The following is a 72,089-nucleotide window of genomic DNA, read 5'->3' as shown; positions in this document are numbered from 1 at the left end:
GTGTGTACCATCTACAAGATGCACTGCAGCAACTTGCCAAGGCTCCTTCGACAGCACCTTCCAACCCTACGACCTCTACCACCTAGAAGAACAAGGGCAGCAGACACATGGAAACACCACCACCTGCAAGTTAACTTCCAAGTCACACACCATCCTGACTTGGAACTATATCACTGTTCCTTCACTGTCGCTGCGTCAAAATCCTGGAACTCCCTCCCTAACATCACTGTGTACCTACACCCTATGGACTGTAGAAGTACAAGAAGGCAGCTCACCATCACCTTCTCAAGGACAATTCGGAATGGGCAATAAAGGCTGGCCTTGCCAGCGACACCCACATGCCATGAATGATTTAAAAAATGCATACTGAAAAGGGTAAGATGCATATTAAGTGCTGATCGAACACTAAGTCAGTGGGGCAGAGAACAGCTGCCAGAAGCCACAAAAAAAAACAGATCACAAGGACCAAGAAAACAGTGAAAGGAACAATGATGGATTGATGACACAGGATAAACATATCAATGTTACTTGCAAACTCGTCACTTTCCTTGTCTCACAGATCATCAGCACTAGAAGACAATGTACCACTGATTAATTGGTGAAGTCTTGGTCATTCATGGCAGCAGGGTTTTCTAAAATATAGCCATGCTGAAAAGTCCCAGATCTATTTTATTGTCTATCATATTTGCATTCAGTTTACACCAGGCTATTACCTGCATGCAATCTCTTGTTTCAGCAGAAAGACATGTGGCATTCATGTACCTGGAAAGCCTCTATTAATATTTTGCTTCAACAGCACTTTCCATACCTGCGACCTCTACCACCTAGAAGGACAAGGACAGCAGGCGCATAGGAACACCACCGCCTTCAAGTTCTCCTCCAAATCACACACTATCCTGAATTGGAAATATATCACAGGTCCTCCATTGTCACTGGGTCAAATTCCTGGAACTCCCTGCCTAACAGCACTGCGGGCGTACCTACACCTCATGGACTGCAGCGGTTCAAGAAGGCGGCTCACCACCACCTTCTCAAAGGTGATTAGGGGATTGCAATAAATGCTGGCCCTGCCAGCACAGCTCACATCCCATGAACGAATATTAAAAACTAATCATTAATATGTTGGGAGGAGCAGTGCCTTGTGTAGATTAGAATTGTAGATATCATACAATACGCATGGAAGGCAAATATTTGTGATATATATTCACCTATTTATTGGATACTGCCTTCTAACTAAATTAAACTAACAGAAAGAAGCCAAGTTCATTCAACCAGATTACTGCAATACCATTAACAAAGTTGATGCAGCTGTACTTAAATCCCGTTTTCATTACCTACTAAAGTGTCCTCAAAACTACAAGAAAACATTTTGTACACAGAGGTGTACACCATGGATCAAGTGTTCTTTTTAAAGATGTGGAGGTAGGGCAGGAGCAAGACACCATTTGACCCATCACATTTTAGAAATTGAAAATAGCTCCTTCTATAGACTAGATTGCAGGGAAACAAAATAGATGCATTGAGGAGAGGGAGAATTTTCATTCATTCATTTTGTTCATACAAATGCATCATGTACTTGTACAAGGCACACAGAAAGTTAACATGCAGGTAGAACAAGCAATTAGGAAGGCAAATGGCATGTTGGCCTTTATTGCAAGGGGATTGGAGTACAGGAATAAGGAAGTATTACTACAATTGTACAGGGTTTTGGTGAGACCACATCTGGTGTACTGTGTGCAGTTTTGGTCTCCACATTTAAAAAAGGATATACTTGCATTGGAGGCAGTTCCACAAAGGTTCACTAGATTGGTCCCTGGGATGAGGGGGTTGTCCTATGATGAAAGACTAGGTAAATTGGGCCTGTATTCTCTGGAGTTTAGAAGAATGAGAGGTGATCCCATTGAAACTTTAAATTCTAAAGGAGTTGGATAGGGTAAAACTGAGAGATTATTTCTGCTAGTCAGGGAATCAAAAACACGGGGGCACAGTCTCAGGATAAGGGGCCGATCATTTAGGACTGAGATGAGGGGAAATTACTTCACTCAAAGGGTTGTGGATCTTTGGAATTCTCTACCCCAGAGGGTTGTGGATGCTCCATCGTTGAGTACATTTAAGGCTGGGATAGACAGATTTTTGGCCTCTCAGGGAATCAGGGGGTATGGCGAGCGGGCGGGAAAGTGGAGTTGAATCCTAAAATCAGCCATGATCGTTTTGAATGGTGGAGCAGGCTCGATGGGCCGTATGGTCTACTCCTGTTCCTATTTCTTGTGTTCTTGTGTTATGTACATTTTTACGCTTTCATCATCCCCCAATGCCCCCGTCAGCAAATTCCCCACTGGATAGGATACTGAGCCATCTAGACCTACAAAGTCCCAGGTTTGATCCCTAATCTTTATGAAGTTACCCAGTCTCAGTTGGAGTGACTGTGGGAGCGATACTGTTAACCTCAATGTTTCTAGGCTAAAGAGGGGAAAGGTCAGACAGTCTTTCCATCCCTGATTACTATCCAGATAGTCCTTTTAGAAAGTACACGTGTGTGTGCCTGTTTGGTGAGGATAGGATGGGGTTTAGCTGGAGTGCCCTTCCCTATATCTTGGCTCTTGGTCCACCAGCGCCTCAATTTTAAACTCTTCAAGTTCAAATCCCTCCATGGCCTCACCTCTCCCTATCTCTGTAACCTCCGCTAGACCTACAAAGAACAAAGAACAAAGAACAGTACAGCACAGGAACACGCCATTCGGCCCTCCAAGCCTCTATTCCCATCCTATTCATATATTTGTCAAGATGTCTCTTAAACGTCGCTATCGTATCTGCTTCCACCACCTCCCCTGGCAGCAAGTTCCAGGCACTCACCACCCTCTGTGTAAAAAACTTGCCTCGCACATCCCCTCTAAACTTTGCCCCTCGCACCTTAAACCTATGTCCCCTAGTAACTGACTCTTCCACCCTGGGAAAAAGCTTCTGACTATCCACTCTGTCCATGCCGCTCATAACTTTGTAAACCTCTATCATGTCTTCCCTCCACCTCCGTCGTTCCAGTGAAAACAATTCGAGTTTTTCCAACCTCTCCTCATAGCTAATGCCCTCCAGACCAGGCAACATCCTGGTAAACCTAGTAAACCTCCTCTGTACGGCAACATCCTGGTAAACCTCCTCTGTACAGTCCTCCAAGAACTCCCACACTGGCCTCTTATGCCTCCTCAACTTACTTCAGCCCATCATTGGTGCCTGTCCCTTCACCCACTTAGACCTTAGGCTCCGAAACTCCCTCCATAACCTCTGCATTTCTCCAACTCGCTCCCCTCCTTTAAGATGTTCCTTAATATTTACCTGTTTGACCAAGCTATTAGTCATCTGTCCTATGTCTCCTTCATTGGCTCAATGTCAATGCTTGTCTTTTTATTAAATTCTAACAGGACTTGACAGGGTAGATGCAGGAAGGATGTTCCCGATGGTGGGGGAGTCCAGTACCGGGAGTCATAGTCTCAGGATGTGGGGTAAACCTTTCAGGACTGAGATGAGGAGAAATTTCTTCACCCAGAGAGTGGTGAGCCTGTGGAATTCGTTAACCACAGAAAGCAGTTGAGGCCAAAACATTATATGTTTTCAAGAAGGAGTTAGATATAGCACTTGGGTCTAAAGGGATCAAAGGGTATGGGGCGAAAGCGGGAATAGGTTACTGAGTTGGATGATCAGCCATGATCATAATGAATGGCAGAGCAGGCACGAAGGGCTGAATGGCCTACTCCTGCTCCTATTTTCTATGTTTCTACGTTTTCTATGTTACTATCCTATGAAGCACCTTGGAGCATTTTACTAAGTTAAAAGCAATGTTATGAATGCAAGTTGTTGTTGTTGAATATTGTTGAATGCAAGTTGTTGTGGTTGGTGATTTGCTTGTTTATGCACATATGTGAAAATTCATCCTGGGCTAAGGTACCAGAGGGCTTTTGGTATCTGTGGATCTGTCACGGTCTGCATAACTTTGAACCACACCAGGTGAAACAATCAGGTACTGATCCTTCAGGAGAGCCTCTGGGTGAGCTTTCCTCTTCATCTAACCACCCATTGCAGAATTGGAACCCAAGCCAATTTTTCCTATTTCATTGAGAAGTCCCTTGTCAATTAACTCAGTAAACCTGGGACTAAAAAGTCTGCATGGTTCAGCTACTCACTGCCACAACCAACTGAGTCATGAAGGGAATAAAAGCAGAAAGTACTGGGAATACTAAACAGGTATGGCAGCATCTGTGGGGAGAGAAACAGAGTTAATGTTTCAGGTCTGCTACCTTTCATCAGAACTGGCAAAGGTTAGAAATGTTGAGCAAGTGAAAGAGGGGGGGAGGAAGAAGACGAAGAACCAAAGGGAAGGTGTGTGATAGGCAGCAGAGATTAAATGACAAAGATGTCATGGGACAAAAGGTAAAGGGAGTGTTAATAGTTGTAGTAAAAGACAAAGCGTTAGTCCAGAGCATGTAATAGAATGAAGGGACTTTGAATCCCAACCTTCACGTTCTGGCTTCCCTTGGGCTGACAGGTTGACTTGCAGTAGTCTTGGTAGCGGGCTTGGCAGGTTGCACAGGGTTTATACGATATTGTCCAGAGATTGTGAAAAACGCAAGTTTTAAATGCAAGTCTTTATTTTACTTTCATTGTTACTGTGATGTGTCCTGAAAGGTTAACCAAAGGGTGATAATGTTGAGGTATCTTCAGAGCAAACACTTTTTAACCAAAGGGGAAGCCAGCGGTACAGGAAATTAAAGGACAAGAGAGTTGAGAATTTGGAGGGACTATTTTAAGCAAGCAGAGTGATGATATGCAGCTATTCACTTTTTCTCCACTCAGGTCCTTTATGTATCCTGTACCACACTGAGAACCCAAACCCTAGATAAACTAAGTTCTGGTGTTTGCAATCAAACGGGCGTTGCTATCAAACTTACTGGCACCACTGTGCATTTTGCAAAAACAAGAAACCTTCAGCTTTACATTCTGCGATACACAACCTGGCAGAAAACCAAGAATGTTTTGATGATTTGATAGTGTTAATTTTCACTGTTTACATTACCAATGTGGTGCAAAATTTAGAACAATCCTGCATCAATGGACTTGTGCGCCTTGTGGCGGGGCCTTTGGCAAAATCAAGAGCCAATTTACACCCACGAATGAAAGTCTCCCCTTCCCCCATTCACAGTTTGTCTGTGTCGTGTAGACCACAAACGGTCCTGTTAGCCATCCAGAGTTCCGCGAAAAAAAAAACCTGTCGGATTGTCCTAAATTTACATACTCGAGCTGCAGTCATTTCCGGATAAAAGTGCATCATGTTATAGCTGACAGAGGAAAACTTTTGTAAAGGTTAACGCCTTCTCCGTGGGAATAACCAGCAACTTTAAATGTTTCACAGCCGCCAGAAAGGGCTCCGAGCGATCTGCTATTTTGCTCCAGCCTGTCATGTACAAAACATGTTGCAATAAACTTGTATTTTTTTTTCAATCACAATGTCGCCCAATCAAAAAACAAGAAACGTAAAAATGCAATCCTGGGCTAAATATACAATAATATTCAGATACGTATCTTTATATATATATATATATAGTGCACAACTGGCATATTTATGCAATTTTTTGCAATACCCAGATTTCATCTCCTTGTAACATTGTTTCAACATTGCGCTAAAGTTTTCACAATGTTAACCGTTATGAGTTAAGCAAAAAGTAAACGACAGACTATCATTAGCTTGCACATAACATAAAGTTAATAAATTATCCAGTAAAACAATGAAGATAAAAGATCGCATGAAATCATATTCTTAATGAATGACAATTCCACTAGAGCTGGCTTTAATTCTGTACATTGATTTTATTCTTAAGCACCTGATTATCATTAAGCTGTTTTAAGGAATGACATTGATCCTTTAGTTTGGATAGCAGGGAATAACCAAATAAGTAAGAATAAGAAAAAAAATAAACTGTCAAGTTAAATGCAATATGATTTTGTTACTCAATTGATAGTGCCCTGTAAAAGAAACAGGACTGTTCACTTTAAAAATTCAAGCCTTTCCCACATGGTGACTCCGCGTATCTTCCAGGATAGAAGTCATAAACCTGGACCGAACACAGTTATTTTAATCATTTTTAATTTGAGTGATCAATTTTCAACTGTAGAACTGTAACTTGTACTGTAACCTTCGCTTTTTATTCGCTCTAATTGTTAATCTTTATTCACAAATGGCGTACACACAGTGTAAGTACAAGCCGAGCGATGGCACATTAATAAACGTAATTTCTTACTACAAACTTATTTAAGTAATTTGCCGGTTTCAATGTGCTTGGTTTTTTTTTAAAAGGACAATCTTGCAGACACATATCGCGGCAAATTGCAATGTAAATAAGACGAGAGTCTGGCGTTTCCTGCAAGAGACAATCTTCCTTGTAATTAAAAATAAACAAGACCGCGGGTACAGAGTCAGTTTGATGCATTCAGGAAACTCGAGGGGGGGGGGGGGGGGGGGGAGAGGCCAATGATTGGTCAAAGAAAAAGTAAACAGGAGGCTCTGGGTGATAGAAAAGTTAAAATAATTCGCTTACGCAAAGTCGACCAGCCAATCATTTATGAGCGCAAGACGTTTGCAAACTCCTCCCCGCGTTGCCCCTATTCTGAACACTATATAATCTCCTTCTGACCCAGGAACAAGAGGCACGCTTCAGGAGGTGGATACAAGTGCATCTTAACAATTAGTGTAATGTACGAGTATATGAGTGAAATTTCATAGGAGATTGCGGTTTCCACAATTTAGAGACTTCGTTTGTGCAGTCTTTTTTTTTAAAAAAGAGGCTAATAAGGTAGGACTCTGTATTTTTTGCCTGTTTGCTTTTTTTCCAGTTGCACTTTTTAAAAAAAAAAACAATTCTAAAATGGTCCGTCCTGAAATTTGAACCGAGGAAACGAACCTGTTAGGAATCAGTTTGAAACCCTGTGAAATTGCAGTTAGGTGACCACCCCCCCGCCCCCCGCCCCATAAAGGAAACCACAGCCACGATGTTAAAGTTTCATTGTGTAGCGAGTGCATTTGCAACATATTTCAATGCGATCTGCAGGAATCTACGGGTTACAATGTAATACGTTGGTGTTTTTTTTTTTGTTGCAGCGATTTGATGATGGCAGAGCACATGATGGTGTCAATGAATCCCGGGCGATTTCCTGATGCTACAAACGGACTCCAGAATTATCGCATGGGCATAAACGGACTGCAGACTCCGCAGCATGCTCAAGCCGGATTAAGACGGGATCACCCCGGCGCGCCACTTCTGCACTACGGAGGGGCCAGCATGGACACGAGACCTCGCCCCGGGCTGGGGACTCTGGCCGGACAAGTGACCCATCATCAGATGCCCACTAACGTGATGTACAGCGCCCAGCAGCAGCAGCAGCAACAACAGCAGCAGTTTCTGGGGGGCCTGAGTCCTCAGCAGTTAATGGCCACTATGCATTTGCAGAAACTGAACAATCAGTACCACGGTCACCCACTCATTGGCATGAATAATGGGATGGCAGTAGCTGGCCAGGGATACCGTAACGCCATGAATCAAACCCCGCTGCCCGGTATCCAACATGTTACACCCCCTTCCCTCTCCTTAAACGTTATGGACACCGATCTCATCGACGAGGACGTTTTGACATCTCTTGTGTTGGAGCTGGGCTTGGATCGCATCCAAGAGCTACCGGAACTCTGGCTGGGACAGAATGAATTTGATTTCATTTCAGACTTTGTTAATAAACAGCAGCCGAGCACTGTAAGCTGTTGAGACCGGCTGCCTCTGGGGTGGGAAATGTGGATCGACAGTTACAAGCATCGGGAATATTGCACTGGAAAAGGGGTCGCCTCATTCATTGCAGTGTGTTGGACGCCTGGTATTCTTGTTGCTCTTTAAAGAGACAGCTGCCCTATTCTTTCTATTTTTTTTTTTAGGGAAAAGTAATGCTTGAACTACCTAAAACATAGCGCAAGATTCATCCAAAAAGCAAGAAAATTCTCATCATAGCAAAACAGTGTTCCCGAACTTCTTTTGTTTAGAGGAGAGGTTTCAATATTTAATTTCGGTATGAAGGTACTTTCATTGGAACTCTAACGAAATGTGGTGTCTGATTGCTGCCCATATATCTGACTAAATTGATTTAAAGTGCTCTTTGATTATTAGAACATGGCCAGCAATATGGGGCGTTTAGGATAATCCAACTGCGAAGGGGCATTGTCTCTTTAAAGGGACAACAATGCTGCTTGTAAGGATTGACTCCAGTTAGAACTTTCACCATTTGTTCTGACCTGAAATTAAAACTCTGACTGCTGCAGAGTATTAAATGTATTGTGTATAAATATTTTAAAAAGTAGACTTCAGAGAGTGGCACCTCCGGAGCTGTTTGACTGATGCAATCATGTATAATTTTAACTATTTTATCAACAAGATCAATGTAAAGTCGAGATGTACTTTATGTTTGACCGCTGGATTTTTTTTTGCTTTGGGAGTGCTTAATTTCGTCTACTGCCAGTTGCTTCCGCCACCCACTGTTCTGGATAGCAAATTGCAGCTCCTCATTGTTGATCGATGAAGCGAGACTTTTAAGACAAAACAAAAAAAGAATAAAGACATTTCTTTTAAAGTTACTGCGAACTTTTTTTTTTCCTCTTCAATCATGTTGCATGACACGGTTGTTCCATGATTTAGGTTCGAAGGCATAAAGCAGAAACTGAACAATGTTTGCTTTTGGTATTTTGCAGCCAATTTATGAAATGTTTTGAGTTTAACTTTTAACAAGGCAGAGCAAAAGCAATTATTTTTTAAATGTAGTGGTTCAGAAAAGAGGTTAAAATAACTCCTAGGGATGCTCAGTTCTGGAACCTGCATTTCAGTTGGATGGATAGTATCATTTGAATTATAATAGGTGACCTATAAAGTTCAGACAAAAGGAATATTTTAAAAGTGTGGGGTGGAAAAAGTGGGAACTCACTAGGATGATGGTCCTCAATCCAGCTTTGCTAAGAGGTCAAGAATAGCATTCAAGAAACAACTATTTCTGAAATTTTGTTTAACTGGTTGCTGACAATCTCAAAAGAAAATCTGGGATATGTTTATTAAATAGTAGTACAACTGCTTAGTGAACATGTCAGTGCTGAACACTTATAAAGCTCTGGCTAGGCCACAGCTAGAGTTTTGTGTCCCGTTCTGGTCACCACACTTTCGGAAGGATGTGAGGGTCCTTGAGACGGTGCAGAGGAGATTTACTGGAATGGTTCCAAGGACAAGGGAGTTTATCTACAAGGTTAGGTTGGAGAAGCTGGGTTCTCTTCTTTGGAGCAAAGGAGCTTGAGGAGAGTTTCGATAGGTTTAGTGAAGGTAGACCAAGGAAAGCTGTCCTCATTAGCTGATGGTACAAGGAATGGAGGACACAAATTTAAGATTTTGGATAAGAGTTGCAGGGGGGATGTGAGGAAGAACTGTTTTACAAATGGTAATGACCTGCAACTTGCTGCCTACAAGGCTGGTGGAAATGGAGACAAATGATATCAAAAGGAAATTGGATGAGCACTTGATGGAAATAAACTTGCAGCACTTTGGGGATAGAACAGGGGAATGGAACAGGTTGGATTGCTCTACAAACAGCCGGCATGGACTCGATGAGACAAATGGCCTCTTTCTGTACCGTAATGACTCCACGACTCCCAAGGAAACATTGCTGTTCATCACTGATACGAATTCTGGTTTCTCAGGTTTATCAAATCTGATGTTTCCCTTTCTCCTAAAATTATTTAATCTTGGATGGTAGCCTACATTCTTTCTAAGCGTAAAATGTGTGTATTTGTTACACTTGCTGCTGGTGGGGTTTGGATGTAGCTTGATAAACCATTGCACCTCTATATTTTTAACATTGGACGCTGGGGCTGCAGTTGGTTCTATCTAAAATATTTTATGAGTGAAAAAATGTCAGTTGCATTTTTCAATTTTTATTTCTTAACACTATAATTTGAAAAAAATAAAAGTGGCACAAGAGATATAAGCTTTAAACATAATGACTCAAAATAGCCGAAGCTAATCAGCTTCCAGCATATGTATCATTGTATTTATGATGGTTTGGAAGAGAAAGAAGTACAAACTTTACACGTTGAATTTAAAGACTGGGATTAAATTGTCCTTAGTCATAAAGCCAAATTGTATTCTTTTTATATTTCGTCTTTTTAATCTGTTGAGATTACTGACTGAGATCAATTTTGTTGATATAATATGAATGATTTTTTAAAAAGTGATAGCTGAAATGCTTAATATTATTGGAATATAATTCCATAAGAATTTGTCACAGTCACTTTCAACAACAATGCCCCATTTCAAAAATGGAACTGTTACAAATAATTCTGATTAGCTTTATTATGTTTTGCTGTTTCTGTTCATTTTTGCTGATTAAACTGATGAGAACTTATAAGTATGATATTTACTCGTGGTGTTTCAACAATTGTGCCCTTTAATCTTCCAGTTTTCTCACCTTTTCTTCTAAAGGCACTGATACACATTGGGCTGCAATTTGAGAGTGCTGATAGCTTTCTGATACCATATCACAACTACGGCTGTTAGTGTATAAACATAGAAGCTGAGTGATGACAAGTTATTCAACCTTTGGGATGGCGGGGGGACGGGGTGCAGTTTGGCGGGGGGATTGCAACTGAGTTCACTTGGTTCATTGGCTGGTTTCTCTTTCAGAGGCACTATGGCCAACTGCAGGACCTTTACAACGACCTAGCCCTATTATCCAAAGCTGCCTTCATATTAGATTTGGTTATGATACTCCCAAAAGTCAGCGCTCAGCCAAAAGTAAATTTGACAGATTCGCTAAGGCTGCCCACCAGGAAGACTAGGTGAAAAAATAAATAAAAATAAGTCATTCCAGCAACTCTCCTAAACAAATTCAACAAGCTTACTTTGGGGTTGCCATTGACCATGCTAGACTTGTGCTTTGAGAGTCAGTGGCAATTGAAGCCCAAGATCAGCCATGATTGTATTGAATGGCGAAGCAGGCTCGATGGGTCGCATGGTCTACTTCTACTCCTATTTCTTGCGTTCTTGTAAACCCCAGATAAAAAGCAGCTCAAATCATTTCACAACAAGGTTTGAACTTGGAACCTACCTGCTCAATTCTACACCAGTCATTGGACTTGTTCATTGAATCATCAGGGTATCTTAGCAGTGTCATTTCAATAGGATATGGTTATTGTGCACAGATCAATTCTCTAATGATGTCTTTAGCATTCAATATATAAACAAAATTGATAATAGAAAAATCAAAGGATATTGATGTTCATAATTAATGTTTTTTTTATAAAGCATCACCCTACCTGTTAAATAGATTGTATAATATAATCCAATTGTCCTGAGAATTGATGAAGATGTTGCTGTTTGCCCTCAATAACTGGAGTTGCTTGACCCTTTTTCCCTTATGTAAATGAGCTAAACTGCTAAGGGTTCACTTTTGCTGCTGGACTATAACCCTGTGAAGTCTTATGTGTGGAATGCTTGATCTCGCACCTCACAAACAACCACATGAAACCACCACCTTCCTGTTTTGTCTTACACCTACAGGAAATGTGTACAACCTTAACGAAAGCTGGGGCAAGGCAAACTGTTTAAATACTTTAAATATCTATTTCGAGATTAATATTTGACAAGCGGACTTTTGAAAAACAGGCTACACACAATGTTTGCGTGCATTTTGATTTTCACACAGATGTTCAATAGGTTTGTTAAACTACATGTGTAGGAGGAAGGCTACAAGGTCAGAATCATAACAATTCAATAGCAGTATTGGCTGCAGAAATTATATATATTTTAGCAGATCTCCTGTGGCATTGTTCAAAGGATATGTTTTTATAAGTAAAGGGGTGCTTTTAATGAAGTAGGATGGAGGAGGTGTTACAGGAAGTAAAGGTGATACTTCCACTGAAGTATAAGCTATACATAAGATTTTATCACCACAACTCAATCTTGTTGCATTCTACACAGTGATTCAAGACCGAATATCCACCTTAAGGTGAAGCGCGGTTAAGAGGGCGGGAGATAAATTGTGCCAGAGCACACTCACATGAATCAGTCCTCATTTAAAAGCCATATATTCTGCCCCTATTTTTGTATTTCCAAAATAAATTCTCACATCCACATTTGCAATGAAAACTCTAAACATGTCATGCTGTAATTGCATGCTCTTGGCAGTGATAGCACTGCAGCACCTTCACTTGGGGGACGATGGCATTACAAGTTAGCACAGGCAATTTCAATTATAAATCCAACAGCAGTTAAAATTGAACTTTAAAACATGCTACAATTGTTCAGATAACTCAGATCTTTACTTCTAGTTTGCTGAATGTTTCACCTAACTTAAGCATGAAAGCATTTAAATGAGTCAACTGTATAGCAGAGAACGTGTATATTTCAGATTAAACTCCTTTGCTGAAAAAAGTTGTCAGTTTTCAAAACAGTCACGCTTTTTATTAAATGTACCCAATGTGTTATTTCCTGTATCAAGCATTCAAATAAAAATTCATTGTGAGTCATTTGTTATATTAGTTCAGTATGAGGTACAAAGTACATCCTTGATTTCCTTTCATCCATAAAAATGTTCCACTCAGTTCCAACTTCTGTATTTTATATATCTACATGAATACGTTAACAATTATACAGGGATGTATTTCAAGGCAGTAACAGATCTAGGGATTTGGAAGGATTGAAATGGTTTCGGCAGCTGTGTGTTACTTTTCGTTGCCTGCTGGTTTCACAGTTAGGCTGAGAGCCCAGGCCATGCACTTTGATGCTCTCCTGTGGTTTTGAATTGTATGTAATCTCCAAACAGGATACAGGTGGATACAATGTTTTTTGTAAGATAAATTTTAAAAAGGTAATATTGGCATTACTGAGGTCCTCAAAAGATTCACTCAACGGAGCAGCATTAGACTGCAACATCTTGTAGAAATTACTAGTTTTATTTTTCTGGAATCTGCAAACCTCCAGTGATGAGCTTGTAACCGATCCATCACATAGCAACACGTGAAATGGAAAGCATGGGTTTCCTCAAAGCTTCTTCCTTAAATGTATCACTGTGTGCACTCAGGGAGGGAAAATAACTTGAGAGAGTCTCTAGCTGGTCAACATGCCTTTTGTTGAAAGAGGAAGTGGTGCTCTGATGTGCAGGCCCAAAACCAATTTTTACCGACAAGTGTAAAGCAATGCTTGTACCTTTCTGCGAACACTAACCATCCTTCCTGAGGTACATATACAATAAAAAATCAGTAGTTGGCCACATTTCTCGATAAATGGGAAGTTGTCAAAATGACTTATATTGTCAGGTTAACCCTGGTATAAGGCCATTTTTTGGCCTACTTAGATTGCAGCTTAAAAATGTCAAAAATATCAAACCTCTTTCATACCTATCGATAAGACACTGCTCAGTGTAAAGTAGCAATATGTAGCCTAAGAAGGCCATATTTGACCCCTAGAATATTCTAATGTTAGCTGATCTTAACTTGGGGCAGCAATTGGGGTGCTACAATTGGCCTGAACAACCATGGGCTAAGGAGTGGGGAACATCCAACTAAAATCCTGCTCCAAATGACTACTTTCCAGTGATTTCTATTGGAAACTGTGTGTGTATGGATATCAAGTAAAGAACTCCAATATTGCCCTCAAGGTCAAATACCTGTGAACATTATTTATGCCCAGGCATGAAGAATGGCAGTTTGAGTGAGGTACTAGATGAGGGAATTTTTTAAAAAAAAACTTAACAAATTTCCATAAAACAAGTGACAATGCTATCATAGTGAAACTGGTATTAGGCCATACCAGTATTGAGTCAGTATTACAAACCTTACTTAAATAAAGATACACAAACAGCCTCGAACTTCAAACTGGTTTCAAGTGTATCTCCTCTGTGCAAAGGTTCAAATGATATGAAATCAATGGGGCCTTCCAGAGCCTAGACCTTACTATGATAATGAAGATGCTCCCTCCCCATTGAAGTTTTTCTCTTCTCTTGACAGTCATACATTACATTTTGTAAGCACTTTCCGAGCCTTCACAAGCGTGCTGTGTAAAGAGGACAAAATCTAACCTTACCCAGCCAGTCCCTGTTGTGGAGGAAACAATCTCCCATTGTTTAATATGAACTAAATTTTGTGGGTTTTGCATAACTTCTCTTCCAAAATGAAATGTGTGTTTATTTATAGAAGCAAGGAAGAACATATGTTAATATAATGTCGTTCATAATCTCAGGATGTCCCAAAAAGCATCAGAGTGAATAGATTTCTTTTGAAGTACAGCCACTGTTGTTTTGTAGACAACATCTCTTGACTCCCCACAACCTGTCTACCATTTACAAGGCACAAGTCAGGAGTGTGATGGAATATTCTCCACTTGCCTGGATGAGTGCGGCTCCAACAACACTCAGGAAGCTCAACGCCATCCAAAACAAAACAGCCCACTTGACAGGCACCCTATCCACCACCTTAAATATTCACTCCCTCTATCACCGCACAGTGGCAGCAGTGTGTACCATCTATATGATGTCAGTGCAGAATAAAAAGGCACAGCCAGTTTTCACACAGCAAGGTCCCAGAAACAGTAATTAGATGAATGAGCAGTTAATTTGTTTTGGTGGTGTTTGTGCAGAGATGAATATTGATTAGGACACCAGGAGGGCTCCTGCTCTTCTTCGAAAAGGTGTCCCGACATCTTTCTACACATCTATAGGGCCCTGGTTTAACATCTCATAGAAAAGATGGCACCTTTAACAATACAGTACTCTTTCAGCACTGCACTTTAGGTGTTAGCCTAGATTAAGTTCTCATGTCCTTGAGCAGAGCTGGAATCTTACAACCTTTTGACTCAGAGGTGAGAGAGCTACCACAAACCCAAACTGACATTTATCTGATGCTAACACTTTCTAACACCATAAAAATGCACAATTGTTTTCATGATCAAACTTTTTGCAGATACATTTAATGTTATACCAATGTTGACATATGCACAAAAGGATCTTAATCACATATCTGAATTGAACTCTTTAGGCTGAATAAAACAGAATTATCTTTTTTAAATTCAGAAATTTGAAAAAAAAGGCTGTATCAGGATGGAGGGAAAATGCAGTTATGAGAACTGTAGCCTCCAAAGGTTCAGCAGCTCATCAGGAAACAGTAATGTTCTGTTGTAAAACTATCAATGCTACACGTCAGTTACCAAACTCTGTGCTGCTCAGCATCAAAAATGAAATGAAATTGTGGTTTCCCACACAAGTGAAATGAAAAGTTTCCACTTTATTGTAAGTGATGCTTAGGTCATAAAGCACAATTGAAAACAAAATAAAAGGAACTTCAGTTTGGCCACCTACAGAGGTTTCCTACAGAAAAACACAGTCCCCGTTTATGCCAGCTTAATCTGTAGACATCAGTTTCCAACAGGCGAAATGTTAATGCAGAGTTTTGTGATGGTTACAAAATGGCATTGAACTGAGCATGGACACATTGGGGAGACCTGATGGTTACAGAGCAGTGAACAACTTGTAGAACTAAATCTGCGCCACACAATTGTTTCCGCTTTTGCCAATATTCTGCCCTCCTTTCTTGAAGGTGATGATTCATGTTGGGGTTAGGAACATAGGAAATAGGAACGGTAAGCACAATGTAGGACAAAGTATACAATGTAAAATTCAATCATTGTGGTCGCTGCTGTCTAGAGGTGCCTTTACTCTGAGGTCATTAATTAATCCCGTCACAATACACAATGCCAAGTCTAATATAACCTGCTCTCTGGTTGGTTCCAGAACGTGCTGCTCTAAGAAACTATCTCGAAAGCGTTCTATGAAATATTGGATGCTTGTGATAAAGGGACAGCAATAATCATGGGTGATTTTAATCTACATATAAACTGGAAAAATCAAATTGGCAATAGTAGCCTGCGTGAAGAGTTCATAGGACGCTTTCGAGAGAGTTTCTTTGAGCAGCACATTCTGGAACCAACCAGAGAGCAGGTTATATTAGACTTGTTATTGTGTATTGTGACAGGATTAATTAATGACCTTAGAGTAAAGGCACCTCCAGGCAGCAGCGACCACAATATGATTGAATTTTACATCCAGTTTGAAAGAGAGAGGAGTGGATCTAACACTAGTATTTCAAACTTAAATAAGGGCAACAATGAGGGAACGAAAGCTGAGGTTACTAGGCTTGGAGATAGATCAATAGAGAAGCAGTGGCAGACATTTAGGGGATATTTCAGAATACTCAGAAAAAGTATATTCCTACTATAAAGAAAAATTCTAAGAGGAGGACTCACCATCTGTGGTTAACTAAAGAAGTTAAGGAAAGCATCAAACTTAAGGAAAAAGCATATAATTGTGCAAAGATGAGTAGCAGGTCAGATGATTGGTCAGAATATAAAGAACAGCAGAGAATGACTAAAAGGTTAATCAGGAGAAATAACTTAGAGTATGAGAGGAAGCTAGCTAGAAATGCAAAAACAGATAGCAAGAGTATTTGTTACAGATTTTTATGAATAAAGTATATTTTTGGGAAAAAAATTACAAAGGAAAATAATAAGTAACGTGAGTGTTGGTCCTCTAGAGAATCAGAATGGGGAGTTAATAGTAGATAATAAGGAAATGGCGGATGAAATGAACAAATATTTTGCTTCTGTCTTCACTATAGAGGATACAAAAACATTGCAGTAATAGCTGTAAATCAGGAGGTGGAAAGAAGAGAAGAACTTGTGACATTACAATCACCAGGGAAGCAGTACTGAGCAAACTTTTGGAGCTGCGGGCTGACAAGTCCCCAGGTCCTGATGGGCTTCATCCTAGGGTCTTAAAGGAGGGGGCTAATGAAGTAGTAGATGTGTTGGTGTTAATTTTTCAAAATTTGCTAAATTCTGGAAAGGTTCCATCAGACTGGAAAGTAGCAAATATAACCCCTCTATTCAAGAAGTCGGCGGGGGGCGGGGGGGGGGGGGGGGGGGGTGTGGGGTGAGGGATGCAGAAAACAGGTAATTATAGGCCAGTCTGTCGTGGGGAAGGTGTTAGAATCGATCATTAAGGAGGCTATAGCTGGGCACTTAGAAAAACACAAGGTCATCAGCATGCTTTTGTGAAAGGGAAATCATGTTTAACCAATTTATTGGAGTTCTTTGAAGGAGTAACATGCTCTGTGGATAAAGGGGAGCCTGTTGACGTACTGTACTTGGATTTCCAGAAGGCATTTGACAAGGTGCCACATAAAAGGTTATTGCGCAAAGTAGGAGCTCATGGTCTATTGGGTAACATATTAGCATGGATAGAAGATTGGTCGGCTGGCAGAAAACAAAGAGTATGCATAAATGGGACCTTTTCTGATTGGCAGGATGTGAAGGGTGGAGTCCTGCAAAAGTCTGTGCTGGGGCCTCAACCTTTTACAATTTTTATATCAACGACTTAGATGAGAGGAGCAATAGCATGGTAGCTAAATTTGCAGATGGCACAAAGTTAGGTAGGAAAGTATATTGTGAAGAGGACTAAGGAGGTTGCAGACCAATATAGATATGTTCAGTGATTGGGCAAAAATCTGGCATTTGGGGTATACTGGAATGGAATGCTATCCTTTATTATGAGAAGAATTGAAAATAAAATGTAAGGATGTTATGCTTCAGTTATACAGGGCATTGGTGAGGCCACATCTCGAATACTGTGTGCAGTTTTGGTCTCCTTATTTAAGGATGTAAATGCGTTGGAGGCGGTTCAGAGGAAGTTTACTAGATTGATATCTGGAATGAGCGGGTTGTTTTATAAGGAAAGGTTGGACAGACTGGGCTTGTTTCCACTAGAGTTTAGAAGAGTGAGGGGAGACTTGATTGAAGTATATAAGATCCTGGAAGGTCTTGACAAGGTGGATGTGGAAAGGATGTTTCCTCTTGTGGGTGAGTCCAGATCTAAGGGGCACTATTTTAAAATCAGGGGTCACCCATTTAGGACAAAGATGAGGAGAAATTTTTTCTCTCAGAGGGTTGTGCGACTTTGGAATTCTCTGCCTCAGAAGGTGGTGGAGGCGGGTTCATTGAATATTTTTAAGGCGTAGGTAGATAGATTCTTGTTAGGCAAGGGAATCAAAGATTATCGGGGGTAGATGGGAGTGTGGAATTTGAGTCAGAAACTAATCAGCCATGATCTTATTGAATAGCAGAGCAGGCCCGAGGGCCCGAATGGCCTACTTCTACTCCTAATTCGTATGTTCGTATGAGCAGGAGTAGGCCATTTGGCCCTTCAAGCCTGCTCCGCCATTCAACTAGATCATGGCCGATCTTTTACCTCAATGCCATTTTCCTGCGCTATCCACATATCCCTTGATATCTTTATAACCTAGAAATCTATCAATGTCTGTCATGAACATACTCAATGACTGAGCCTCCACTGCCCTCTGGGATAGAGAATTCCAAAGATTCACCACCCTCTGAGTGAAGAAATTCCTCCTCATTTCAGTCCTAAATGGCCTACTTCTTATTCGGAGACTGTGTCCCCTTGTTCTAGACTCCCCCAGCAAGGGGAAACATCCTTCCTGCATTAACTCTGTCGTTCCCTGTAAGAATTTTGTATGCTTCAATGAGATCACCTCTCATTCTTCTAAACTCTAGATTTCTCCAATCCCACCATCCCAGGAATCAGTCTGGCGAACCTTTGTTGCACTCCCTCTGTGGCAAGTATATCCTTCCTGAGGTAAGCGTTCTATTATCTTCACCAGCCCTGCAATACTTCATGTGTAAGCCCGGACAATGAGAGTTGGAAGGCTGAGAGTGTCGACGCCTCCACAGCCACGCCAGATCCTGTCCTCCCTCACATCCATACTTTCCAGCAGTGACCAATCACTACATTGTAAGTGGTAACCTGGCTGACCATTCTTCCACCCTAGTCCACGGTGCTGAGGTTAACTGTCTCCTACTGAGATATGCTAATACTGCACAGATTGCACATTGAACCTTAGATTTTCCTAGTCTCTGGCTTGGTTACACATTATCTTCATCAACAGAGCAATCAGTACAGCTGTTGGCATGGTTTTAAAGGAGGATTGTGCAAATGGTTAAAAATCAGCCTTGAAAGAGATCTCGGAGCACACAATGAGAAAGCGGAAAGCTCTTTCACTTTTGGCTAAAGTTGGTTACAGCAATCATCCATTCAATTTTTAGAATTTTTCCACTTATTTTGGTGTTATTTGATGTGAAGGCAATAATAATTACAGTTTTCAATAAATTTTAATTAGCAGCAAACACTGAATTCAAGCCATAATCCTACTTTCTGACCCATTCGAATTCCACCTGCTGGCCAATTTCAGATGTCATCAATAGTACAAACTTTAAAAGTGCCTGATTTTAATTCTAAGTAAATGGGTTTTAAGTGAGTTAATTTTGTCTCTGGCTAACCTGCCTCCAGCCCTCTATTCCATCTCTGAGCCAAGTACCAGGAGAGTGAGAGCGACTCTGATTTTCTTTGCTTGCAAGGCACTAAGATGCCTGACGTGCACTAAAGCAGCATCGCAAACAAGGAATCCAGCAAGGGGGGCAGTTGCATCAAAACTGTGTCCCATCAGTGCATCCCAGACAGACAAACCTGGATGGAAACACTAGGAGATAAGTAATTCCAGACAGAGAGATAAGGGTAGCTGCTTGACCTGTGCCATGTTAAATAAACAGGAACTCCATACGGTTGACATGAGAAAAACTATGATGAGTGCTCTGAGAGTTAGTTTTACTGTAGGACTGCTGGAACAAGTCCCAATTTAACTACATGGAACTACTGAGCACTTGCACTGTACTGTTGTCATAACAAGGCAGAAGAAGTTGTAATATCACTCGTGAATGTGCAGTTCCTTGTTCTCATTCCTGCACATTAAAAGTTTGAGGATTTTGTGCTGTCAAACATTTGAACAGTTGTAGCATGCCATTATTACACTAGGTTAATGAAGTCAAATTATTGATTTACACTTCTTGTAAATCCTGCCTTTGCGATAAGGTAAAATTTAAATGAACAGCTAAAAGTAACACATCAGTGCCCTCTATTGATTGAACTGGATAAGCTTCCAGACAAACAGGAATCTTTCCCCCAACCTTTCTTGAATGGGTTGCTACCTACTGAGGTCCACTTGTCCCCTCATTCATGCAATCACTCTTCATGATAACAGATTATTTGACTGTGAACAGGTGCCTTGCCTAATTCACTGACACACATTCCAACATTTGTATTGTACTCACCTGACTTATTTTTCCATTTCTTAGTCAAGAGCTGCTGAGGCCAGATGTAGCAATTTTTTGTTATTTATTCATTCCAGGATGCAGGCATCACTGGCAAGGTCAGCATTTATTACCTATCCCTAATTGGCCTTGAGAAAGTGGCGGTGACAACTCAGTGGCTTGCTATGGGACTGGTGTCACACAAGAAATCAGAGCAGGAGTAGACCATATGGCCCATCGATCCAGCTCCGCCGTTCAATACGATCATGGCTGATCTTAGGATTCAACTCCACTTTCCAGCCCACTCGCCATATCCCTTGATTCCCTGAAAGACCAAAAATCTGTCTATCCCAGCCTTAAATGCATTCAACGATGGAGCATTCACACCCTCTGGGGTAGAGAATTCCAAAGATTCACAACCTTTTGAGTGAAGTAATTTTTCCTCATCTCAGTCCTAAATGATCAGCCCTTTATCCTGAGACTGTGCCCCAGTGTTTTTAGATTCCCCGGCCAGCGGAAACTATCTCTCAATGTCTAGCCTATCCAGCCCTTTCAATATTTTCAATGAGATCACCTCTCATTCTTCTAAACTCCAGAGAGTATAGGCCCAATTTACTCAGCCTGTCATCATAGGACAACCCTCCCATCCCAGGGACCAATTTAGTGAACCTTCGCTGTACTGCCTCCAATTCAAGTATATCTGTTCTTAAATGTGGAGACCAAAACTGCACACTGTACTCCAGATGTGGTCTCACCAAAACCCTGTACAATTGTAGCAATACTTCTTTATTCCTGTACTCCCATGCCCTTGCAATAAAGGCCAACATGCCATTTGCCTTCCTAATTGCTTGCTGTACCTGCATGCTAACTTTTTGTGTTCCTTGTACAAGGAGACCCAAGTCTCTTTATATAGCCCAGACTGGGTAAGGGAGGCAGGTTTCCTTCTCTAAAGGATATTACTGAACCAGTTGGGTTCTTACGACAACGCAGTAGTTTCATGGTCACCATTACTGATACTAGCTTCATATACCAGATGTAATTAACGGAATTAAAATTTTCTAACTGGTGAGATTTTAACTCATGTCTCTGGACTATTAGTTCAGGCTTCTGGATTGCTAGTCCAGTGACATAACCAGTATGCTACCATACTCATTACTCGTTGCATCCCAATTGCTTCTTCACTGTAGGCCTGGGGTTCAAAGTAGGACCTTCCAGGTCAGGAAAAATGGTCACTTGTGGGAGCATATGTTTTGTGTGAACTGTGATTTAGTGGCAGCACTCCTACCTCTAAGTCACAATAATGTGGGTTCAAGATCCACTCCAGAGACTTGAGCACAAAATCTAGGCTGACACTGGACTACATTATGGCAGGAGTGCTGCACTATCAGAGGTGCTGTCATTTTGAGGCCCCGTCTGTCCCCTCAGATGGCTGTAATAGATCGCATGGCACTATTTCAAAGAAGAATGGGGACCTTTCCCCAGTGTCCTGGACATTATCCCTCAACCAACATCATTAAAACAGATTATCTGTTGTTTGTGAGATCTTGCTGTGCACAAATGTGGCTGCTGTGTTTCCTGCATTACAACAGTGACTACGCTTCAGAAGTACTTAATTGGCTGTAAAATGCTTTGAGAAATCCTGAGGTTATGAAAGGAACTATATGGAGGGAAATTATTTATTTCTTAAACAAATAAATGCAATAGTCTTTTGTAGTATAATGAGATTTGGTCCTTTGCTTTCTAAAACATAGATTACTGTAATGGAACATGGAAGTGAATGCATACCATGCTTTTGGTCATTTTGTGGGAAATACATGCTCAGAAATATTCATTTATTTTTCATTAATTGAATGGAGAAACTTGGTTCACAGGAGCATTATTACACTGGTGTGGTTCCTTCATAGACATGGTTCTTAACTAGTCCTGGGATTGATCCATTACTGGATTAGCAGCAAAGCACTTTAACCAAAACATTAGTTAGACTTTTATTTACGTGGAGTTAATCAAGTACAGCGACTTCTTTGTGATGACTGTCTTTATGATTGTTATGAATGAAGATGGCCCACATTAAGCATAACTGTAGATTTTTCAGAACTGCCACAGACAACCGTTCCTTCATCATCACTGGGTCAGAATCCTGGACTTCTTTGCCTAACACCATCATGGACTGCTGCAGTTCACAGAGAAGGCTCACCAGTATCTTTCCATTGGCAATAAATGTGCTGATTCTAGCATCACTCACATCACAAGAACAGATATTTTAAAATACACAGTTTTAAGGAAGTTAATGGAATATTAGCCCAGAAATTACTGGGTATGATAGCAATGTCTGCTATTTGAGTTGAGGTATTAAACCAATTAAAGTAAATTGGTTAACACTTGGAATGTCATTAAATGAATTAAGTGTTTTTCTGCTATTATCCGCTAACAGCAATTTCCTGGCTATGGCTTAATATCTAATGTTAATATGCTGTTACATAAAAAATTACGACTATCTTTTGGGCAATTATATTGCACGGAATATTTTAAAATGACGATAAATTTGACAGTATTTCCATATGTATCCAACAGCTCTGCTTTTATTAGCTTGGCAAATCATTCCATTACATTTTGGGTATTCTTTTGAAGTGTACAGGTAACATATTATCTGAACACCAATGTTTCTTTCTGTCATTAGGAAGTGACTAAGTACCGTGCAAGATCCAGTAGTGACAGTGGAGGCATCCACATCTCACATCATGCAATCATGCATGGCCACTTGACAGAATTGCAATCCCGCATGGAAGTCTGGAAATCCAGGGCCCCCAAAGAACCCCCTTCCCCCTCTCCCCGGCAGTGATCGCTGCCTCCCCCTGGGAAGACACCCTCCCACCCTCACCAACCCCTCCCCCCACCCCATCGCTGGAGCCTGCCTGAATGGCCCCAACAACCTCAATCCCACTTAACCTCTCCCAGGGTCTTTTGCAGTCATTGCGGTGCAGGGCCTCCTGCAATACCGACAATGGCCACTGCTCCCAGTGGTACTGCCGGATGCCAGCCCTCTAATTGGCAGGCAGCTCTCGGAAGCTCATCCCTGAAAGGGATGGGGTCCCTGTCGGCGGGAAGTTAATTGCCTGGCCGCAGTGGAATTGGAACAGGGGTCTCAAGGAGGGCCGAGGCGGCGTCTCCCCCAATCTTCCAGCCCGCCGACGGGACCCCCGCTGCCAGAACAAAATTCAGCTTAATGTTTCAGGTTGATGACCTTTCAGCAGAACTGACTGAAAAAAGCAAAACCGCTTTTTGAAACTTTCTACCGTGTGGCTTAAAAATATTCTTTGGTTAATGGCACCAGTCAGTATCTCTAAGCCAAAGGGAAGGTGATGGAATTCAGTGGTAGAAGAGAGGACATGTGGCAAGAATCAAAGACCAGAAGTTGCGACAAAGAAGACAATGTGCATTCCTCAACAAATGGCTCACCACCTAAATCACCACTTGCATGGATGAGTGCAGCTGCAACAACACTCAAGAAGCTCGATAACATCCAGAACAAAACAGTCCACTTGGTCCACCAGCTTAAACATTCGTTCCCTCCACCACCGGCATACCTTGGCTGCAGTGGGCACTATTTACAGAATGCACTTCAGCAACTTGCCAAACCTGCAACCTCCACCAGCCAGAAGAACAAGGGCAGCAGGCACTTAGGAACATCTTCGACTCCAGGTTCCCCCCAAGTCACGCATCATCCTGACTTGGATGTATTCGCTGTTCCTTCATCATCGCTGGGTCAAAATCCCAGCATTCCCTGCCTAACAGCATTGTGAGTGTATCTTTCCCAAGTGGTTTGCAGTGGTTTAAGAAGGCATCCCACCACTCTATTTCCCAAGGGCAACTAGGGCAGGCAATAAATGCCAGCTTTGCCAGTGACAACCATATCCCTAAGAATGAATTTTTAAAAATCGTGACTCGATGTTGCCTGAGGAAACTTCGCCATTGACATTGCTAGTGAGCATAGTGGGCAGAAAGGGAAGTTAAGTGGTGACAGGATTGACGGACAGTAGGTGGAAAAGGCAAAGTACAGAAGGATGGGGACTGGGGAGGGTAGGTGAGGAGGTGAGAAGACGAGGATGTAGCAGAGACAACAGCACTAACTAATATTCCTCAAAGATGTACCTGAACACACTAAGTACATACACGAGGAATGGTTCCTTGGGAGAGACATGGGAGGCTGGGCAGCTAGCATTGTGGAAGCACGTTCATATGAGAGTCATCTCTTCAGGAGAGAAAAAGGACATTAATCTCAACCAATGCATTCTGGAATTAAATTGCATTACTGCATACATGCATTTATTTTATTGACAAGCTCCAAATCTGCACTACGTTTTCTACTCTTTTCACAGGCTGATGCCTCTGCATATAATCAATGTCTAATGTGTGTGTTCAGATTATCACATTTGTTTAAGGAGGAATACTTATACGCAGTCAGCGTTTTACTCATATGCCTAGTGTTTTGAACTGTGCACAGCTGTGTTGTGCAGAAATCCAGCTTGTAGTAGCGGCCAAGTTCATTCTACATGAATTTGATTCAGATTCTCAAAAGAAAACGTTTTCCCAATTGGGACACATAATCCAGAGTATGGGACAGCAAATTACTGACCTTGCTAGAAATTCATTAGTATTTCACAATTTAAGTAATGTACTTTTGGATAATGTGACCCATTGGGATCATTCGCATTGGGAAGCCTGGTCATTGTACAGTCAGCAGTAGCCAGGCAAAAGGCAAAATGTTGCTAACTTTGTAAAATCAAAGAATGACATGATGCAGCACTTTAATATTCCAGGGTGAACAACTTCACAACACAGCTGTACACAGCTCTGAACGGTTAACAGCTGATTTTGCTGTTATCATCTCCCAATGGATCAAAGCACTGCTCAGAGTATTACAAAGTCACACACAAGAACTCAGGTATGATCCCATATTTTGTAAACTAATCTCAGTCATGCAGTGGGATGCTAGAATTAGCCTCTCTGCCCTTGGACTATGGAGGGAGAGAAACAAATCAGCCGAGGTTTCTGTTCTGATTGTTGTTCAGTGACCACAGGGGGTGGCCCTCCACCAACCCTGCACCCCAAGAGAAAATATGCACATTGTCAAATTCCCTCCAATCTCAAAGCCATGCCTCATACATGAACGACGACCATTTAGACAAGATACCAGAGAGGTGTCAGCAACTGCAGAACTGTACTCAGCATGACTCAGTAACTTCAAGGGAGAAAACTGCAAAAATTCCCTCTAACAATTTTATTCTCTTATGCTAAATTTTTAAGCTTGGTACAAGACCTCTTTCATTGCAACAGGAAACCGTATTCTATCATCTAAGAATTTAATTAATGAATAAGGAACTTACAAGGGAAAGAGGAAAATGTTTATTCCATTTTATTTAATGTATTTATGGGATATGGGTGTCACTCACAAGGCCAGCACTTAATGCCTATTCCTAATTGCCCTATTGAAGGTGGTGGTGAGCTCCCTTCTTTAATCCCTGCAGTTCATCTGGTGTAGATACACCCACAGTGCTGTTAGGAAGGAAGTTCCAGGTTTTTGACCCAGCTACATTGAAGGAACATCAATACATTTCCAAGTCAGGATGGTTTAGTTTTAGTTTTAGTGATACAGCACTGAAGCAGGCCCTTCAGCTCACCGAGTCTGTGTCGACCATCAACCACCCATTTATTATAATCCTACACTAATCCCATATTCCTACCACATCCCCACCTGTCCCTATATTTTCCCTACCACATCCCCACATTTTCCCTACCAACTACCTATACTAGGGACAATTTATAATGGCCAATTTACCTACCAACCTGCAAGTCTTTTGGCTTGTGGGAGGAAACCGGAGCACCCAGAGAAAACCCACGCAGACACAGGGAGAACTTGCAAACTCCACACAGGCAGTACCCAGAATTGAACCCGGGTCGCTGGAGCTTTGAGACTGCGGTGCTAACCACTGTGCATGACTTGAAGGTGGTGGTGTTCCCATGCTCCTGTTTCCCTTATCCTTCTAGGTGGTAGAAGTCACGGGTTTGGAAGGTGCTGTTAAAGGAGCTTTGGCAAGTTGCTGCAGTGCATCTTGTATATGGTACACACTGCTACCATTGTGTGTCAGTGGCGGAGGGAGTGAATGTTTAAGATGGTGGATGGAGTGCCAATCAAGCAGGCTGCTTTGTCCTTGAAGGTGTCAAGCTTCTCGAGTGTTGTTGGAGCTCCACTCATCCAGGCAAGTGGAACGTATTCCATCACACTCCTGACTTGTGTCTTGTAGATGGTTCACAGGCTTTGGAGAGTCAGGTGAATTATTTGTCTCAGAAAAGCCAGTTTCAGACCTGCTCTTTTAACCAGAGTATTAATGTGGCTGGCCCAGTTTAGTTTCTGGTCAATGGTGACTGCCAGGGTGTTGATAGTGGGAGATCTGACAATGGTAATGCCATTGAATATCAAGGGGAGGTGGTTAGACTCTCTATTGTTGGAGACAGTCATGGTTTGACACTTGTGTGGCATGAATGTTACTTGCCACTGAACAGCCCAAGCCTTAATGTTGTCCAGGTCTTGCTTCATGTGGGCACAGACTGCCTCATTATCTGAGGAGTTGTGAATTGTACTGAACACTGTGCAATCATCAGCAAACAGCCCCAATTCTGAATTCACAGTGGAGGGAAGGATCATAGGAAATCTGAGCAGGAGTAGGCCATGCGGCCCATCGAGCCTGCTCCGCCATACAAACATATCGTGGCTGATCATTTACCTCTACGCCATTTTTCCCCACTATCCCCATATTCCTTGATGTTGTTAATATTCAGAAATTTATTTCTGTCTTGAACATGCTCAATAATTGAGCTCCCACAGCCTTCTAGGGTAAAGAATTCCACAGATTCACCACCCTCTGAGGAAAGAAATTCCTCCTCATCTCAGTCTTAAATGGCCTGCCCCTTATTCTGAGACTGTGTCCCCTTGTTCTAGACTCACCAGCCAGAGGAAACATCCTATCCTCATCTACCCTGTCACACCCTGTACAAATTTTGTAAGTTTCAATGAGATCACCTCTCATCCTTCAAAACTTTACAGAATACAGGACCAGTTTCTGCAATCTCTCCTCATAAGGCAATCCCACCATCCCAGGGATTAATCTGGTGAATCTCCATTGCACTCCCTCTATGGCAAGTGTATCCTTCCTTAGATAAGGAGACTAAAATTATACACAATACTCCAGGTGCTGTCTCACCAATGCTTTATACAATTGAATCAATACATCTTTACTCCTGTCCTCAAATCCCCTTGCAATGAAGGCCAACATACCATTTGCCTTCTTAATTGCTTGCTGCACCTGCATACTAGCTTTTAGTGACTCATGAACAAGGACACCCAGATCTCTTTGGGCATCAAAACTTCCCAACCTCTCACCATTTAATACGCTGCATTTCTGTTTTTTTCTAACAAAGTGGATAACTTCACACTTATTCACATTATATTCCACCTGCCATGTTCTTGCCCATTCACTTGGCAGCACAGTGGTGCAGCGGTTAGCACCGCAGCCTCACTGCTCCAGTGACCCGGGTTTGATTCTGGGTACTGCCTGTGTGGAGTTTGCAAGTTCTCCCTGTGACTGTGTGGATTTTCACCAGGTGCTCTGGTTTCCTCCCACAGCCAAAGACTTGCAGATTGTTAGGTAAATTGTCCCTAGTGTAGGTAGGTGGTAGGAGAATGGTAGGGAATATGGGATTACTGTAGGGTTAGTATAAATGGGTGGTTGTTGGTCAGCACAGACTCGGTGGGCTGAAGGGCCTGTTTCAGTGCTGTATCTCTATGACTATACCCAAATCCCCTTGAAGCCTCCTTACATCCTCCTCACAACTTACATTCCCTCCTAATCATTTGGAAATGTTACAATTAGTCACCATATCCAAATCATTTATATAGATTGTAAACAGCTGTGGCCCAAGAACTGATCCTTGCAGTACCCCACTACTAACAGCCTGCTGTCCTGAGAATGACCCATTTATTCCCACTCTCTGCTTTCTGTCTAGTAACCAATTCTCAATCCATTGCAGTATATTACCCCCAATCCCATGTGCTCTAATTTTGTTTACTAACCTCCTGTGTGGGACCTTATCAAAAGACTTCTGAAAATCCAAATACATCACATCCACTGGTTCTCCTTTATCCGTGCTACAAGTAACATCCTCAAAAAACTCCAACAGGTTTGTCAAACACGATTTCCCTTTCACAAATCCATGTTGACTCTGCCCAATCATACCATTATTTTCCAGGTGTCCAGTTATCTCATCGTTTATGATAGATTCTAACATTTTCCCTACTACTGACATCAAACTAACAGGTCTGTAGTTCTCCGTTTTCTCTCTCTTTCCCTTCTCAAATAGTGGGGTTCTATTTGCTACTTTCCAGTCTGCAGGAACCCTTCCAGAATCTATAGAATTTTCAAAGATGCATCTACTGTCTCATTGATGAAGTAGCTGAATGTGCTTAGGCCTAGGACACTGTCCTGAGGAACTCCTGCAGCAATGTTCTTTGTGCCAGGTATGACTCCAGCCATTGGAGAGCTTTCCACAATTCCCAGTGACTCCAATCGTACGAGGGCTCCTCAGTCAAATGCTGCCTTGATGCCAAAGGCATTCGCTTGCACCTCACCTCTGGAAGACAGCCTATTTGTCAATGTTTGGACGAAAGCTGTAATGTGGTCTGCAGCCAAGTTGTCCTGGCAGAAACCAAACTGAGAATCGGTGAGCAGTTATTAGTGAGTAAATGCCATTTGATAGTCCTGTTGACAACACACTGCATCATTTTGCTGCTGATTGAGTGTAGGCTGCTGGAGTGGTAATTGCTGGATTGGATTCATCCTACTATTTTACAGACTATATGTGCTGAAGTATTGAAATACTTTCCTGTATTATTCAAGTAATTCATGCTCATTATATTGAAGAAAAATCAGGCTACTAGAAGTAGGATTTGGAGACTTTCCAGAAAGGGCCATTCAGCTAAAGCCAATTATCTGTGATACAGTTAATAAAGGAATTTCCTTCTTGGTGACATTTTGACAGCTATCTGACCGATGGAATTACTTCACCTGTCATGTTGTCCTGGTACTGTAACTCTAGATTGACAGTTTTAACAAAGATCTGGCTGTGAGCCTGGAGGCATTATGTGTCCTTACTTCCATTGACCATCCTGAAAATATTGTTTACTACATTATCTTCCTCCTGCATAGAAAATAATAAGCTATAGGATGGAAAAGATTCCAGCAGTCTTGCAACCATATTTATAACAGCCGTAGCATTATTTTACTGTTGAGCTTTTCAGGCCATACAATTCGCCATATATCACGAATGGAATCAATAAAAATTCCTGTCTCAGAAAATAAAGTTAATTCATTAGAACTGATTCTTAAAGAGAAAATTAAAGTAATTTATCAAATGTAATCTGATTTGAAAACATTACAGGTTCCATTACAGTGATACAGAAATGGAAATACTATGTTGCCAATTTGTTTTTAAACACTGGGCTGAAGGCTGGATATGGTGCATTCATATTTCTCCTTTCATCTCTGCACTGGGTTCATAGGGATACAGTAGCCTAGTGGTTACGTTACTGGCTAGTAATCCAGAGGCCTGGCCTAATGATCCTGAGACACGAGTTCAAATCCCACGACAGTAACGGGGGAATTTAAACTCAACGTGCACCCTATATAAGATGCACTGCAGCAACTCACCAAGGTTCCTTCGACAGCACCTTCCAAACCCACAACCTCTACCACTTAGGACAAGGGCGGCAGATGCTTGGGAACACCACCACCTGCAAATTCCCCTCCAACCCCAACCATCCTGACTTGGAACTATATACGAACATACGAATTAGGAGCAGGAGTAGGCCACTCGGCCCCTCAAGCCTGTTGTGCCATTCAATGGCTGTTCTGATTGTAACCTCAACTCCACATTCCTGCCTACCCCCAATAACCTTTCACCCCCTTGCTTATCAAGAATCCATCCACCTCTGCCTTAAGAATATTTAAAGACTCTGCTGCCACTGCCTTTTGAGAAATAATTCCAAAGACTCATGACCCTGAGAGAAAACATTTCTCCTCATCTCTGTCTTAAATGGGCGATCCCTTATTTTTAAAGTGACTCCTAGTTCGAGATTCTCCCACAAGGGGAAACGTCCTTTCCACATCCACCCTGTCAAGACCCCTCAGGATCTTATGTTTCAATCAAGTCGCCTCTTACTCTTCTAAATTCCAGTGGATACATGCCTAGCCTATCCAATTTTTCTTCATAAGACAATGCGCCCATTCCAGGTATGTGTCTAGAATTGGCATTCCTTTCTGGGCCAAAATCCTGGAACTCCCTTCCTAACAGCAGTGTGGATGTACCTACACCAGATGGACTGCAGCAGTTCAAGACGACGGTCACCACCATCTTTTTGAGGGCAATTAGGGATGGACAATAAATGCTGGCCTAGCCTGTGACGCCCAAATCCCGTGAAGGAGTACAAAAAATTAAATAATTCTGGAATAAAAAGCTAGCATAATTAACGGTGACCATAAAACCCAACTGACTCACCAACGTCCTTTAGAGAAGGAAAGCTGCTATCCTTACCTGGTCTGGCCTATATATGATTGCAGACGCACAGCAATGTGATGGATTCTTAAATGCCCTCTGAAATGGCCGAGCAAGCCACACAGTTGTAATCAAGAAGGTGGCTCACTACCAACTTCTCAACGGTAATTAGGGAGGGGCAATAAATGCTGATCTTGCCAGCGACACCCACATCCCATAAGTGAATAAAGAAAAAAATACACTGACTGATGAGGATTCTATACAAATTATACTTAGATAATTTCAACATTTCCTGGTAAAACTCCCATGGCTCAACACAAATGCATTGTACGACATAGCACTCACACATATGCTCTAGCAAAGGCACATATTTGATCCCTGGTATGCACTAATTGATTTTTGCTGGGCAGTGGTACGATATTGGCAGGGATGGGGAGGAAAGTATCCAAGTAGAGCTCCCATTTGATCGCGATCCTGTGACCGCTGCTGGAAACACCTGTAAAATTTGAATGCAGGCAGGATTCTGTTCAGCAGCAGTAAATAGTCACCTGGATAAGGCACAATTAATCTGATGATATCTCTCACCATCAGAAACATTTTCATAAAAGGGGAAAAAGGGTAGTAAAAGTGGGAAGGAAAAACCATTCAGTAGTTTGCCCTACCTTCAGTGCAGCAAACTTCTGAGTTGTCTTACTAAGTGGTAAATAATTAGCCACTGCTTTCCTCCCTCAGCCGCCGAACGACTTATCCTTGGTGATTTCAACCTGCATCTCACCTCATGTTCTCTCTCTCTCTCTAGTTCACTGCCCTCTTATCCTCCCTCCATGTAAACTCCCCCAACTCATTCATAGCCAACCCCTTGACCTTGCCATCTCAACTGGTCTTGCTGGACCCATTCTCAATTATAAGGCTATCTCTGATCACTTCCTTGTCATCACTCACTATCTACATCCTCTTCCACACCAACTCTTACCTCCTTCGCGTTCTGTCCTCGAAAAATCAATCCCCCAATTCACTTACAACTACTTTTAAAATCCCAACTGTCTAGCCTCTGGCCCTCCGTTCGCAACATTTCTGCAATTACTGATTTGCTCAACTGCATCCTCACCACCTTTGAAGTCCTTGTCCCTAATAAAATCATTACTCTCTCACCTTCGCCATTCCCCCTCATCTCCACTCCCTTAAATCCAAAGGATGCAGATTTGAAAGAATATGGCGGACAACTGGTTTAACCATCCATTGCCAGACCATTTAAAACACAATCAGGTTCTGCAACCCGCAGGTTCTTTCCTCTATTGCAAACCACCTTTTTAAACCCTGCTCCTCTGATAAAATTAAGTGCAAGGACCTCATGAGACCCTCCTACCAGCTGCCTCTGTGGTATCTCTCCCCATTAGCCCACCTGGCCAAACTTCCACTAATGCTCCCCCTGCCTTAGCCCTGAACTCATCTTTAGTTTCCTATCTCATCTTGTCCATGAGACCCACCTCCTGTTCTATCAATCCTATTCATGGCTACTGTAGCAGTCTAGTCCTAATGTACACAGCTCTTTTGCAGCTGCAGCAATTGAAGTGAAACTGGCTTAGACTTGCATTTATATAGTGCTACTCATGACCACAGGCTGTCTCAAAGCACTTTACAGCCAATGAGGTACTTTGAAAGTCACTGCTGCAATATGGCAATCAATTTGTGAACAGCAAGATCCCAAAAACAGCATTGTGATAATGGCCTCCCAATGCTGTTCCCATCTTTTCCAGAACTCCATGTTTGACATTGTAGTACTGCATACAGTCCTGGTCGCCTCACTACAGAAAGGATGTAATCACACTAGAGGGTACAGATTTATGAGCATGTTGCCAGGACTGGAAAACTGCAGCTATGAAGAAAGATTGGATAGGCTGGGGCAGCTTTTCCTGGAACAGAGGCATGGTATATAAGGTTGTGATGGGCCTGCATAGAGTGGCAGGGAAATTGATCCATCCCAGAGTAGAACAGTCAGTGACTAGGGGGCAAAGATTTGAAGCGATTGGTAGGGAGAGGAGGAAAACTCTTTAACCCAACGGGTAAAGACGTGGAACTCACTACCTGAAAAGTCAGTAGATGCAGAAACCCTTAACTTTTTTTTTTAAATAAATGAGTCCAGATATGCACCCGAAGTCCCATAACCTCCAGGGATACAGACCAAGTGCTGGAAAATTGAATTTGGATGGATGGCTCATTTTTCAGCCAGCATAGACACAACAGGCAGAGACCTTCTGTGCTGTAAACTTCTCTACATTTTCTAAATATCTGAAAAGGAGAAGTGAGGTGGCAGGGGATAGGCAGTATGTGAAATTGCTCCTTAGAAGAGTCAGCACATGGGTCAAATTGCTGCCTTCGTACTTAATGCTATGAGCTCCTCCAATCTGGTTTCCACCCCCATCATAGTACCAAAAAGTCACAAATGACATTCTGTGGCCAACAAAGGTAGACCTTCCCTCTTCACCCTGCCTTTGACACATTGACCAATTATTCTCCAACACCTCTCCACTGTTGGGCCAGCTCTCCCCAGTTCCATCGACACAATCACTTGCAATGGCTTCACTATCATTACCTCTGCTGTAGAGGTATCCTTGCCCCCCCATTTCTTGTCTACATGCTGCCCCTTAGCATTATCCAAAAGCTGTATTAGTCTTCACATGTATGCTGAAGATATGCAGCTCTACTTCAGCTTGTAGCCCACTACTAAATTATCAGACTGCTTACCCATCAAGTACCAGATGAGCAAAAATTTCCTGCTTAAAAGATTGGGAAGACTGAAACCATTGTTTTAGGTCCATGTTGCAAACTCCATCCCTCTCCCTGGCAATCAGATTAGGCTGCATTTGCAGACAATGCTAACACTAGGTGGCACATGCAGAAATGCAGCATGTGCCACTAAAATGTCAGTCTGACTTTAGCCAGTCTGTTCCCAAGCTTGGCATCACATTTGACCCAGAGATAAGCTTCCAACCTCATTTGAGCCATCACTAAGACTGACTATTTCCACCTCCATGACATTTTCCCAACTTAATTCATCTGCTGAAATGCAGATTCCTGCCTTAGCTGCCTCTAGACTGGAGTATTCTAATGGACTCTTGGCTGGTCTCCCACATTCTACTTTCCATAAACTTAAAGCAATCCAAAATTCTGCTGCTCATGTCTTAACTCACACCAAGCCCCTATTCCACTATCACCCTTGTGCTTGCTGACCTATGTTTACACCCAGTCAAGCAAGGTCTGATTACAAAATTCACATCCTTGTTTTCAAATGCCTCCATGGCATCAGCCCTCCATATCCAATTCTGGCCTCTTGTGCATCCCAATATTAATCTTCAGTTGCCTAGGGCCCAAGCTCTGGAATACCCTCCCTACACATCACCTTGTCTCCTTTAAAAGTGTGCTTCCACCAAGCTTTGGTCATCTAATCCAGTATCTCCTTTGTGACTGTCAGTTGCGCTAGAGGGAGGCTTCCAGCACTACCCAACTCAGGAGGGTGTGCTACCAACTGAACAGTTGGCATCATATAGCAAATGCAATGTTTAATGGACACAATAAACCAAAGACATCTGAATGAATTATTTTGCTCAGTAAAGCTTCAACCATAACTACTACAGTAATGTTCAAGTGTTTTAAACCTTTACCGACATCCCCATGGGAAAGCAATGTTTGAGGACCTACTCACAAACCCCACAGACTAGCATTTGTAAGCTTCTCAAGTCAGCCTGAAGCTTTTGGTTGCAAATCCCACTGGACATCAATTACAAGTTTCCAAACACTCCCTCAGACATTAATTCTGCAATATTGAATTGTAAACACCAAACCCTTACCCACCCCTCATCTCCAAGCTTGACTCTTCAATGCTTGCCTCACCAACCTACTAATCTATCACAAGATCTGCTGCTTGTATCCTGTTCACCCTTGTCTTTGCTAACTGATTAGGGATCAGGATTTGGTGCAGTCTGACTCCTGTACACTCCCCACCTACTGTTTATGCCACCTGGACAGTGCTCTAGAACCCCCAAACAGCTTTGCAGCTATTAACATCCTACTGGTAGAAAAGTTCTTAAATATCATATCAAGGCAATCTTTCAGCAAAGATGCTTTATTAGTACACCATTACATAATACAAGTTACATCAGCTTCAAAGTAACTCAGCCAGCATCTGTTAATATTCCAGGTTGATTATCTTTGTATGGTTCAATGCACTGAATGATTCACCCATTGTAGGCACCACTACCTGCAGACCTAAAAACAAAAAACAAAGCTGAAAAAGGCTTAAATCACTTCAAAATCAAATCATTGCAACACCACTGATCTCAGCCCCATATCCGCATGCATCATCCAGCAGTCCACAATACATGGGTTGTCATCACTGATCAGCAATATCACATCTCAGCTATATGATATGCACCCAAGGAATAATTGTTTGAGCACTCATTTAACAGGAGCAGACAAAACTATATACTGTGTAAAGTTAAGAACTCTTACCACTGAGAATGCATTCAAACTCAATCATGTTACAAAAATTCTTCCATTCAGCTTTGGTCAGCAACCTGAAACAAAATTGGTATAAAATTAGAACCAGAAGTTTAAAAGGCACAGAAAGAAGCCTTTTGATCCATCATGTCTGTACGGGCTGAAAAGCAATCCACCTATTCTAATCCCACCTTCCAACATTTGGTCCATAGCCCTGCAGATTGCAACACTTGAGGTGCATATCCAGAGTTTGAATGAGTTGAGGGTCTCTGCCTCAACTATCCTTTCAGGCAGAGAGTTCCAGACCCCCACTACCCTGAGTGAAATGTTTTCCTCACCTCTCCAATTTTTCCACCAATCACATTAAATCCATGTCCTAGTCACTGACCTCTCTGCTAAGGTAAATAGGCCCTTCCCAATTTTGTACATTTAAATCAGATCTCCCCTCAGCCTTCTGTTCCAAGGAAAACAACCCCAGCCTATCCAATCTTTCCTCAGCTGCATTTTCCCAGTCCCAGCAACATCTCAAAGCTCCTCTTGTGCAGTTACATCCTTTCTGTAATGAGGTGACTAGAACTGCACACAGTACTCAAGTTGCAGCCTAACCAAGTTAGAATTCCAGCATAACCTCCCTACTGATTCCATACCTCAACTGTTTCCATATGCCTTCTTAACCACCTTATCAACTTGTCCTGCTACCTTCAGGGATTTGTGGACATTCACACCAAGGTCCCTCACTTCCTCCAGTTCAGTATTTTCCCATCAATCATGTATTCCTTTGCCTTGTTTGACCTCCCCAAATGAATCACTTCACACTAAAGCCTGGCTCAGGTACAAAATTAAAACCAGACCAGCCAATCCAAACCCAACCCAGGCCCAAGTCCTTTAATTTTTGTTTTAAATGCCCGACCCAACAAATTAGATTATCTTCCTGCAGCCTACAGATATCCTCCTCTAAGCACCACATGGCCAATCTTGGTCATCTGCAAACTTCTTGACCATGCCCCCCCTACATTTACATCTAAATCCTTTATACCACAAACAGCAGGAGACCCAGTACTGAGCCCTGTGGAATGTCACTGGAAACAGCACCCCCCCCACCCCCCCCCCTGTTTAGGGCAGCACAGCCTCACAGCTCCAAAAACCCAGATTCTGTTCTGGGTACAGCCTGTGCAGAGTTTGCAAGTTCTCCGTGATAATGAGAGTTTCTGCCAGGTGCTCTGGTTTCCTCCCACAGCCAAAGACTTGCATGTTGATCGGTAAATTGGCCATTGTAAATTGCCCCTAGTGTAGGTAGGTGGTAGGAGAATTGAGGGAAGGTGGGGATGTAGTAAGGAATATGGGATCAAGGTAGGATTAGTATAAATGGGTGGTTGACAGTCAGCACAGGCTCAGTGGGCCAAAGGGCCTGTTTCAGTGCTGTATCACTATCTAGTTGCTAAAACTAGCAAAAATTACCTTTTGTTTCCTGCTACTGAGCCAATTTTGTATCCAACTTGCTGGATTTCCCTGTATCCCATGGGATTGAATAGTAATTAGGGAAACATTTACTGGTTTACTTAATTGTCTTAATCAACTCTGACCATCGGAGAACAATCTAGATGATACTAGAGTCAATTAATTCTGCTATGCCTCCGGCACTGAACACAAGACCGGTGAGCAGGTCCCATGGGAAAGGGTGGAGGGTATGGAACTATTAGCACTCTTACCCAACTTTGCCAATGGACAAAGACAAAAGTCAAAACTACATCTAAAGCTTTTCATCATGCATCTATTACTGCAATATCAATGACCAATAGTTTCCAGGCAAAAATTAAAATTCTTAACATTAGTGAATTTAAATGGAATGACCACTTAAACCCACCCAGCCAAATTAAGCCTACCTGGCATACAGTCACCATCACCTGCCACAGGAACCAAATACCAGAAGCTGCTAAAGATTCTGCAAAAGAATGGACAACTTCAACTTAATTGTTCAGATCAATAGCACACATGTATCCATCTAAATCATTCTAGTAAGACACTAGAGAAAACATCCACTTTAGACGCAATGTTGCACAATCTGCTGTAAGATGTAGGAAAGTCGAGTGACAATCAGAGGAAATACAAGACCAATGCTGTCAAAGTCTCTCCAATTTTCTCTTGCATGTTGTTGGAGAATCCACAACTACCAACTGTGAAGCTGCAGCTCTCGGTTACCATGCATAAAGATGGCAACATATATTACACAAACTTGTTCCAGTTTAGATATGCAATACTTAAAATACTGCCCTGCTCTCAAACCCTCCAATCCCAAATAAAGTTGTTAGCTACAATCAGACCAGCAAACAATGGAAAAAGCTACCATAGGTAGCAGTTTAAAAATGAATAGTTACTAGCCCTAACATTCACTAGCACCTTGGAAGGTAAATGAGGAATGAGTTAACTTGCATAATACTTACTATAAGCATCTTTTAAGCATCACTTGGGAAGGGCATTAAAGCTGCACATAGCAGCCAAGGTCACACAGAAATCAATGTTCTGTGACAATACATCTGTAATACATTAAAGTAGAAAGCGTCAAAACAAACATACAAAAAAACAATCTGAAATGAACCAAGATTACAATTTAGTTTAGCACTGAAAAGGCAATTTAAAAAGCAGCCTGAATGAACATTCTGTAAATTGCTAAATGCTTTAACACAACCAAAACTAGCAATTTACATAATTGCTCAAATCGTCATCAATCTCAAATCTAAAAGTATTAAACAGGTACAGCACTGTTCTCCATACAAATGTTGCTAAATCAGGTACAGAAATAAAACTGAGCAGCGACCGTCGATGGAAATTTACTCTGGGCGCCTGTTTTGACCACATGAGTTACAGGATCAGCTCAACGTGGCTTCGATCAGGGCCTGGTTTTAGAAGGCTTTATGGAAGATCATCTGTACATCCAAGACAAGCTAATAGAGCAAAGGCAGATCAGAATATCAAATAACTTACATCCATTAGATCTAACTCGAGACTTGCTCCATTACTGGGTTAGTCACCTTATATAAAGTACACTAACTGGGGGGGGGAATATAACCAACACCCTAAAACACCGCATTAAAAAATACATACTCAAAAAATAGTCAGAAAACATCATTAATTAACAATTTAGGAATATAGTCATTATAAATTTAAGATGCCAATAAAGGTAAAAAATAGAGGATGGAACTTGATTATCTTCACCACTCCCATTACCACCAAAGGAAAAAGAGGCCGCAATACTCCAACACCAGCTTTTTATGGATTGAAAATCACGCTCACTGATTGGGCGGATGATATCACCTGACAAAACCGCACTTCTGCGCCTGCGCCTTTTCTACTGCTGTGCACCGTGGGGAATGTAGTCCATCCAGTTCACAACCCTTCCAGCCTGGCTGCATTGAAATAAAAATTAACTAGAACTTTGGAGTGAATCTTAACACGACCCTAAAAAGCACCAGCCGCCTGGTTTGAGGCGTTTCAATGATGGGGGCTTGGATGGGAGTGGACTACTAGTCCCAGAGTGCTTTGCGGGTCAGGGGGGTCAGAGGTGCGTAGCAACCGGATGTCACGTGATGTGACCGCGGCCTATATTTACCAACAGCCGGCGCCTGAGGCCAGGCTAACAGCGGTTATGTTTAGAGTGTTTTCTATTAGTAGTTGGTTGGGAGGAGACAGTAAGTCCGAATATGCGGCGTCTACAGAGGTAAGGTTGTTGTTGACGCAAGCGGAGGATTCCGAGCTGCCGCCCGGTATAGTAACCGGATCTGGACCCATTCTGGAGCAGGCCAAAGGGATGGGAAGTGAGTGACAAACACACTAATCCCAATGCCTCCTAATCCAAGAGGCAAACTTTTTTTAAAAAAAAACAAATCCACAGATTTGTATAAAAAACAGAAGTTGCAACTTTTCCCCCCCCCCCCCCCCCCAAACATAAAGCAATGTAAAGTGGTAACAATTGATCTATAAACCACATTGGTGGCTTGTTTAATCTAACAGGTCAAAGCTGTTCGTGCAGCTGAAAATGCTTTAGAAAAAAACTTTTTTTTAAAAAAATCGTCTTGTCAGTTCTGCATTTGTCGTTTAGAATCATAAAATAGTTACAACACAGAAAGAAGCCGTTTGGCCCATCGAGCCTGTGCTGGCTCTCTGTAAGGATATGTTTAGCTAGTCCTGCTTCTCCACCTTTTTCCCTGGGGCCCTGCAATCTTTTCCCATTCAGGTGCTTGCCAATTCCTTTCTGAAAGCCATGATTGGATCTGCCTCTGCCACCCTCTCGGGCAGTATATTCCGAATTGTAACCACTCGCTGTGTATTCAAAAAAAATTCCTCATGTCTCTTTTGGTTCTTTTGCCAATTGCTGCCAATGGGAACAATTTCTCTCCATCTACTCTGCCTGGACCCCTCATGATGTTAAACACCTAGAATCATAGAAAGTTTAAGGCACAGAAAGAGGCCACTTGACCTCTGTCAAATCTTCTCTTAACCTTTTCTTCAAGGTGAACAAGCTCAGCTTCTCCAGTCTATCCATGTAACTGAAGTTCCTCATCCCTAGAACTATTCTGGTAAACCTTTTCTGCACCCACTAAGATCTTCACATCCTTCCTAATGTATACCACCCTAGCATCTCTGGTTTGTGGAGTTGGTGAATGAGTCAGGTTTCTGGGGGATATTTTGTTTTGTTCTGTAATCAAAATCATCAGGAAATTGGGATATATTATGCTTTTGCTAGTTCACCAGATCTCTTCTCACATTACTGCTGTAGGTTCATTAATGCCCTTCAGGGAAGGGAACCAAGTGTTCATGAGTCACTGAAAGCTAGTATGCAGGTGCAGCAAGCAGTTAGGAAAGTAAATGGTATGTTGGTCTTCATTGCAAGGGGATTTAAGTACAGGAGTAAAGATGTCTTGATGCAATCGTATAGAGCCTTGGTGAGACCGCACCTGAAGTATTGTGTACAGTTTTGATCTCCTTATCTGAGGAAGGATGTACTTGCCATAATGGGAGTGCAACAGACATTCACCAGACTAATCCCTGAGATGGTGGGATTGTTTTATGAGAGATTGCAGAAATTGGTCATCTTTCTCTAGAGTTTCGAAGAATGAGATGTGATCTCATTGAAACTGTCAAAATTCTTACAGGACGTGACAGGGTAGTTGTGTTCTAATGAAAGGTCACTGATGTGAAATGTAACTCTGCTTCTCTCTCCACAGATGCTGCCTGACCTGCTGAGTATTTCCAGCACGGTTTTTATTTCAGATTTCCAGTATTTGCAGTATTTTGCTTTTATTATAGATGTAGATAGGATGTTTCCTCTGGCTGGTGAGTCTAGAACCAGGGGACACAGTCTCAGAATAAGGGGTAGGCCATTTAAGACTGAGATGAGGAATTTCTTTACTTAGACAGTGGTGAATCTTTGGAATGCTGTACCCCAGAAGGTTGTGGAAGCTCAATCACTGAGCATGTTCAAGACAGAAATTGATCGATTTCTGGATACTAATGACATCAATGGATGTGGGGATAGTGGGGAAAAATGGCATAGAAGTACATGATCAGCATGATCTGTTTGAATGGCGGAGCAGGCTTGACAGGCCAAATGGCCTCCTGCTCCTATTTCCTATGTTCCTAACCTCGTCTACCTTACATGTGACTCCAGTCATTTACTACATGGTTGACTCTTAATGCCTAAGGGCAACTAGGTTTGAGGAATGAATACTGGCAAGAATAAAAGTCTTAGTCTTATTCATAGCCCTTGGAAGAAAATTTAATCCCAGCTAGTCCCAAATTTCTTTTGAAAAAAAAGTCAAAAAATTTGTTTGTTGAAGTTTCCATTCTAGTCTTTCCAAAAATTAATGTTTTTTTTAATGTCAAAATTCTCTTTATGTTGGGAAATAATAAACTGGGACCTGAATGATGATTGAGATATTAATCATCTGATTCAACTGCCAATGCTGGTGGATGACTGTAAAGTGTTGGTTTTACTAGACATCACTGGGTGTTGTTTGACCCTGAGCGGAGCTTCAAAACCCACACCCAAGCCATCAGCAACAGCCCACTAATTCAGCCCCACCCTGGGGATCAGATGTTGGCAGATAAGTTTTGGCAGGACAATCATGGACAATTGGAAAAGTGCGTTTTTGAGGGAGCAGTTTGAAGTTGTAGAGAGCGATAGCAAGGGTGAGGATTTCAGGGTGCAGAAGCTGTGATAGATGAGGGCCCCACTGTGCCATCTGACCCAAAGACACAGCTGACTAAGTAAAAAAGCAGACCTGATCTGACCTGACATTACAGCCCAGAATTTAAAATGTTCTGAAGCCCCAACTCTTGTGGTCTGGGCTATGGATAAGGGTCATGGACCTGAAACATTAACTCTTTCTCTTTACATAAATGTTGCTAGACCTGCTGTGTATTTCCAGCATTCTCTGTTTTTATTTCAGATTTCTGGCATCTGCAGTACTTTGCTCTTGGACTATTGTCCACCATTAGTATTGTAACATGTTCCCAAATTAAATTGAAATCAGTTTTTTTTCTACAGTGACCAATTCTCCTGATCATTAGTACTTAATTTTGCTCACGCCTAGCACGGTTGCATTTCCAAAGTGTGTGCAGTGTGTTACAGATAAAACTAAACTGCTCGAATAATGTCCCAGCAATACCCCAATCCTCTTGCATTAACGTGGGCCTGAATGGACCAACACTGTGCAGGGAGAGTTGTGGGGGCAGGGGGGTCCAACATGGAGAAGGCGGACACAAATCCTAAATTCTTTTCTTTAAGGAGCCCTGAGTGCGAAGTTCAACATGAGATTTACAGCGTTCTCTACTCTTCTGTCAAAGATGTGTTGGGGTAAAGTGCACTGAACAGCATCACATGAGAACCTGACCTGTGTGGGAAAGTTAGCTAATTCATTCTTCTTAACAAGAAGACTCTGCAGGACTGCCTGAATTGGCTAGCATATACAGTTCACTGAAGTAATCAAGTGGCTGCTGAGAGCAAGACCGGCTGCTGCTTGGTTACAGGGCTGAAGGTGGCAGTCTTTTGGCATTTGGGTAAGTTTGGTACTGTTCACTGCAGATCTATGTTGGCCGGCCAGTTTCAGCTTCATCAGGCCCTGTTGGTGCAGTGGAGACCTCTGGCCAGTACTCTGAATTTGTATGTGGTCTGGGGGAGGAGCAGGATGTAGCAGCCTACGATGGATACGTTTACAAGAATCCCTGTGACAAATCTTGAGATTTCAGAGCTCTATTGCCAGTGAGGCTTAATTTTATTTAGAAATTGTGTCTCTTGCGATAAATTCATGGCCGTTGGCATGTCTGGAGTCACTTCATGAGGGTTGCAAGATGGCATTGCAGCAGCCTGCTTTAACTCTGGGCCCTTCTAGTCCTTTCTCATCCAGCTTAGTTGGCCGGGCCTCTGCTTGGTTCCACTCTTACCTAACCAATGCCAGCCTAAGAATCACCAATCAAGTCTCTTCCATTGGGAAGAGCCTCAGCATTACACCTCTGGTCACCCCCTACGATCAGGGGGCCCCCATCCTGTTCCTCATTTCCATGTTGCCCCTCGGTGATATCATCCAAAGACATGGCATAGGGTTCCCCTTGTACACCAAGGACATCCAGCACTTCCTCTCCGCAGCCTTTGTTGTCAGCCTGCTTGTCTGACATACAGCCCTGGATGAGACGCAGTTCCCCCTAATTAAATATTGCGATTACCAGCACCATTGTCTTCGGCAACCCCTCCCCAGACGCACTCTGAAATTGTACAAGACTATTCACAACATGGTGAACTATTTGACCCCAAAGTGAGCTTCCAGCTCCAAATACTATCCTGACTCTCACCAAATCTCAATCACCTATATCCCCTGTGCTCACTGACCTACATTGTCTTCCTGTCCACCAATGCCTCAAATTTAAAATTTTCATCCTTAAGTTCAAATCCCTCCATGGCATTGTCCCTCTCTATCTCAGTAACCTCCTTCAGCCCTACAATTCTCTCAGGTCTCTGTTCCTCCCATTCAGTCCTCTTGCACATCCCTGATTTCCATCGCACTACCGTTAGCATCTGTGCTTTCAACTGTCTAGGACACAACCTCTGGAATACCCCTCCTTAAATCTGTCTGCTTCTCGCTCACAAACATTCTATTATAAAGCAATGTCAATTGTATGATATACTGCAAGTGTCACTGAAGTGCCACACTGTCACTGATTATGGATTAAAGTGTGATCTGTTTCCTTAGCGGCCACTTATTAAGTGGGTTTGCAATCTGTGTCAGTCCTAATGTTTCCCCAGTGCCCTCAGCTTTGCCATTCAGAATGCTATTCAAGGAGAAGGGTGAAGGATGGTTCCAGGCCTATTATAGTATGTAAAACCTACGATTGAGACTCAGTGCATGTGTGTAGCTGTCAGATGAGAAGATCAGGAAATGCTGGAAACACTCAGCATCTGTGGTTAATAATAAAAGCTTTACCTAAAACATAAATTGTCTCTTATTTATATGTATCTTTTAATTACAGGTTACCTGCGGAATGTTGCTACATCTGCTACAAAGAAAGTATCGGACTCGATGCGTGAAACCGCCCAAACAATAAAGAAATCTGTAGAGGAACATAAAATAGACAATCTCCTTGATATGGTCTGAACAACTACAGTATTGCAAGAAAATATCTGTTTAGAACAAAGTTATGAGTGTTAAGTTGGATTTTTCACTGAGTGGTAAAGATAAGTGTGCTAGTTCCCTATGTATTTTACCTGGTGAGAAATGTTTATTTGGTAAAACCAGCAGTGGTGATGGGACAGAATTGATAAAATAGGGGTTTAATTTCTTTTGCATACAATTGGAATTAAACGCAAATGCAGTAACTAGCGTACTATAAATAATGTTCGAAGGAGATAGCATTATTGACCCTGTGATTTTTGTTCTTTACCATGGTACCACACCCTCTACTGGAGTCATATCCTTTGACACCTGGTGATGTACTGAATACTTGTAGGCCAGATGATCTCTCATTGCCCTTTCTGCTGGTGCTGCTTTTTTGGCCTAACAATTTGGCAAATCACAGCTAGTGCAACTGCAGTGAGTCAGGTTTGACAGTCAAATATTTGTGGCTATTCATGTTTAGTGTTACAAGAGTAGTACAGCTTCTACAACCATACGCTGCAAATCAAGTCCTAGAGATTGAGTTTTCAGGCTCTTTTGTGGGCATCACTTCTCAGCACTGCCATGATGTATATATCAGTAACCAAGTTACTGTGACACAAAAATTGCAAAATATGGAAACATTTGTCTAAGATTCACCATGTGTATACAGGGATATGCTATAGTGAGATATTTCTGTAGTACTCCTCAGCTGGTAAAGACTAAACTTGTGTTTATCATTGTGCAACAATAGCTCAGTTAAATTTCTAGTGATAAAACCTGTTTTTTTTAAGTGCCATGTCATAGCAAAAGATCCAGGGTTCTGTGCCACTGACTTTTCCTTTTTATTTAGTAGGCACTCCCAGTTGAATGTCTACGTAGCTGCAGTATTTAAGATGCAGAAGTTCACTAACTATTCACATTTTATGCAAGTTCTTGGCCCTTCACGTCGTATTGAGGATAGAGTATCTGGAAACAATGGGGGAGGAGACAAATAACTACAGGAAAGTTTACTGCTGTACTGCTAGGCAAGCAGTACCAATGCCAATGAAACTACAGAACAGGACTGTACAGTAGAGGGTGCTCTTGTTATAGTTACCTCAATCAGTTAAACATAATCTAAGGGCTATTAGAATCATCACAGCATTGGGAAAAAATGATTATAAACCAAATGGCAACTTCCAATATTTTTTTAAAACTGGTTATTGTTTCCATTTTTCTCCCACGGTCTCCTATATCACAACAATAACTTGCATTTGTATAGCACCTTTAATGTAATAAAACATGCCAAGGCATTTCACAGGAGCATTATAAAACAAAATATGACGCTGAGCCACACAAGGAGATAGTAGGGCAGGCAATAAAAACTTGGTCAAGGTGGAACATAGGAAATAGGAGCAGGAGTAGACAATTCAACCCCTCGCACCTACTACACCATTCAACTAGATCATGGCTGATCTACCTCAATGCCATTTTCCTGTACTATCCCCATATCCCTTGATATCTAGAAATCTATCGATCTCTGTCTTGAACAGATTCAATGATATAGCCTCCACAGCCCTCTGGAGTACAGAATTCCAAAGATTCAGCAGCTCCTCATTTCAGTTGTAAATGGCCTACCTCTTATTCTGAGACTCTATCCTCTGCTTCTAGACACACACCCCGCCCCCGCCACCTCCAGCCAGGGGAAACATCCTTCCTGCATCAACCCTGTTGAGTCCTGTAAAAATGTAGTATGCCTCAATGAGATCACTTCTCATTCTTCTAGGCTGTAGAGAATACAGGCCCAGTCTCCACAATCTTTCCTTATAGAACAGTCCCATCTATCTCTCTCTCCCTCTCACACCGTCACTCCCCAGGCTTCTTCAACCGCCCCCACTTCACCCCTCCGACCCCCCCCCCTCTCTTTCCCCCCCCCCCCCCCTCCCCCCAACTGCCATCATATTTAAACCCTGCACAAGTCCCATAAATGGTGCGGTAAATGCCCTACTGTGACACTGCTTCTGCATCAGAGAAATGATATTAAAGATATTTATTTCACATTTACCTTGATCTAGATCTTTTTGTATGTTGTTTCATCCATTGAACATTTCGCAATTTAGTTGATTCTACCTTTTGTAAATATCAGACTTGACATTGCTTGGTGAAGCTCTTTAACCTTGGTTAATGTTGAAAATGCTCTGTAAACAGATTAAATAAGCTCTTTTTTTAACAGGAGGTTTCTTTTTATTCCATTCATTATTGAACTGAATAAATCAAACATTTTTATACCTTAATTTTGTGATCAAATAATAGTGTAAAATGATGTAATTGAAATGTAAGTGTAGAAGATATTGGTAATTGGTTATGTATTCAGTAATTGGAAAATACAAGGCTTTAATTTTATTTTTCAAAGTCCCTCCTTTCTCCTTCACCTCAGCTCCTGCTTTCTTCCCTTGCTCAAGGTGTTGTCTCATACTGAGATACAGCTCCATATGCAGTAGCAACCCTCTGGTATCTTAGCCAAGTGGTAATATTTCAGTAATATTGACAGGCTATTTCTTTTATGGGGATGTTGTAGCTGGGCCCAATCCTATCCACATAAGCATTTTCCAGCAGGATTATTGGATGGCAATTAGAAGCGAAACCCTGGCCTGGTGCTTTTGTTTCTCTTCCCTAGACAGTGACACTGAGGTTAGCTGTGCTGCTGTCACTGTTGCCTTGACTGAAATTGGCTAACTAACTCACTGTGAATCATAGATTGAACCTGGGTCTGCCCTAATCTCTGTGGTTTAGTACTCTGTCGCTCAGTGCTTTTACCTGCTGAGCCAGTGAGGTTGATTTTAACTGGGGACATATTGGGGGTGGGCAGAGAGAGTGCAAGAGGAGGGAAAACCCCACTGGAAGTGCACTGAGTTGTGAGTCATTTCAAGTAGTCCAGGATAGCCTGGAGTAAATTTACCGTAGCCTCTTCTGCCCACTGCACAACTCCTACTATGGTTTGGCTGTCAGGGGTTGGCCTAGTGCAGGGTCCCCAAATGCCAAAGATAACATACAGTTGCAGTGCTGATTACAAGGCATGGTCCAATTATGTAGATTTAAATCAGACCTCCGTCTGCCTGCAACAGGAGCCTCGGTCAGTTTCAAAGTTGCTGTGTGGGAACGGTACAGCATTGGGCCAGTATGTGGATGTTGTGATTTTAACCCCTCCCAAGCACTGTTTCCAGTGGAGTTTAAAATCTACCCCATTGAAGGAGCAATAAGTATAACAAGGTTATCAGCCAATGCCTTTTTTTGTTTTTGAATTTTATAAGTATGTATTAATCATTTGCTACTGATAGAATAAAAGTTATTTTTAATCAGCTTAATACTTTTCATTTTTTGGTCACTTATAGACAATTATTGGAAATTTCCAAAAGGAACAAGAAAAATTTGTAAAGGAAAAGAAATTAAAGAAGTCAGGTACTGTATTGGTTCATTTCAACAAATGGTCCATGTTTGTGCATAAATAGTTAAAATAATATCTAATGACTCTCTTCCAATACTAGTTCTGCATTTATTACACTTTCAAAATCAGCGAAGTAATCCACAGTCTCCTCTTAAGATTTCACTTCAATTGTCGTAATCTCCATTTTCTTTTGAGAGATCCTTAATCTTTCTCTGCCCAATTTCACATCAAAGCTAACTATCCATGGGCCTCTATGGGTAGCATTACAACCTATTAATTTGAACCTTAGAGACAGGTACTTCTTAGCACTGTATTTCCTAAAGGCTGAAGGTATTGCAATAGGCATAAAGAAATAATTTGGGATTTATTGAGCACTTTTACGTCCTCAGAACATGCCAAAGTACTTGACAGACAATGAAGTACTTTTGAAGTGTAGACACTGCTTGTAATGTAGGAAAACAGCCAATTTGCACACAGTAAGGTCTCCGCACTAATGACCAGATTATCTGTTTTGGTGATAGAACATAAGAACGTAAGAAATAGGAGCAGGAGTAGGCCATTCGGCCCCTCAAGCCTGTCCCGCCATTCAGTAAGATCATGGCTGCCATGATCTGCCCCAGACCTCCACTCATCTTTCGTGCCAGCTCCTCATAGCCCTCAACTCCATGATATTTCAAAAATCTATCTACCTCCTCTTTAAATACTTTCAGTGATCTAACCTCCACAACTCTGGGGTAGAGAATTCCAGACATTCACTACCTCTGAGAGAAGAAATTCTTTTGCATCTCAGTTTTAAATGAGTGTCCTCTCATTCTGTAACTATGTCCCCTAGTTCGAGATTCCCCCACTAGTGGAAACATCTTCTGAACATCTACCCTGTCAAGCCCCCTCAGAATCTTGTACGTTTCAATAAGATCACCCCTCATTCTTCTAAACTCTAATGAATAAAGGCCTAACCTGTTCTGCCGTTCTTGATAAGTCAACCCCTTTATCTCAGGAATCAGCCTAGTGAATCTCTTTTGAACCACCTCCAATGCCAGTATATCCTTTCTTAAATACGGGGACCAAAACTGTACACCGTACTCCAGGTGCAGCCTCACCAACACCCTGTAACAAGACTTCCCTGTTTTTAAACTCCAACCCCCTCGCAATAAAAGCCAAAATTCCATTTGCTGCCTTAATTACTTGCTGCACCTGCATGCTAACTTTTTGTGTTTCATGCACAAGAACACCCAGATCCTTCTGTGCTGCACTTTTTTTGAATTCTCTCTCCATTTAAATAATAGTCTGCCTTTTGATTCTTCCTACCAAAGTGCATGACCTCACACTTTCCTACATTAAACTCCATCTGCCAAGTTTTTGCCCACTCACTCAACCCATCTATATCTGCTTGCAGATTCCTCAGTCCTCATCACACCATGGCCTCCCACCTATTTTTGCATCGTCAGCAAATTTGGATATATTACACTCTGCCCCCTCCTCCAAGTCATTAATATAGATAGTAAATAATTGAGGCCCTAGGACTGATCCTTGTGGCACTCCAGTAGTTATGTCTTTCCAACCTGAAAAAGACCCATTAATCCCAAATCGACTGTTGGGCAAGGGATAAATGTTGGGCAGGATAGCAAGGGATCTCTCCTGCTCTTCACCTACCTAGTGCCTTGGACAAATGTCATTAATCATTAATGGGGTTGGGCACTGAATGTTCGTGGACTATTTAACAATTCAACCAAACTCTATGTCAATTATATTCAGGATTTTATACATGCGGATTTCCAGCATGGGTTTCTGGATAGCAGCCCAAGCAGGAAATATGACCTCCCAGATGTACTTTTCCTACCTCTCTTGCTCATTGCTGCATTTAATTAGCCATTAAAGAGGATGGAGCAGTGGGAAGCTTACTCAAGATGTCACGTTTTTACATTCCTGTAATTTTGGGCCATAAATTAAATGTGAAATGGTCATCTTTGGGTGTGTTAGTAAGTATTTGCATATTAGAAATTTTATTTGGTCCAGTTGCTAAGTCATCTAAAATCAGGGCTTTATGCTGATTTTTAAAATGATTTTCAATTTTCTCCCCTCCTGAATGCGCTGATTGTTTCTGGATTAAGTTTTATGTCTGAACCTAGACAGTGAGTGTTGGCAGGCCATTTGACCATGTAGGGCATCGCAGAAAACCCCAATTCTGCTCTCGCTGATGAAGGTGCACTTTTCACTGGCAGGGGGTTGGGGGAACGTTACATGGTTGGAATTGGGAGAAGAATTCCTGGCTGCTCTTCTGCAATAGCAAGGAGACGTTGAAGCTAGTTGTAGATTCTCAACCTGCTCCCCAAAAGACTAATTCAAAAGAAACAGGAAATTGTACCCAGAGCCTTCTGTCTGTATCGTCAAGTATGGGAGAGTCCAAACTGCAGCCCATAACCCTTCCAAATCAGCCCTTAAAAACCAGATGACATGGTGCTATTTAGGTGTCAGCAGTAGCACTCTTGCCTCTGAATCAGAAGGTCCTGGGCTCAAGCCTCACTCCAGAGACTTGAACATGTATTATGGACTGACATTTCAGTACAGTACTGAGGGAGTGCTATGCTGTCAGAGATGGCATCTTTTGGATGAGACATTAAACCAAGCCCTATCTGCCTGCTCAGGTGAACATAAAAGATCCAATGGCACTATGCAAAGAAGAGCAAGTGAATTTTCCTTGTGTTGTGACCAACATTTATCCTTTAAACAGCACCACAAAAAACAGATTGCCTGGTCATTTATCTTGTTTGTGCACCCTTGTTATAGACAAATGTGGCAGGCAATTTGTGTACATTACAATTGTGACAACTCTTCAGAAATGTACATCATTGGCTGTGAAATTATTTGGGACATCTTGAGGACATGAAGGGTGCTATGTAAATGTAGCCCATTCCTTTTTATTATTTGCTGGTTTGTCTTGTTTGAATTTTATGCAGCTTGAGGCAATGAAAGGGCTGATACTAGCAACACTACCCCATTGACAGATAAATTCTAAATCAGAACGCCAAGATATTTAATAAGAAAAGAGTTAAACCCCATTCTCCTAACTTCTTTCCACTCTTAACACTGCATATCTCTCATTTAGTGGACTGATGAAAAACAGACTAAAAAATAAGAAAACTGCTTCTTAATTACGATATTGGTTTTATTTCCAGATTCTGTACTTCCACCATGGGCTGGATATAATGATGAGGAGACTGTAAGGCAGCAAATTCTCTCTCTGTCTACAGTAAGTTGCTTACTAAAGCTACTTTGATCCCTTTCCCCCAAGTTGAATTACTATTTTATTTTCTCCAGCCCTAAACCCAATGACTTATGCAACACCCTGCATGATGGTGGTAATCCAGTTCTTCACTCTGGTGTATATTCCTCATTTGTGAGTCTGGACAGTGAGTTAATTGGGCTATTTGATCATGGAGCCTTGGAAAGGAAACCACACCAGGACTTAGTGGTGTCTTCCCTCTGTGTCAACACCACTTTTTGCAGGAATTGCTAGGTAGTGAAGAGGACAGGATGTCAATTTGACCAGCTGCTGGGTGGGAAATGGAACAAAAAAATTACAATGCGGTCCTGCTGTTCAATTCGATAGGACCTCTATGTCCCCAGCCTTGCCAGGTGTTCGGCCGTTATTGGCCTCTTCCACAGCTTCCCTTCTTCCCTGTAAATATCAAGCTCTGTGAGTCAGCGCTTTCAGAAAAGGAGACAATTGGAGAAATGAAAAAAGATAAAATTCTAAGATGTGCTGCAGAACAGAGTATTATGTAGCACTGATAAACCTAATAAATATTAACTTGAAAATTTGCATCCTCATTGCAAGCGTTACAGCACACAGAAGCAGAGGGGGCAGGCAGGCTGACACAAAGTAATAGAACAGGAAACTCTGGAAACAGGAAAACTCCATTTGGCCCAACAAACCTGCCTCCTTTGACTTGGTCTCAACCAAATGTTACCACACTCTCAACATATCCCCCTATTTCTAGAAAGGCATCTTGTCTCTTGACCCTATGTATACTATCTGCTTCAGTCCCTTACACTGGTAATCATTGTATATGTCTATTAAACAATGCATGAAAATAGCTTTGCCTGAATTCATAAATCCAAAGTTCTAAAAATGGTATGTGTGAATATTCATATTTCTGAAAACTTGAAGAATCCCTGCTATCCCAACCTAACCTCATAATTTAGATTTTTTGTTGTCCTACTGCCCCACTTCAAAGACTGTAATATCTTTGCTATAATGTGAGGCTGAGTACTGCATCTTGTAATGCAATTGTGCTTTATACAGTAACAATATCTCATGATTTGTACTTTAAGGTTTGACCACATCCTCTAACTGCTCAAACTGCCTTAAGAATAGCAACACCGCCCAGCTGCAGTCCTAGACAGTATAGGGTGTCTCCCTATGCTGGCAGGCCAGCATCCCTCAAGACCACTCCAGCAAAATAAGATGTGTAATACTGTTATACAACTACTACATTTCCTGAAAATGGTATATAATCAAAATGTGCAATTTAATCATTGTATAAACCTTTATTCTGGAAACACAAACACTTAAAACAAGCACCTCATTTTTAGGGTAATTTAGTCTCTCTGGCTACACCACTGATATTGGTTTAGGGTTTCCAGTTTTAATGCCAATTGGCACAGTTTTACTGTTAGCATTACAATTGGAAAATCTAGACCATTGTTTGTTTACACTTAAGAAAATGTATTGTTTCTGTTTGATCTTGAACACATTTCAGCACATTCTTCCGTTTGAACAAATCTGCAAGGAAATTAGAGAGGTGCAAAAATTATAGGACCGTTATATTTGGGACTTTAATTATCCAAACATAGACAGGGATGGTAGCGATGTAAAGGGCAGTGAGGGCGAGTTGCTAGAGTGTGTTCAGGAAAATTTTCTACAACAGTATGTTGCTAGTCCAACAAGAAAGGAGGCACTGCTAGACCTGGTTCTTGGGAATAAGGTGGGCCAAGTGGATCAAGTATCAGTAGGAGAGCATTTAGGGGACAGTGATCATTGTATCGTAAGATTTAGGCTGACTATGGAAAAGGACAAAGAGCAATCCAGGGTAAGAATAATTAATTTGGGGAAGGCCAACTTCAATGGGGTAAGAACCGAGCTGGGGCGAATAAATTGGAGTCAAAAGCTGGCAGGAAAACTCCAGTAGATGAACAACAGGCTACCTTCAAAGAAGAGATAGTTAGGGCACAGTCAAGGTATGTTCCCTCGAAGGGGAAAAGTAGGGCAAACAAATCCAGAGCTCCCTGGATAACAAAAGAGGTAGAGATTAAGATAAAGAAGAAAAAGTGTGCTTATGACTGATGCCAGGTAGAAAATACTATTGAGAACCAGGCTGAATATAGAGGGTCCAGAGGGGAAGTGAAAAAGCAAATAAGAGAAGCAAAGAGAGAGCATGAAAAGGGACTGGCAGCTAGCATTAAAGGAAATCCCAAAGTTTTCTATAGGCATATAAATGGTAAAAGGAGAAGTGGGGCCAATTTGAAAGGGGATTTACACATGGAGGAAGAGGGCATAGCTGAGGTATTAGATGAATACATTGCCTCTGTCTTTGCCAAGGAAGAAGATGCAACACAGGCAATGTTGAAAGAGGAGGTAAGTCGGACACTAGAGGAACCGGTAGATGTAACGTATTTGGATTTTCAGAAGGCGTTCGATAAGTTGCCACATAAAAGGTTATTACACAAAATAGGAGCTCGGTATTGGGGGTAATGTGTTGGCATGATTGAGGATTGGCTAACACACAGAAGTCAGAGAGTCTGGATCAATGGGTCTTTTTCAGGTTGGAAAGCCGTAACTAGTGGGGTGCCACAAGGACCGGTCCTAGGGCCTCAACTATTTACTATCTATATGAATGACTTGGAGGAAGGGACAGAGTGTAGAGTAAATTTGCTGACGATCTCGGGGAGTCGAGGGTTATGCGAAGCAGGCCCGAAAGAGGAGTTGAGGCCTGGGACAGATCAGCCATGATCTTATTGAATGGCGAGGCAGGCTCAAGGGGCTGAATGGCCTACTCCTGCTCCACTGCTGCTACTTCTTGTGTTCTTGTGTAGAGGGGTTTAAAATTGAAAAAGAGGAAGTATTAGATAGGCCGTCTGTGCTTAAAGTGGATAAAGCACCAAGACCAGATGAGATGCATCCAAGGATATTGAGGGAAGTGCGAGTGGAAATCGCAGAGGCACTGGCCATAATTTTTCAGTCTTCCTTAGACTCGGCGGTGGGGGTGGGGGGGTTGGTACCAGAGGACTGGAGAATTGCAAACATTACACCCTTGTTCAAAAAAGGGTGCAAAGAAAAGCCCAGCAACTACAGGCCAGTCACTTTAACTTCGGTGGTGGTAAAACGTCTAGAAAGAATAATTCAGGAGAAAATCAATAGTCACATGGAGAAAAGTGAGTTAATTAAGGAAAGCCAGCATGGATTTCGTAAGAAAAATCATGTTTAACTAACAATGCTGTTGATGTACATGGACATGGTGTACATGGACTTTCAAAAGGCATTTGATACAGTGCCACACAACAGACTTGTGAGCAAACTTGTAGCTCATGGAATAAAAGGGACTGTAGCAGCATGGATACAAAATTGGCTGAGTGACAGGAAACAAAGAGTAGTGGTTAATGGATGTTTTTCAGGCTAGAGGAAGGTTTGTAGTGGTGTTCCCCAGGGATCAGTGTTGGGACCCTTGCTTTTCCTGATATATATTAATGACCTAGACCTTGGTGTACAGGGCACAATTTCAAAGTTTGCAGATGATACAAAACTTGGAAGCATTGTGAACTGAGGAGGATAGTGTCAAACTTCAAAAGGACATAGACAAGTTGGTGGAATGGGCAGACAGGTGGCAGATGAAGTTCAATACAGAAAAATATGAAGTGATTCATTTTGGTAGGAAGAACATGGACAATATAGAATAAAGGGTACAATTCTAAAGGGGGTGCAGGAGCGGAGGGACCTGGGTGTATATGTGCATAAGTCATTGAAGGTGGCAAGACAGGTTGAGAGAGCATTTAATAAAGCATTCAGTATCCTGGGTTTTATTAATAGGGGCATAGAGTACAAGAGCAAGGAGGTTAATTTAAACTTGTATAAGGCACTAGTTCGGCCTCAGCTGGAGTATTGCGTCCAGTTCTGGGCATCGCACTTTAGGACAGGCGTGAGGGCATTGGAGAGAGTACAGAAAAGATTCACGAGAGTGGTTCCAAGGATGAGGAACTTCAGTTATGAAGATAGATTGGAGAAGTTAGGACTGTTTTTCTTGGAGAAGATAAGGCTGAGAGGTGATTTGATTGAGGTATTCAAAATCATGAAGGGTCTGGACAGAGTAGATAGAGAGAAATTGTTCCCACTCGTGAAAGGATCGAGAACGAGAGGACACAGATTTAAAGTATTTGGTAAGAGAAGCAAAAGTGACATGAGGAAAAACTTTTTCACAGTGAGTGGTTAAGGTCTGGAATGCGCTGCCTGAGAATGTGGTGCAGGCAGGTTCAATTGAAGCATTCAAAAGGGAATTAGACAGTTATATGAAAAGGAGGAATGTGCAGGGTTATGGGGAGAAGGCAGGGGAATGGAACTGAGGGAATTGCTCTTTCAGAGAGCCAGTGCAGACATGATGGGCCGAATGGCCTCCTTCTGCACTGTAACAATTCTGAGTTGCAGAATGAGCTCATGAAGTTTTTGAAGTTTGTGTAACTTTTTTGTCATTGGCCAGATCAGTGATAGTACCATGGATATTGTGTTGCTTCAGACTACTTCAGCACTACATTCAGGCTTCAAACATGGGAAGTTACACACTCAACGTGCTAAAGGTAGCATTTGGTACTCTTGGAGAGATAAATACATTCGCTGTGCAAAGACTTTAATAGTTGGCCAGATGTTCAGTTGGGCTAAAAACAAGAAATGCTGGAACCACTCAGCAGGTCTGGCAGCATCTGTGAAAAGAGAAGCAGTGTTAACGTTTTGGGTCAGTGACCCTTCTTCGGGCCAGTTCCGAAGAAGGGTCACTGACCCGAAACGTTAACACTGCTTCTCTTTTCACAGATGCTGCCAGACCTGCTGAGTGGTTCCAGCATTTCTTGTTTTTATTTCAGATTTCCAGCATCCGCAGTATTTTGCTTTTATGTTCAATTGGGCTATTCTATATAATAAATTTAAAGGAACTTAATCATCAAAGTCACTTTTCATTAAAATAAATTCATTGGAAGATTGGAAAGTAATGAGATGTAAAGAATATATGGCTAATTAAAGCCATTCACTTTTAAACTATACAATGTATGTGGATAAGCAATAGGCATTTATTCGGTGGGAGAAAGGCAGTAGTAATCTTTTTGCACTTAAAAGGTAATCTTCCAGTATTAATTATTCTAGAGTCACTTGCATTCTGGACATTGTTACGTGGCATGGCGTTAAACTTTGAATTTAATCCAAAAAAATCTAGACGTGTAAGAATTTGTGTGCTCATTTTGCTTTTCTAGGAACGACGGAACTTTCTTCGGGATCCTCCGGCTGGTGTACAGTTTAATTTTGATTTTGACAGTATAGCACCTGTTGCTATTGTGATGCTTCGGGAAGATGAGCTGTTGAGTAAAATGCGTTTTGAGCTAGTGCCAAAACTGTAAGTGAACACAAATATCTGTATTTTCTTTCCATCAATAAGGAAATAACTTTCCCAATTAATATTTGTCTAGATGGGTAACTAGGTTGTAAATTATCTTTTTACAAGGCTGTGTGCTTCAGTCATCAAATTTCAGTGTCAAAAATAAACACTTTTCAATTTAAAATAAATTATTTCATGCTGACTTACTTTAACTTGGAGCAAGGAATTTACTTTTTCTCCAGCGGCAATTAACCTGCTATAGTATTCTACCATTTTTGTAAATTATACTAATTTACATCAGTAAGATTTTGCAACCTTAAATATAGCAAAGGTTAGCAACAGAATAACACATTGTTTTATACTATGTAGCACACAAAGTATCTCATGGCTTACTGCATGCAATACTACGGGAAATAGTTCACCTATAAATGCACAGAAGACTAAAGGAAAGACTTGCATTTATATAGTGCCTTTTACAACCTCAGGATTTCCCAAAATGGTTTACAGCCAATGAAGTATTTAAAGGGGATGGAGAGATTTGCTGTGGAATTCTAGAGCTTTGGACCTAGGCAGCTGATATGCCTCTGTCTCGGCCCCAAGCTCTGGAACTCTCTGCCTCTCTACCTATCTCTCCTATTTTAAGACTCTCCATGAAGCCTACCTTTTTTGAACAAGCTTTTGGCCTTCTGTTCTAATATCTCGTAAAATGGCTTGGTGTCCAATTCTGTTTGATAACACTCCTATGAAGCGCCTTGAGACAGTTAACTACATTAAAGGTGCTATATAAAGCAAGTTGTTGTTGTACTTATGATTTGTTGCATTTACACAATTGTCTATACAAAATCATTGCAAACATTGACCAATTAATCTGTCTAGCTGAATTGGGCCCAATGTATCAGGGCAAGATTTGAAGTAATTTGATGGGCCGAAGGGCCTGTACTGTACTGTTCTATGTTCTATGTTTAAGTAAAATAATATCAGCACTAACAATTACTTTTATTAAATATATAGTTTTATCATAAATAAAAGATTAATGAATCATCAATCTATGCTTACAGTACTTAATTTTATCTTTTGCCCCCACTAAAAAAAAAACTCTGGACTCTTGCCGCCGATTCCACCCCCGCACTCCACCTTCCCCTGGCTGTCTCAGACTCGTGTTTAAATCCTTTCATGGCCTTAATCATCCCTATCTCTGTAAGCTCACTAGCTCTACAATTCTTCACCCCAACCCCCAAAAGTCCCTGTTCTTCTAAGTCGGGCCTCTTGTGCAGCATTCTCTTCCTGTGCTCCACTGTTAGCAGCTGTGCCTTCCACCCAGACCCCTTGCTATGGTATCTCCTTTAAGAACTTCCCTCTCCTTTAAGACCTTCCGTAAAGCCCATATTTTACAACAAAAGTTCAGTTATCTTGCAAAGATATTTAAGACTTATCTATTTCCTTATTTATGGTCTAGCTTTTTTAATATCACTGAGGAGATTGGGTGTTGGAATTTCCACTGAGTATTAGTAGAGATATTTTTGCACACTAATTGGTAATCACACAACAAAAATGCCAGTGTAAGTCTGCATATGCCAGTAATTTTTTTGGCATAGTTTCATGAGTTGTCCATTGCAGTGCAGATGATTAGATCATATAGAGTGTTTACTAATTTATACTGTGCAAAATTTCATTTGATGTGGATTCAAAAGGGAATTGGTTAAGTACCAGAAGAGAGAAAATTTGCAGGGCTACTGGGAAAGGGCGTGGGGGGTGTCGGGTGGGACTAACTGAGTTTCCCTTACAGAGAGCTGGCACAAACACAATGGGCCTCCTGTGGTGTAACCATTCCATGATTCTGTGCTTTTGTATTTGCACGTTGATCAAAACCGAGCCTAATCGCAACAACTACTTGCATTTATATAGCATCTTTAATATAGTAAAATGTTCCATAATGAACCCTGGTTTCATTTTGCAGGCTACATTACGCATTATGTAGCAGAGATGAATTGAATCTCCTGCTATAATAGAAATATGAATTGTAAATTGGTAAAAAGGGTTATAACTATTGAGCAAAACCTGTGACGACATCAATGCCTAAACCACTATCAACCATCTGAAAAATGTTTTATAACTGCAGAGTATACTTGTTCATCCACCGTTGTGAAATAACTCTTCATGACGTTTATTTACAAAAAGCTTTTCTAAAGACAAGTTGGCTTCTCACCATTCCAAATTTCCAAAGCCTTCCCCATCGCATTGATATCTGTAAGACAGCATCATTGAAAGGGACTTTGATGGGTTGGTTAGTAAATGGATTGCACATATAGACCAGGAAAGTTTTAGGTTGATTGTACTGTGGTAGTTGATCTTTGTTAGTCTAGTGTAACAAGTAATCCACTGTAACAAGTGTCCACTGTAATTTACCATGTTACTAGACTAGGAAGGTGGGGGTAAAGTCAGTCAGTGTTACTAGGCTAGGAATATGGGGATGAAGTCAGTCGCTGTTACCATTGATGACGGAGCAAGCCTTTGGCTCATAATAAAACCATTCCATTCCTGGTTACCATAAAGAAAATCAAAATATTGTGCATTTTTTGTTAAACATTTATTGAAGTTGTGAAGCTTAGTGTTTTGTGATGTGTACTTGAAGGTTATGAAATTTCACAAAATTAATATCCGTATCTATGACTAGTAGTGTTGTTTGTACTAAATTCTATGTCTTTTTTTGCAGTGTAAAAGAGGAGCAGTTCTGGAGAAACTATTTCTACCGAGTATCTCTCATTAAACAATCTGCACAGCTGTCATCACTAGCTGCTCAGCAGGCTGAGGGCTCTAAAGAGGAGTTGGAGTATCTGGAAAAAAGCATCACAGTTACAGGTGATAACTTTTAAACTCTTAAATCAGAATAACAAAAGTGGGGATTTTTTTGCTCTATGTTTTAGTATTGCTAATGCATTTTCTATGACCCCTCGCCCCACACACAGACCAATAGAGCTTTATGACTGAGCAGGAAGCAAATTAACAAATTCCAACTTTGAAAATACTTTCTGCTAAGTGAGTTGATACAGTTTTAAAAATATCTCTGTTTTCTTTATATTAGATTCAGCTCTGTCAAAGACACCTCCAGTCCCAATGAAAAAACAAAATGAATCTATAGAGGTAAGTTTTGTGTTTTTCTATAATTACACATTTTAGTGTTTATTTTGTATAAGTTGGATAGGTGCATTATTCATTGAATTACAAAACATAATGAACCCCCGGTTACTAAGTAAATGCATCATGTTATAACACTGACTTGAAGTTTTGATTGAGAGTTTGTGTTGAATTGGCAAAACTTAGATTAGGTTAAGATTGGGCTGAGTTCGGACAATCAATTTAGCATACCTGTAGCGCCCAGACACTCGCATGAAGATTACACTCACTTGGGATGAGATACTGAAGGGTGTTGTTACCCATGGAAGCATTAGTTGCCACTTTTGAAGAGGGAGAAATTGAGAGGAAGATATATAGATTCAAATAAAATTTATTATAGTGATAACCTTATTGTGTCTGGAATTCTCAATCCCACATTGTATATGTAAATAAAATCAAAACAGGGCACAAAATTGATGGGAACAAATTTCTGTCAAGGTTGCATTATAAGTAATTTTCACTATACCCCAATTTTGTCATTAGGCAATACCAGTAAAGCCATTTATTGCAGCCAAGTCTGATCCTCCAGCACATTTTTTGTTCCATCTGGCACGTTATGAATATAGACCAAAATCACTTAGCATTCTCATGATTAAAAAAAGTTCCTGTTGGTGCTAATGTGTACCAGTACCAAAACATTTCTCTATATTTTACTCCTCCAAACCTGTTGTGTGTTTCCCAGATCCATGGAATTGCTTTTGCATGATTATATTCCCATTTATGCAACCAACCAAAGTATCCGCTGCAGTATGAGCATAGCCCAACTTTGCCCTACCTGTAGCCCTTTCACCAATGAAACTCTTACACATGCCTTGATTACCTCCAGACTTGACTTCTTCAACACTCTTTATCGCCTTTCCATCCTCCTCCCTCCACCAAGTCCAACTGCATGTATTCTGTCCCACACTTAATCCCGCTCACCCATCATTACTATCCTCGCTAGCTTACAATGCATTAAATGGTAAGTCCCTCCCCGGCCTCTTGACCTCTACACCTGTCCTTTTCGAAATATTCTCAAAACGCATTGATTCAACCTAGTTTTTGGTTACCCCTCCACATCTCTCCTTTCTTGGCTTCTTGTGCTTACCTTATTTTAAAAGCACTATATAAATATAAGTTTCTGTCATCTGGTATCAGGCCTTGAAATACTTTTACAAGCTCAAATTTTGGGTCAATTTCTTGTCGGCTAAAGTTATCTTTGAGATTTACAGTGGTGAGCTTATGCAGTGTTTTCCAGTCATCTAGGAATAACCATTTAAATTGAAGTAAAACAAAATATAGTCGAGCTATTTTAACCATTTGGACGTGTAGAACACAACCTTGCCACTCTGCTGCTATACATCTGGCATAAGGGTAAAAGTTCTGATAGGAAATGTCTATCCAACATGTGCTTGATGACGTAAGTACTGCCATCATTGTATTTAATTGTTATTTTTCAGGTGGCTCCATCTTTAATATAGCACTGAGGGTAGTGCTGATCTATAAAGATGAGGAAGATCCCAGTTTTGATCTCTCTGCTGTGTTAATTAATCAGAACCACAACAGTGCCTGGAATGCCAAGATATGGCCTGGGCTCTTATGGCCCAGGAGAGAAAAATCATCCCATGCCCCTGCTTCTACTTGCTGTCCAATGAGCCCTTGTTCAAAGATGCTGTGTGTAGCTGTTAAGTGAGTTTAGGGTTAGGCTGTGGTGCAATGGCTCCCAGCTGGTCAACATTCCCTGTTGTCATGAAAGGGAGACAGTTGTATCTGATCTTGTTCAGAGTATTAGCTTATAACAAAAAAGGGTAGATAGCCAGAATTGTTTTTGTATAAGTTTCAATTATTTATTGTAAGGACAAAAAGTGTTTTCTTTTATAGGTTCATCCTTTAGATACAATTTCAACAAGTCCGAATGCTAATGAATTTGTGAGCGATGCATATGACACATCGTTCCTAAATCAGGAAGACTTCTTGAGGGGCATGGAACAATTGGGCATAAGTGGTGGTCAGCCAGCATCTGTTAAAGATGGTAGGTGCAACAGAAAAATATCAGCTTATTTTATTTAGTCCTTGGACAAAGCAAAAATGGTATACACTCTGGCAAAAAAGTAAAACTACACTATTTCTGGGTGTGATTGTTCAGGGAATAGACATTGTCTACTTGAAATAATCAATTATTGCACATGCTGTGCAAAACTTCATTTAAAAACACACCCATAGGGTTAACAAACTCTGCAATATTCTTTAACTGAGTTCCATAACTCATACTCGTTACAAGGCAACACAAGTTGCCCCAGATAACTTCAATGTGGTGCCTGCCATTTTGTGTTTGATTTTTGAAGCCCTATTGTTACATTTTGAAAATACAATTTCTGTAGGAAGCATTTATTTTCATAGTATATCAGCCAAAATACGACTCTAAGTAAAAGAAAAAGCGTTACTCTTTTGTCAAGTGCCGGTATTGAAAAAAAAATGACATTTTAAATGCTAGTACTTGAAGCAGTTGTTCAGTTTCAATAATGCCGAGGGACAGCCATCATTATTTCTCTCTTCTGAAAGAGTGAGCTCTTTTGTTTTTGAATTTCAGGTACAATACTGCTACAGGTTACTTTCTCCCATGATGAAAAGCACCAGGAAACAATTCTTCAGTTTGGCATTACAACCACCTTTGTCTTCTGACACTTAGTCTAGCAGGAAAATCTGTTCAGTTGCCTTTATTATTATTCTAAAGTTTTAATTACATTTTAAAATAGGCCATTTATAAGAACAGCGGTCACAACTTTAAACACTCAATGGAAGGTTCTTCCATAATCCTTCTGATCTTAGCACTTATTATGAGGACTCTTGAAACAACGCTCCTTTATAATTTTTGCCAACTGATGTCTTTTTTAAATGCAGTCTCAGTCTGTTTGATTCACTCTTGGTCACTTACAAATCACATTCCACTTTCAGTACTTCAACTGTCACACCTAAATCTTTTCTGTGCTCCACCCCATTTAGCAAATATACCATTCATTATGAAATTGTGTTTGTTATTTGTAACATTAGATGCTACTTTACATTTCCCAAAGTGCTTGTTTTCATTAATTTTGTTCTTTTTTCACAATTTGCGCTCCTCTCCTCTCCTGAAAACATTGACTGTCCTAATAAAGGTAGCTCCTGCTGCCCCTTGCCTCCTAAATAAAGCTACATTGTAGAACATCATCATGTAACATCAACATGTCCTGACTTGAAAAACAAGGCTCCACCTTCTGTCTGTTCAACTTGAATAGAATATTAGAGCCTCCTATTAATTACAACCTGTACCCTTAAGCAAATGGGAGAGCATGACACAGGACTAACATTTACCACTTAATGATGTTGTATTTCACTTGAGACCATATGGAATCTCACCACATTTTTCTATCTACTCCACATAGTGCCATATGCCACATTGTCAGACATTACAATAAAACTAAAAATAACGCATGCTATCACACAGGAGAAGTAAGACACAAGATACTAACAGTACAAATACGTAGAAAGCAAGGAAGTTAAATATTTCCACCAGGGATTTAAGTATCCTTTTTGTATTTCTCTCATGGTCTGACAATCTTCAGGTCTCTCGCATGAGATGATTTTTTGTAGAATTTCCAGTTGGTACTGAGTGATATGAAATAAGTGCCACCACACGGAGCCTAGCTGTCAGTGGACTGAAGTAAAAATTAGAGGAAGTAGTCACAGCTGTTGAATAATTTGTATCTCTTCAAAGACAGACTATCAACTGAGATCAAACACACTATACAAAGGACTATTGCAAGACACAGCAATTTGGCACCACATTTTATAGGCCTTAAGCAATATGTATCTTAAAATTCCCCCTAGAACAAGGCCCTTGTTGTTTGATTAATTACCAGATTGATCTCACCTGTCTTCCCATAAACAACCTGACTCTGGCCTACATTTAAAAGCTCTTTTTTTCCCCGCTTTTATTCATTCACAGGATGTGGGTGTTGGCAAGGCCAGCATTTATTGCCCATCCCTAATTGCCCTTGAGAAGGTGGTGGTGAGCTGCCTTCTCAAATACAACTGAATGGCTTGTTAGGCCATTTCAGAGAGCAGTTAAGAATCAACCACATTGCTTTTGGTCTGGAGTCACATATAGGCCAGACCGGGTAAGGATGGCAAATTTCCTTCTCTGAAGGGCATTAGTGAACTACAAGGGTTTTTATGACAATCTGGTAGTTTGATGGTCACCATTACTGATACTAGCTAATTCCTGGGATGGTGGGATCGTTCTATGAGGAGACATTGAGAAGGCTGGGCCTGTATTCTCGAGTTTAGAAGAATAAGAGGTGATCTCATTGAAACATACAAAATTCTTACAGGATTCCACAGGGTAGATGCAGGAAGGATATTTCCCCTAGCTGAGGTTTCAGAATAAGGAGTAGGCCATTTAGGCCTGAGATGAGGAGGGACTTCTTCACTCCGAGGGTGGTGAATCTTTGGAATTCTCTACCCCAGTGGGCAGTGAAGGCTGTCATTGAGTATGTTCAAGACAGCTCGATAGATTTCTGCATGGTAAAGGCATCAAGGGATAGGGGGATGGTGCGGGAAAATGGCGTTAAGGTAGAAGATCAGCCATGATCTAATTGAATGACGGAGCAGGCTCAAGGGGCCAAATGGCCTACTCCTGCTCCTATTTCCTATGTATCCCTGGGAAGTCAATTTCCATTTTAGCTCCCAGTAATTTTGATGCCCAAGGACATAAAATTACGGAAGTGTTCCCACCTTGACACACTTTGAAACAGGTTAACTCAGCATTTTGGACAATATTAGTTGCATGGACAGGCTAGGGAATTGGAAATATGAAGTAAAGCCAAAAAAAATTATATTTATAGCCAGGGCAATAAGTCCCAGTGACCCGTGTAATAACTGTGGAACATCACAACTTGGCTTGCTCCTGTCCTCGTCTGCGATGTACACATGGATTTTCTTTTAATGACAGATTACTGGATATTGATCCAGAGTAGGAAATCTGACTTTTTTTTGGACTTCTTCCTCACCCAGAGGTGCTAAGCCTGGTTATAGTCACATTAGTTATTAAATGTAACCTTTATTTGTATTTGTAATATTTGTAAATGTTCAGATTATTTACTTTTCCTATCCCAAGCAGATGACATTCCAGAGTGGGAAAAGGAGCTACAAAGAGAACTTCAGGAGTTTGAAATTGTTGACGTGAAAACAAAAGTCAATGATGCTTGGGAGAAAGAAATTGAGGAGATGCTTCAAGAAGATGATTAAAGGTCTCGTAGTGGAAAAGATGATTCCATAATGTATGAGTTTTATTTCCCTGAGGCAGTGTTTTCTGTTCGACCTGTTGTCTCAAAACATTTCTGAAGAAAGACAGAATGTTATCAATAAATCTTTCATTTCTTTGTGGTGGGATTTAAGGTTCAATTATATCTCAACACCACTAGCTTTATTATTACTGCATTTTGTACTTTTTGAACCAATATTTTCTAGTATAAAAACAGATTAGTTCCTCTACATTTCCAATGATGGAAAATATCTTAGAAATGTAAGAAGCCATAAGTATTGTAGTTTACGTGTAGTTTTCAATTGTAGCCAAAGTACTGCAGTCACTTATTTTATGAAACAGTATTTAACTTCTCTCATAAACTGTGATTTTTTTTTTTAACACATATGCCTTGTAGAATCTTCTCTTTGAACCTCTCCCAGCCAACACAGAGTTGCCCAAAGGCCAATTCTAGTGGGTTGCACCATCAAAGCAAGATGCAGGATTCCCCAGTCCCTTGCATGGCAGGTTCTGAACTTCAGACTGTGTCATCAAAGGCTACAGGGATAAAGTAATGATTATGGAGCAGGTCAACAGTGGGGAGTCTTGAGGACATTCTGTAGCTGTGTTAATAACCAGCATGTTTGGATGAGTTCTGATGGAAGGTCACAGACCTGAAATGTTAACTCTACTTCTCTCTCCACAGATGCTGCTTGACCTGCTGAGTATTTCCACCACTTTCTGTTTTTATTTCAGATTTCCAGCATCTGCAGTATTTTGCTTTTATTTTATGGTTTGGATGCAGGTTTGTTTACCATTTGGTTGGTTGGCAAATGTTAAGTGGCAGAGGGGTACCAAAATAAGGCAAGGGAAATAAAATATGGCCTAAAGATAGTAAATAGTTGGTCTTATTATAATCCAGTTAGCCTTGCTAACATTTAAGTTAGCCTTAAATGGACCATTTAAAAAAACACATTGAGCAACCCATAGAAAGAACTATTTTAAAGTGCCAACATCCTGTTCAGAACTTTGATCAGTGACATGGGCAAAGATGGTTTTGCGTTTTACTTTCAGGAAAAGCTTTAGAAACTAGTTCAAATACTAGGGTTGGCGTCCCAATAATACAGGAAGATCCAATATTTGAATCGTCTCCTGTGCTGTTTGACTAATCTTAGGTGGGAGGACCATAAAATATTGATATTGTTATTTGTTGCCTGTGCAATTATTCTGCTCATGCCGAAGGATCTTTAGTAATATGAAACTGAAATGTGAATAGGACTGAAGAGTGTTTATTGAGCTTAATACAAAATGTGTTAACAGGAGCGAAGTAAGTGTGTATCTGATCTACCTTATATAATCGTGTACAAGTCCAATTTCTGAGGCTTAAAATTTGGGAGTCGAATTTTACATGTCATATTTTTGAACTTTTATTAACAAAATAATAGCCACCATGGAAACAGTGTAGAGTCGGATAGATGCGCGGGAAACTATGTATCCATTCTGATGATGTTCACAGACTCATTTTGCAACTTTACCACCTAATTGCCACTTGTGAGGCTTTCCCTTGTTGGCACTTTTATTCTTTGGCATTTTCTTGAGCTGTGTGGAAAGCTTTCTCCAATCTCTGACACTCTTCTGATACTTTGAGTTCTCTTGCTGCCGCACAATTATTCGCCTTCTCTGCACACGCTACAACTTTTAGTTTAAACTGTACTGTCTATTTGTTCTTCCTTGGTGCCATATTGAAAAAATGTGGGGGACCCAGCTGAATGTTTGGGTATTTATACTAGTGCATGATTAGAATGTTCTGTCTGCGCTCTGAAAGTTAAAGTTGACTTTTACTTGAGATATAGGAAAAATTCAATATTTTTTGGACTAAAGTCATGGGTCAACTTTTACACGAGTATATATGGTAATTTGATTTTCTTTGTTACACCCTTAATGCCTTATGTATATTGTATTATGTTTATGGCTGCATCTAGAATTTTTTTTTTTACAAATTCCATTATATACACTTTCACCCAAAGATTACCATTAGATGCAAATAGAAATGGGAAGGTGATTCACCCAAGTTTTCATGGCTGTCAGAAACTGGTTAAAACTGTATTGGCAAGGCTTGGGATCAGATCAGCTGCATACCCTCTGAATCAGGGAGCAGAGTGGATTCTGGAGTGGGAACCGTGTTAAGGAAAAGTTTTTTTTATGCAAAAAAAAAGTGAAAAGTGAAAATAAATGCCATGTAAAACTTGAAATCATTTTGCAGTTTTTAGTTTATCTAGAGTATCTTTGAATCATTGTTATGGGCAGGTGGAGGATGACTTGTGAAGGCTGTACAAAACTTTGTTCCTAACTAACAAATCTCTGCTCAGAAGATTAGTCATTATACATAGAAAGGATATAATGGGGGTGGGCTGGAGAGCCATAATTAATTCCTGTGAAATTCAGTATCTGATTTGGTTAAGAGTTGCAATGCTTTGTGTAGCGTTTTAGAAATTGTAAAAATTGAGGCTCTTATTTTAGTTTTGGAGACTATTTGATTGAATAGTGTGAAATTCAAAGTTGATTTCTGACATGTCCTTTCCTAAATGTCCTAGCAGTATTTTAACAAAGGCACCATGAAATGCATGAAGACAACATTAGCACTTGAAAGGACATAAATTTTCTCCTAATTTACAAAATTAACGTTTAAAAGAATGTATAAAGAAAACATAAAAAATTCTGCTTCTGCATTCATCAAAACATGATTTTCCTCCATAAAAGTGAATGAGAAGAAAACTGTGGGCTGGAAAGCACAGATGTGGAATTTCTACTCCCATCCCTAGTTGAAAAGAATAACCAAATTCTTTCACAGAAACATGCAAATTCAACAACCGCGGGCTTTAATTTGTGTGGGCAAAGATATTTTGGATCCCATAAATATGCCAAGTATTTAGGTTTCTGCCAAGTGTTTTGATTTTGGCCTAAAGGGAAAATGATATGTATTTTTCCCCAACAGACAAAAATGGTTGCCATTCTGTTTACAAAATAGTTTTCAACCAAGCTTTCTCCTTCATGAGCTGCATTTATGTTCTCTTAAATATCCAGAAACATGGGCTTGATGTTCAAAAAGTAGTTTTTTAAAAAAATTTTAACTGCTGTTTTCAAGACATTTGTGGATATTATAGAACTTAGCAAACACTATGCAAATGTTCTTGTACAACATTACAACAGTGACAATCACGTCAAAGAAATGCTTACTTCACTGGCTGTAAAATGCTATGGGACATCCTGTGGTCGTGGAAGACACTATATAAATGCAAGTCTTTTATTGTTTGTACCATTCTAGCTGACCACCAGGTAAAAAGAAAGACTATAGCACCTTTTACGACCTTGGGGAAATGCCAATGTGCTTTACAGCCAAGTACTTTTGAAGTGGAAGTTGCAATGTACAAATACAGAAAACCTTTTTTACTTTTTGTGTAAAATTAAAATTGACTCAAAGCTCATTAGTGGGGCAAATTTTGCTTTTGAAACAAATTGGTGTTGCTGAACTGTACAGACATGTAGGGCTGGATTTTATAATCTCGCTGCTGAGATTTGCAGAGATGAAAAAACGGCGGCCCGCCTTTGCGGACTGCGCAGCATAGATCCGACGCAATCTTTTGTGCGGCGGCTCATTTGCATCCCCGGGGCAGGCCGCACCCTCCCCCCCACCCCCCCATGTCCATCACCGACAATAGCGTCAGCTGCCTGTGCTCAGACGCTAACGCCATTTTTAAAGGGCTGTTAGCCCTAATGGGTAATATAAATATTTAAAGGTAAATTGAATTAAAATTAATAAATACATCTCTTTTGCCCCTCTCCCACACCAGCAATAACAATTAAATTAATTATTTGGCCATTCCCCCACCCCACCCCAAAACACTTACCTTTACCATCTGACCTTCACCACCTCCCCAAACTGCACAAACTTTCAACTACAACCCTTCCCACCATCCCCTACACCCATGACGTTAATTTGACCCCCCGCACTGATAAAAGTACCTCTCTTCTCTTTTTCCCCCCCCCCCCCCAAAAAAAAAGTATTGCGCCTCGTCTCCCCCGATGGGGATCCGAAGGCGTGAGTGCTGACCAACGGGCCGAAGGTTGCAGCGGGACGTCAGGTGTGAGCTTAATTAAATCAATCATTTTAATTTATTCAAATTTTAAAATTGGGGTCCCGTCGCCAAGCAATGGGGGGGCCACCAGGAGGCCTCGCCGCCACTGCCAGTAATATTGGGCCAGGCCCTCCCAGCTTTGGCGTGCATGGCGGCCCTCTCCCAGAGGCATTTTATGGCCCTCCCCACCCCCCCCCCCCCCTCCACCTTGCCACCCACAGTGGGGAGTCGATAAAATCCAGCCCGTAATGACCCATGTTGGGTTTAATTACTTGATCTCATTCTAGGCAGCTGTGTGAGCAGTAAAATGCATTTCTTCGCCCACAACTTTTAAGCATTTAAGAAAAACAGCCAAGGTTCATGCCTCCAGCTGTTAACATTGACCCCTGCCGCAGATTGTATGTGTATAAACATTGAATGAGAATAGAATCTGGCTCAGCTGTTCTACTCAATCCCTGTGTCCCTTGCAACCAAACAGTCAAATAGCTTCCCAACATTCACTCCCTGGGCACACATCTGAAGAACGGTCAATTGGGCAAGGTACCGTACCTCACTATGAGTAACTAAGTTCAGGAGACAGAGAAAAATTGCGATAGAGTGAACAATATATTTAACATGTTTTGTCCTTAGTCAAAAGGCTCCATGGCCAAAACAGTTTTGAGACACTCCTTATGTAGTTGTGAAATCTGCAAGTTCTGCAATTTGACAGGTGCAACTTCAGACAACTTATGAACATAAGAGCGCCATGAAAGCCATCTAAACAACAAGTCTGTTCCATAAATAGTACTGTGAAGAGATTTTAGAAGATCAAGCTCATGATTCAAACCCAAGAGCCTATCTTTTTTTTCAGTACGAATGTAGCATGTTTCCTCACTGTGTATTTAATATGTTGTAAATCTTTCCAATAACTGGCTTTGTGTGTAGTCTGAAATTACTGTTACTGGATGTGTATGAGAGATTGCTACACAAACTATATTGCTACTGTGATTTAATTAAATATATGCGTGTTAATGTGGCAGTGTTGTTTCTATAACTGGAGTGCATACATTGCAGAATTAGATTTTAATTTACATTTTGGTAGACTTTTTAATCTTAGAATGCTTAGATGAAATACTCTTTTCCTTGGTGATGGACAACACTTTGTATACTTGGCCAATTCATCTGTCCAATTTTATTTTATGCTTTATAATTATATATCTGTAGTTGCATTTCATAGCACCAATATATGCATGACCTTGCGTTTCGAAACCATATGCTACTGCGAGATTGTAGATTGCTGAAAAATATAAGAACACAAGAAACATGAATAGGAGTAGATCATATGGCCCTTTGAGCCTGCTCCACTTCAGTAAGATCATGGCTGATCTTAGACCTCAATTCTACTTTGGTGCCCAATCCCCACATCCATTAATTGTCCTAGAATCCCAAAATCTATTTATCTCAGTCTTGAATATACTCAATGACTGAGCATCCACAACCCCCTCAAGTAGAGAATTCAAAAGGTTCACAACTCTGAAGAAATTCCTCCTTATCTCAGTCTTAAATGATTGACCACTTATCCTGAGACTATGCCTCCTGGTTCTAGACACTCCAGCCTAGGGAAACAGTTTCTCAACATCTACACTGTCAAGTAAATTCTCTTTGATCACCATGCTTTTCTACACGAGTCATCTGTGAAACTTTAGCATTCTACTTAAAGTACTCCTGTTGAGGTTATTAAAGTGCTTTGATGGATGAAGACCAGCATAGCAATGATAGATCCCATTCCTGAAAAAACAGAATGGCCACTTAACTGAGGGGCTGCTAATGTCTATGACTCTGTACTAAAGCATAAGTCACCTAAGGAAAGAAATTGGATGGAGGGGAATACAATTGCTACTGGAATCTGCTCATCTTCCATATATCGCGCATGTGACCAAGATGAGTGGTGATCTTTAGAGCCATTTTGTCAGTCATTGCGGCATAGAAGGCTGCCATTTGGCCCATTGAGTGCATCCTGTCTCTGCAGAGCAATTGTCTACAGTTCCAATTTCCTCGCCTTCCTTTTCTGAATGAGCTGACTCCTCAGTGATGGTTCCGTAGGTGCTAGCAGCTCAACCGTAGAGTCATAGAGAGATACAGCGCTAAAACAGGCCCTTCGGCCCACCGAGTCTGTGTCAACCATCAACCACCCATTTATACTAATCCTACATTAATCCCATGTCCCCTACCACATCCCCACCTTCCCTCAATTCTCCTACCACCTATCTACACTAGGGGCAATTTACAATGGCCAATTTACCTATCAACCTGCAAGTCTTTGGCTGGGGGAGGAAACTGGAGCACCCGGCGGAAACCCACCGTGACTTTTGTTTGGTTAAACAGTAAGTCAATAAATTGTATGATTGTGGAGGGCATCACAGGTGACCTAAATTCTGTTCTGCCTCACCTCCACACTTCCCAACAGGGGTCACTGGGTCCTGCATGAGGACCTTAACCCAAGAACTGAGTAGAATGGGCTGCTGCTCAAGTTTAGTTTTAGTTTAGAGATACAGCACTGAAACAGGCCCTTCGGCCCACCAAGTCTGTGCCAACCATCAACCACCCATTTATACTAATCCTACACTAATCCCATATTCCTACCACATCCCCACCTGTCCCTATATTTCCCTACCACCTACCTATACTAGGGGCAATTTATAACGGCCAATTAACCTATCAACCAGCAAGTCTTTGGCATGTGGGAGGAAACCGGAGCACCCGGAGGAAACCCACGCAGACACAGGGAGAACTTGCAAACTCCACACAGGCAGTACCCAGCATTGAACTTGGGTCGCTGGAGCTGTGAGGCTGCGGTGCTAACCACTGCGCCACTGTGCCACCCATTAGAAGAATGAGATGTGATCTTATTAAAACAAAAGACTTTGAGAGGGGCTTGACAGGGTAGATGCTCATAGACTGTTACCCTGGCTGGAAAGCTAGAATTAGGTATAGTCTCAGGAAATGGGCTTTGCCATTTAAGACTGAGGAGAAATTTCTTCACTCAGATGATTGTGAATCTTTGGAAAGGTCTACCCTAGAAAGCTGTGGATGATCAGTCGATGAGCATATTCAAGATGGAGATCGATAGATTTTTGAACTGGAAGGGAATTGAGTGTTATAGGGATCAGGTGAGAAGTGGAGTTTAGGTCTTATTGAATGGCAGAACAGATGTGAGGAGCCATTTGGCCTGCTCCATTTTCTTGTGTTAACACTGAGGCCAATTGCATCATAGCAAGTTTAAGGGACGGAAAGAGGCCACTTGGCCCATCGTGTCTGTGCCAGCCGAAAAACGATCCACCTATTCTAATCCCACCTTCCAGCATTTGGTCCGTAGCCCTGCAGATTACATCACTTGAGGTGCATATCCATACTCTTATTGAATATTAAGGGTTTTTGCCTCAACTACCCTTTCAGGCAGTGA

General features: G+C 41.2%; 2 protein-coding genes, 1 long non-coding RNA gene and 3 other non-coding genes across 7 annotated transcripts; 2 read left to right on the top strand and 4 right to left on the bottom strand.

Annotated features, from left to right (window-relative positions):
• Window positions 1-6,680: 6,680 nt before the first annotated feature.
• On the top strand, window positions 6,681-8,659 carry cited4b (Cbp/p300-interacting transactivator, with Glu/Asp-rich carboxy-terminal domain, 4b). The gene is made up of 2 exons (XM_068011702.1): window positions 6,681-6,839; window positions 7,145-8,659. The coding sequence occupies exon 2, from the start codon at window positions 7,152-7,154 to the stop codon at window positions 7,800-7,802; it is 651 nt and encodes a 216-aa protein (XP_067867803.1). The 5' UTR covers window positions 6,681-6,839; window positions 7,145-7,151; the 3' UTR covers window positions 7,803-8,659.
• Window positions 8,660-34,982: 26,323 nt separating this feature from the next.
• LOC137347013 (uncharacterized) lies at window positions 34,983-38,645 on the bottom strand. Its single transcript, XR_010968847.1, has 5 exons — window positions 38,355-38,645; window positions 37,814-37,906; window positions 37,256-37,314; window positions 35,385-35,449; window positions 34,983-35,141 (listed from the first exon to the last, which is right to left on the bottom strand). It is a non-coding gene; the product is annotated as an uncharacterized lncRNA (long non-coding RNA).
• Window positions 35,205-35,277, bottom strand: LOC137347373 (small nucleolar RNA SNORD99). The gene has a single exon (XR_010968952.1). It is a non-coding gene; the product is annotated as a small nucleolar RNA SNORD99 (small nucleolar RNA).
• LOC137347367 (small nucleolar RNA SNORA44) lies at window positions 37,443-37,578 on the bottom strand. The gene has a single exon (XR_010968948.1). It is a non-coding gene; the product is annotated as a small nucleolar RNA SNORA44 (small nucleolar RNA).
• LOC137347366 (small nucleolar RNA SNORA16B/SNORA16A family) lies at window positions 38,130-38,270 on the bottom strand. Its single transcript, XR_010968947.1, has one exon. It is a non-coding gene; the product is annotated as a small nucleolar RNA SNORA16B/SNORA16A family (small nucleolar RNA).
• A 289-nt stretch (window positions 38,646-38,934) lies between the features above and the next one.
• On the top strand, window positions 38,935-69,658 carry LOC137347301 (synapse-associated protein 1-like). 2 transcript variants are annotated; one of them, XM_068011701.1, is made up of 9 exons: window positions 38,935-39,184; window positions 43,893-44,011; window positions 47,389-47,455; window positions 50,618-50,691; window positions 55,956-56,095; window positions 58,791-58,936; window positions 59,160-59,218; window positions 61,112-61,262; window positions 64,389-69,658. In XM_068011701.1, the coding sequence occupies exons 1-9, from the start codon at window positions 38,947-38,949 to the stop codon at window positions 64,514-64,516; spliced, it is 1,122 nt and encodes a 373-aa protein (XP_067867802.1). In that variant the 5' UTR covers window positions 38,935-38,946; the 3' UTR covers window positions 64,517-69,658. The 2 variants fall into 2 exon arrangements, with proteins under 2 accessions (XP_067867802.1, XP_067867801.1); XM_068011700.1 differs by having other exon boundaries at window positions 64,386-69,658.
• Window positions 69,659-72,089: the final 2,431 nt, after the last annotated feature.

The sequence above is a fragment of the Heterodontus francisci genome, chromosome 31 (assembly GCF_036365525.1).
Source record: "Heterodontus francisci isolate sHetFra1 chromosome 31, sHetFra1.hap1, whole genome shotgun sequence".
Lineage (NCBI taxonomy): Eukaryota > Metazoa > Chordata > Chondrichthyes > Heterodontiformes > Heterodontidae > Heterodontus > Heterodontus francisci.
This window is presented reverse-complemented; position numbering and strand designations above follow the sequence as displayed.

Coding starts and splice junctions, on each gene's coding strand:
- LOC137347301 (XM_068011700.1), top strand. CDS start 38,947: ATGTCACGTGATGTGACCGCGGCCTATATTTACCAACAGCCGGCGCCT. Junction 44,012..47,388: donor TAGACAATCTCCTTGATATG/GTCTGAACAACT, acceptor GGTCACTTATAG/ACAATTATTGGAAATTTCCA. Junction 56,096..58,790: donor TTTGAGCTAGTGCCAAAACT/GTAAGTGAACAC, acceptor CTTTTTTTGCAG/TGTAAAAGAGGAGCAGTTCT.
- cited4b (XM_068011702.1), top strand. CDS start 7,152: ATGATGGCAGAGCACATGATGGTGTCAATGAATCCCGGGCGATTTCCT.